This window comes from Triturus cristatus, chromosome 4_2 (assembly GCF_964204655.1).
Source record: "Triturus cristatus chromosome 4_2, aTriCri1.1, whole genome shotgun sequence".
Lineage (NCBI taxonomy): Eukaryota > Metazoa > Chordata > Amphibia > Caudata > Salamandridae > Triturus > Triturus cristatus.
The window spans coordinates 431,319,739-431,391,827 of NC_140586.1; positions in this window are offsets into that span (position 1 = coordinate 431,319,739).

Sequence of the window (72,089 nt, forward strand, 5' to 3'; positions counted from 1 at the left end):
ATCAACGCGACGCCGCAAAAATGTGAAACACTAACGCCTAAAAAGCTGCGATGAGGCCAAGCGCGATACAAAAAGCTGCGAAAACCAGCCACAGGCCTGCAAATCCCACGCGTCTGGCTGGAAAATGCACTATAAAAGAAAGAAAAAAAAACACACCAGAAACAATCCAAAGTGCACAGCACCATGGATGCACACTGACCCAGCGCAGAGGCCAACACGAACCCCACAAGTCCCACAGACCACCAAGGTACAACGGGGTCAGGGAAGGCCAGGGAGAAGAGGGAGAGGAAGACGGGGTGCAGTCCACAGCAAAACCAGATCAGCACCACGGAGGTGACAGAACAGTACCCACAAGTAGACCACCTGGAATGCAGTCAGAGTGCTGAGGAGCCCAATAAAGCAGGCCAAGAGGCGCTGGCATGATGTGACAACCCAAATCAGGCACAAACCCACCGCATACAGAAAGGCTGCAATGGCAACAGGAGGAGGCAGTCCTACGCCACAGGAGGAGTTGGAGGAAAGCTAGGCCACAGTCATCAGTGTGGAGATGGTGCAAGGAGTAGGGAGTATGGACACAGCCCGAGAGGACTGGACACAACATCAACAGGGTGAGTAACGACCAGGGACTGGGGGACGGGAGTGATGGGCACAATGGCACACATTCCCAATGAGGAGTAGCACACTGGACACCCACAATTACCCGGGATCATGTCCCGATCACCTTGGCACACTGCAGCACACCCACATTGACAACAACGTGTTACCATGCGCAAAGCCGACACTGCAGAACAGAGGACACAACTGCACCTGCACACGCACAGAAACATGCCTACTACATCTGACAGAGCAGGAAACTGTGCAATGGAAAAGTACGCGTATGACCTCACATCTGTCATGTAGTCCAAATGTACACTGTCCCGCAGCAGTACTCAGCACCTCCCAAACTGTCACAATGTACATTGTCAAACAGTCTGCATGTAAACAAGATCAATGCTCCAACATAGCAAACACTCCTTAGCACACGTGATAGTTACAAAATGCAAATATATATTGCGCGTTTCCACAGAAGCTCAACAAAAGAATCCAAAAAGGATTTATCTTCCTTCTTCTTAGTTGTTCTTTTTATTTTATGCAAGTCTTCTCTGTTATTCTTAACAGCCAACAGCCAACACGTGTTTCGTCGCTACAGGGGGATGTTGTCCCGCAACTTTCTCAAGGCTATATTTTGAGTGGATACTGTATTTAGTAAGCGGTGATAATTCCAAACCGCCAATGGTTTCAGGTGTGGCGGCATCTTAAGTGTTGGAAGTGTTTACCCGGTTCTTGTTGTTTCAGGTTTAAACCTCTCAGTGCTTAATATGGAAGTCCTCCGTGACGCCAGCCTATAGTTGTGATGCCGAGTGCGCTCCAACATACATGTCAACACAATGTCAACATGCATCTCCCCTTCACATTGCAGAGGGTCACCAAAACCTCCAGCAGAGCACAGAAGACAACACATCTGTGATAAAGACCACCACACCTTCGACACCGACGCCCTACAACAGCCCATAGACATCCCACACAACCCACCACCAGGACCCAGGCAGCCAAGCTACTCAGAGAAGAACACAAAGCCTGCAACAGACCACACAGCAGTAAGCACCCACAAGCACAGCTGGCTCACGACACTTCATCCATGGCACCCCAATGCCATGTGTCAGCACGCAAAAAGGAGGTGGCCCAACAGGTGTGGGTGGGGTCCGAACCCATGGAAGGCGAACTAGATCACATACGTTGGTGTCTATTACCCTTCGGGGACCACCTACATCCCACAAAGGAGACCCACACTGCCATAGACACATGCAGATGCTCATTCACAGTACAGAACCACGCCCAGGGTCATGCAAATAGCAGCCACACACCCACGTTGGCACTGTGCACGATGGCCCAGGCCACTCCCCTTACTAATTGAGGGGATGACAACAAAGCTACATGGCCAAGCTCTAACCCTGTGCCTGTGGGGACATGTCTGCGTCCACTGTACACAGCTCAATGCAATTTTGTAGCGCCCACGCCCTCATGCATACAACAAGACCACAGGGACACATGCACATATCATGTTGAAGTAGCTCCGGGCACGTGTGCCTGGCCCATTTATTGGCAGGGCCAAATGCACAGTGATGCCGGTGCTGGATGTGTGTAGGGTGAGTGAAAACACCAGCATAACAGAGTCAACTGCTAAGCAACATGGAGGGAGCCGGAGAAAGTCCAGAGGACACCCAACATCCAAACAGAAGTGTCCGTGAGTTGCAGTGCACTGTGGTTGGGACACTAGAGATGAGCGCGCTCACGTGAAGAAAAAGTCTTGGATTGTGTCCCTTCAAGATATTCCTGATGCAGATGCAGTGGGGTGTGTTATACCTGCATCATCTTCCTCATCAATGTTCCAGGTCTCCCACACTGCTTGAGATGACATTGCTGCGCAACCTCTCCACAGCACAAAACTCAATCAGTAACGGACAATGGCTTGCGGTGCTCTGGGTTAGTGGCACCTGGAGTGCTGAGCAGGGCATCAGGCTGATGATGGCATCCACGACAGGTGTGAGCAACTCTGTAAGTCTATCAGGACCACTATTTTGACTCTGGCAGATGGCCGTTTGAGGTGGTCCTTGCAGTGGTGCCGTGTGCCTCCTGCGGTGATGCGACGTCCGGGCCGGTCAGGACTCGATTTGATGTGTGGGCCCCGGTGGGCCGAATTTGAGCCCGGAGGCTGCAGACAGCACAGGGCCACGTACACATGTTATTGATGACCCCAAGGCCATCGCCTCAGAGGCCATCCAATATCTCAGAAGAATGTGTCCTGGACCTGACCAGCACAGAGTTAGTGGCCCCGGATGCACTGCAGCTGGCACAGGCACCCAGCCATAGGACGGTCACTTGCGGTGCAGTCAGATGGGCCATGCGACCTGAGCGGGTCCTCATCAATGTCCGAGGTGTATGTTGTGGAGGGTTGCGGGGGACAGTGGAAGCTGTCCTCCAGGGCATGATGCAGAGGGTGGAAGCTGTTCGGAAGCAGCAAGTGGAGGAGTGGAATGCCACGGCATCATTTTTGCCACAAAGTCAGTATCACCGACATGATGGCGAGGACAACCCCAAGTCCATGGACTCAGACTTTGTGGGTGGAAGGGGATGCAGTCTGCGATGAGGCCTGTACAATGACATCAAGTCAGCCATAAATAAATCAAGGCTGAATTCAAAATTGTGTGTGACCTACTCGACCGCAGTGTAGGCCGGAGGCAGTGTTTCAGCAAGCCCCTCCTGGAACTCTAATGCACGACGTTGAAATTACATTTGGGGGTGACTTGTGGTTGACGGAGGCAAAAGCACCAGAGCCGTGCGGGTGTTCAATCAGCGAAGATGACGTGTCCTGCCTGGTACGTACTGTAGTGGATTGGCGTGAGGCCTGCTGGACTGCAGTGTAGGCTGACAGCGTAGTCAACAAGGGCCCACAGACACATGTGGTTGGGAGGCCAGGCACATACTTGGTGTCACCACATCGAAGGGAGTACAGTGAAGTCTTCTTTAATGTGCATACTCGGATAATGTATGATCAAGACTCAGTCCCAAATGTGTGACCTACCCACCCGCAGCATGTGCCGGAGGCAGCGGTCATCAAGGGCCCACAGCCACTTGTTGTCGGGATGCTATGTACATGGTTGCTGCCACCTGATCGTAGGGGGTACAGTGAAGTAGAATCTTCATTGTTGTGCATACACGGACAATGTATGATCGAGACTCAGTTCCAAATGTGTGACCTACTTGTCCGTAGTGTAGGCCGGAAGCAGTAGTCAACAGGAGACAACAGACATGTCGTAAGATTGCCATGCACAGAGTTGGTGGCACCACGTTGAAGGGAGTACACTGATGTGAAATTTGAAATGAACATATGTACTCTGCCATCGTGTAATCAAGACTCAGTTCCAAATGTGTGACCTACTTGACCATAGTGTAGGCCGGAGGCAGCAGTAGAGTTCGTCAGCGAGAAAGGACTAAAGCAGGCCTGTGTTGGGGAGGCTGTGATGGTCTGAGGAGGCTGAGAAGGTCGCGGGCCTCGGGCTTGGAGCTTGTGCCGGCACTTGGTGGGCCCTCCTTGACACAAGCCGGTGACGGCAGGTGATCAGTGTGGCTTGGCTGCACAGGGGAGGGCCTGAAGAGTTTGGGGTCCAGCGGGCCGTTGTACAGCAGGCACACTAGATCGCAGGCAAATCCGCTCACGAGGACAGCGTCGGCCTCGTGGCGGGGTGAGAGGCGCCGCCCTGGCAGAGACATTGGGCATTCTGGAAGAGGACCACGCCAAGGGCTACGTGCTTTTTATTCACACTCCTACGCTGGCCTGGCATACGCCGGGCCATCCCACTCTGCTCACGCTAATGGGGGGGCGTAACAGGCAACATTTCCGCGAACTCCCCCACTGGCTGGGGTGACATGGTTGCATCCACTGTCTACTACACTCCATACAGCGGTGATGTTGCCACAGATATATGCGTGTTCTGCATACTACGGTCTGTCCAGCACATGACCGCCACTCTTGGGATTGTGTGCTTTCCCAATCATGGTTCTCCTGTTTCCTTCACACATGCCTGGTTCCCACCTCTCCCCTCATTCCGCTATTGTGTGGCTGAGGTGCCATGCCATTGATGACTCATGTTCACAGCTTGTTCTGTCATGTCTGGTGGGTGGGCATGTTATTTTGCATGTTGTATGTGATTTTGTGACGTGTGCATTGCCAGAGTTGTGAGTTGCATGGTTGTGGAGTTGAGGTGTGTGGGGTGTTCATTTGGGTCTTTCCAAGGGGCTGTGCATTTACCTTTGTGCCATCCTGGGAGCGCGGGTTGAAGTTGGACTGTCGGAGGATAATGGAATCATGCACACTGGCTGGGTATTTGGCGATGACATTGGTGGAGATTCCACGGTGTTCGTATGTTGCCAGCACATTGATGTGAGACGTGTGTTTTCTGTTGCGGTGATTGTGTGCTGTGTCACCAAGGGGCACAGGTATGACATGTGTGCTGTGGATTGCCCCCAACACGTGTGTGCATCCAGCTATGGCGTATGGTCCTTGCTTGAGCGGATCCTGCGCATTGTGTTGGACGTTTAGGGACTGGGGTACCAGGCTGATGGTGATGTCCATGACAGATGTGAGGGACTTGGATGTGGCTGGCTGTAAGACTCCTCCGACTCTGGCTGGTGTTGGTTGGGGATTGCCAGAGGCCAACAGGTGCAGCACAGCCAGCAGCTTTGTGTGGGGTAGGATGTTGGTTGTCCGCTGTGCTGGTACTGTCAGCCTGTTGGGTGATGATGGTCAGGATGCATAGGATGGTTGTCCTTTTGGGCCTATAGTGGGCAATGACATGGTCAGGTGTTGGGTCTGTGAGGCTGGTGCGCTTCCTTGGGGTCCACTGTCTTTGTCTGCGCTGCCTCTGTGGTGGTCCGAGGGGGGGCTTTTGGGGGTTGGGCTCCTGGGGGTGGTGGCAGTGGGTGTTGTGGCCCTCTTGGGTGTCCGGCACGCATGTTCAGTAGCTCCGTGGCATCTGTTGCTCTTCAGGTGTGGCTCTGGGCTGGGCTGGGCTCGCTTTTGTGGTGTAGGCTGTGGTCCGACTTTGCACCAGGTCTGAGCAGGTGTTAGTTTCTTGGTGCTAACGCGCCTGATCGCATGTTTTGTGTTCCTATCGCCGATGTGGCTGGTCGTTGTGAATGTTGTGGAGTGGTGTTGTTGCGGCTTTTTGCTTGGGAACGCCTACTCTGCATCTCATTAGCGATAGTTGCCGGGGTCATCCTTGGCAATGTTTTTTGCGGCTGCTATCACCGGAAAACTGTTGATATGGACTGTTCGCACCAATTTTGGCTGCATTAAGGTGCCGATAACTCAGCAATAGCTCCTTGAGAATATGGCCCCATGTTTTTTTAACATAAACTCGCAGAGGAATTTATAAGTTACAATCGATTTTGGAGATGTTAGCCTGCCAGTGAGTGACATTTGGCATTTGGTATTAAGAGTATAGTATTTCTTTGATACCTTCATAAATGAAAGTAAGACATAAATTAAAGTGTATAGAGCCCATAAAATATGCCTGAAATGATGTTAACAAGTTATTACAATGAAGCGTTTTCTTTCTTTTTTGTAATTTGGTATTCAGGTAGAAATTCTGTTATTCTAGAATAACAGTGGATTGGCAAGCAGAGAGGGACAATGAATGTGAATATATGTCCTTACTAATATGATGGAAAAGGCAGATACTAAATAAGTTTAAAGACATAAGTTTTATGTATTAATTTGCTGCTACTGGTATAAAATACCACACATAATTGATTACTTAGCCATTTAAAATAGACAATATTAAAGATGGTAAACTTCTTGCAACTTCACCCAGATAAATCAAATCACATTCCATTAGTACCTCGTGCAACGAAAGCTATAAGTAAAACAGAACTACAATTTCTTTCTGAAAACAAAATCAAATAAAGCCACATTATGCTTCTGAAAAATGCCTTTAATGGTGAAGTTAAATTAACATGAAATAAAAGTTATCATTCAATTAAATGTTTTAGCCTCCTGGATGCTGCTTTTTTAACACTATAGTAGGAGAAATGTGTGGCGACTTCTAAATCACCGAGAGAGATTTGTGTTGAACTCTTCTGAACCACAAGCTGATCGGTGTGTCTTCTGTTATTTGAGATTTGTCTGACCTCTAAAACCCGTCTAAGCCACTAAAATTGCTCAAATCTCCCAGTGCTCTAGTAGTGTGTGCTCAGATCTTCTTTGCATTTCAAGCCAGATGAATGGTAGCTGCAATCTCTAGCAGGTACTTTGAAGCTAGCTGAAATGCAGCAATCGCCCTAGTCGGATTCTGGGTATGGATGGACCTTCTATCAATTTCACTGTGGGTTCCTGCTTCCTTATTCATATGCCTGGGTTGCAAAAAGACCCAGGCCGATTTACGCTTGGGGCTGGAGAAAAGGAAGAGACACAGGCTACTAATTATTTGTCCAAAAGACTCATAGTTCAGAGAGAGTTTTTTCCTGTTTTTGTGCATATCCTTAAATCTAGCCTTTATGCTTCCTTTACATTTGAGGGCTCTGTTTTCTTTGTAGTGTTGTGTTTTGTTTTTACACTGACACTGAGATGACACATGTTACATATTCTCCAGTGATACGCAGCTTTATATCGGAAGATTGATGCTGGTTCTACAAATACTCCTAGTGGAGTTAGTGGGGGCAGCTGGTGTATCCATTCAGAGGATTCATCTGCTAGCATCATTTGGGGAGACAACTGAATTCTTGATGTGGGATTGCATGAGAAGAACGTTTTGCATTATTGTTCCCTGGTATTTTGTTGTGATGTTGATATATTAGGTTCTTTTTTTATGCTGCTGTGTGTTGGTGTCTTGTAAATGGTAGTGTTTTTCTGTCCTGTCGTTTACTTTAGATGTCGAAAAATTCTGGTACACGTCCAGCCAACGGCCAAAGCACCACATTAATTTAATTTAAAGATCCAGAGGCAATTAACAAGTTACTGTTGTCTGAGATGGTTAAATAGTGTTCCTCCTGCTCTTCAGCTACTTAAGACACCTCGCAACCCAAAACTGTAGCAGAGACTAAGTTAAACGTAGTGCTGACAATGCCTGCTTATTGTGATATACCATTTTGACAGTAACGATTGATTAATTCATCCAAACTCGATTCTTTGTTAGTTTGTTTGTAGATTTATATAGTGTGGCATATCACCTGTGAAGGTATCCATGAGCTGTCCTTACACATGGGGAGATTAAGTGATTTGCCCAGAATCACAGGATGTCGCACTGACGCTGAGACTCGAACCTGGATCCCCAGCTCCCGAGTCGACAGCTCTGGCCGCTGCGCCACATCTTTTCCCTGTTAAAGTATTTGAATAAATACTCCATGAAGAACAGTGGTCTCTACCCTACTCACATGTCCAGTGTGCATTTGCATGCACACTAGTGGCATAACATTTACAGAAACTTGGCTGGTCCATCTTTCAGGTCCTCTCACACCACCCTCAACTCTTACCACATTGAGCATACAACAACCACACACTCTCAAACCAAACATTTAATACTACCTATAATGGGTGCAGACATTATTCTTAGTTAAATATCACTCTAGTTTCTATTCAGGTTGGAGTACTTGAACATTTGAATCGCCTCGGGCATTGTGCACTGACAATTAGTCTGTGCAAGGCCTCATGATTTTTCATCTCACACAAATCAACTGCTCAATACCCTATCTATTTTGTTGGTTTCGTGGTCCCTGTATGAGGGCAACTATTTGAACGAAGATATCCAGCAATTAAGTTCTGAGGCTTGTTAGACAGGCTGAGACTGTGATGGGCACCTCTGTAGTACTTAACAGCTCTTCACCCAGAACTGTTCTAATGGTATGTAAACAGGAAAAGAGAGGGCAAATTGTTCTACGTGAGGACAAAGTATAACAAGGCCCTTTGTTATATGCATAAATGCCTATCAAACACCTGGCCACTGTATCTTAGATCCTTAGTTGGGCTAGCTCAAGATGGCCGCCGTTGGGGAGCTCGCGAAAGAAGCTCAGGGGCTAGGGATCACTCTTTTGTGAATATCCCTGCTTATGCCCCCATCAACCCTTCTACTCGACTTCCCAGCATTAAGTAACTCTTCTGCAATGCAACGTGCCGTACATCACCCCTGCAAACAAGGGAATTTGGCAAGAAACCTGCCGGATTACCTTTCTGCAATGACAATCCTCCACGGGGACTGCCTCTGACTTGAGCGCGGAGCAGAGCCTCCCGAGTCTAGGCTGATGCTGAGGCCGAAGTTCCGCCACAGCAGCCGCCGAGGCAATCTCTTTCATACCATTCATCGCACCCGAGCTCTCATTCTTGAGTCGGTGTTCCCTAACCAAAATAAGGAGAACACCCCCCCCCCCTCCTGCTGCCAAGATCCTTGAGGTGCTGCTGCTCGAGGACCCATTCTGCCCTACAACATTGCCCACCTTCGCCATGCTCCAAGTGACTTATAGCTGTTATATTTCATGCTTTTGGTAACTGATGTAACTCTGTACAATGGTTCTTATGTAAAGCGCTCTGTAAATGTTAATGTTAATATTAATGTTACTGTGATTTGTAAAGCGCACGTATACCCGGAGGTGTCTTGGCACTGAGAACGGAAAAGAATCTGTTCTGGAAACTAGTTCTGGAACAGCCAGACGAAGAGGTTTTGCAGGAAGATAGGACCTGTATGGTTTAGTGCTTTGTAAGCCAGGGACAGCGTCTTGAATTTAATCCGTTGTGCAACCAGGAGCCAATGCAGACTATGAATTTCTTTGGAAACAGATTTATACCTAGGGATGTTGGACAGTAACCTTGCAGCTGAATTCTGTAGGCTCTGAAGCTTTTTCAGGCCCTGCTTCTGCACATTTACCAATAGTCCGTTACAATAATCCAATTTAGATTGAATTGAGGATGTAACTACGGTTTTCCTAGTTTCTGCGGGAATATAGAGAGGAATCTTCCTCACTTTCTTAATAAGGAAGTGGGCGGAAGAGATGATTGCGTTTGTGTGTTGAGTGAGTGAGAGTTCATTGTCAAGCCACACTCCCAGGTTCTAGGCCTTCACCGCATGTTTTGGTGGCTCTCCCATCTCTACTGGCCACAACAGACTACCCCAGCTTGGTTGCATATTGCCAAAGATCAGAATCTCTGTTTTATCAGAGTTAAGTTTAAGACAATGTGTGTTCATCCATTGATTAATGGCACACATACAATTTTGAAATTGCTGGGTAGGGGAAGTCTGATTTTTGTACGCCACCACCACAATCTGGGTGTCGTCAGCGTAAGATGTAAGATGTAAGATTGAAACCGAAATTCCGGATCAGCGGGGCCAGTTTGGATACATAAACATTAAATGACGACGGGCTCAGGTAAGAGCCCTGTGGCACTCCGCATGGAAGGGTATAAGGCTCAGAGTGATACTTGTCGACCGAAACTGTTAACCTCCTTTCCTTGAGAAAGGAGGACAAAAGGGCCAGTGCTGATACCTCCAGGTCTAGCATCTATATAAAACTCTTCAAAATAAATAAATACTTACCTGCAAGTTTAATGTGCTCAAGCCATATTATGTTGGCCATAATCCCCAGAATCTGAAAATCCCACCAAGGGGGCCAAGTATTCTCCTTTCTTGGGAAAAAAAGCTCTGGAATGCTCTACCACATACATTGAGAGAGCATCAATTACTCTCTTCATTTCGCAAATTGCTTTAAACCTGGCTGTTCCAAACCCCTGAACTTTCTTATTCTTCCTTCTCCTGAGACTGTGCTCTGGATGGACCTATTATTCACGATGAGCCTAGCAATGTGAAACCTTTTGTTAGATAGCAATGCACTTTGTGAAACATGCATAATAATAGCAGTTAAAATAATAGTAGTTCATTTTAAATATTGTTTGATAATTACTTCTTATTTGACTTTGATAGCAAAATGAGGAGTGAGGGAAGAGATTTGGTATTTTCAGAGTTTAAGACCATTCGGTTCACAAATCTGCATGGGGGATGGCCCGCTTTTTGCCACAGCACTGTACCAGTTCCACAGCCCTTATCTTCACTGTGGCTCCCATCAGGCAACAGGGATCGCGACAGCACACAAAATATGATTGACCCATTTGGGTCACAACACTGCATAGGTGATGGGTCACTTCTGGACACAACTCTGTACAAGGAGATGGCCCTTATTTTCATAGCGGCCACCTGCCATACAGTGTCACGAACAGCACTAATCGGGCAGCGGTCCAATCTCGGGGAGAGGAGTTGGCCTAACAGCTAGTACGGTTGACCTCGAATCAAGAGAACTGGGTTCGAGTCTCGGCAACGATGCTGAACATCCTGTGATTCTGGGAAAATCACGTATTCTCCCTGTGCCTAACAAAAAGGAATGTGTCCTCATGTAACGCAACAGGTGCTATGTAAAGCGCTCTGAAACCCGATACGGGTCAAGTTTGCGCTATATAAAACTCTATAAAAAACAAAAATCAGTTCAACGGTCTTCAAAACACACCCAGAATCTCACACTCAGCTTCAAGGATCCACTCAACAAGATCCCCTCTGGGCCTCAGTTCCTTCAGGTGCTCTCCTCCTCCTCACAAGGTCCCCTGGTCTTGAGAAGGCAGGCAGATGCTGCTGCTCGAGGCTCCAGGGCAACTGGTCTTTAGCCTCCTGTGTGATGTCCTCTCACACAGCTGGAAGACTGGCAGACCTCAGTTCTTAGTCATGGTCACGACTGCCAGAAGTGGTGCTAAGCTTCTGCACACTGATATGCAGCTCCAGTTTGACAATTATGGGAGGCTGAAGCTCCATTTTATTATTCATTTCTGGACACAGATGTGATTTAGTGTCCGTGTGTGCTGCACTATACAGCACACATGTGAAGTGGAGAAAGTTTTAAAGTATGTCTGAGCATATTTTGTTTGTACCAGTACACAACCTATGCTAGGCATCAAGCACATGCCTTTACACTATGATACAAAGGTGTGTGTGTGTATGATGCTAGGCAGTCTAATTGTGCCCCACTGCTTGGGCAGAGAACAGCAGTGCCATATCTTAGTAGATATGGTACTGTTCTGCTCTCTCCCTTTCAGGCAGTGCAACCTGTCAACTATGGTTCCTGCATTACATTAAATATTAGTAAATCTGCCCCATGGTATTTTCAGAAAGGATCAGTTATTTATAAAGTCTGCAAAACATTTCAAAAGTAGTTACCATTGTGAAAGATTTCTATTCATGTACTTGGCCTAATGGATTCAGAGTGCTTTAAAACAAGTAACAAATATAACATTATATATCATATTGACTATTATCAGATAAACAGATATTTACAAATAGGATGCAGAATTTTTGAGGAAATTGAGAAACAAAAGATATAAAATCACCCAAATTAGAAAATCATCAACATTTCTGAAATATAAGATATGCGTACCAATAATGCGTTAAGTAGTAATACAGGACCAAAAATTGCAACAATAAAACAGGTTTTTAGAAAAATATAATTACAGAACACTTGGAGGAAATCGCTAGAAAAGTGATAACATTTTAATTTACGTGCTTAACTATTGAGTTAACATCATATATAAGTCGTCCCCCCAATTTAGTGGGCGTTTATTTGAATAAAAGTGTACTTTTCTGTAATTGGTACACTTTATTGATTCCAATATTTTTATGTCATACAATTCTAATTACCTAAAAACATTTTTATATTGGATTTGTAAGACGCTTTCCTCTTCATTTCGTTTCATGCTTATAGATACCTCAAAATGAGAATGTTGTGAATGAATTACAACTAAAACCAAAGGCAAACCTAACTAACTTCTCAAATAGATCTGTGAGACCTCTTGGATTCATAAGGTATAAATGCATAACCATTAAAAAAGTTGCTTTTATAGACAGGAAAGAGCTATAAATACAAACAGGATTATAAAGTGTTCATTGAACTTTATCTGTGAAATGTAATACGTTAGCCAAAGTAAAGTGTTCCGGGTACACTGACTTTAATGATTCAAAGGCATATTTAGTGTATACATTTTTCATGAGTGTCCCTTTTCTTCTACCTTCTTTAGACATACTGTAAGTGTAAGTAACTAAGCACTCCTCTTCCTCTAAGTCAGGATTACCGAGAAACTCTTTGGGTCCAACAGAAATTAAGTTAGCAGAACAAGCACATGTCTTTCTTTCAGAGTATTTTCAAATTTGTAAGTGTGAATGTACCACCATTGAAGAGGAAACGGAGATCTTTATATTCTGTAACTTGAGACACCTTAGAATCATTCCTAGCACCACCACTGGTATGGGATGATATTTTACTCTGGTTTTGGGCATTCTCTATGTCATAAACCAGTTTAATTTACTATCGCTCTGCAATTCAATTCACCAGTAGTTCTTTATGAATTAGCGATGCATTCTTTGCACTTTTTGGGTTATAGTTGATTATGAAGATCACTTTCTATCACCTTCAGTTTTCTAAATATATGTTCATCTGAGAAGTTACTCAAATACACTGTATTGTCCTGTTTACTTGCTCTTCACAATCCCCATTTTAAAGTCTTGGCCACAGATAATTTTAGCTGTCTGTTGGCCAGACATATTGTTCCAAATACATTACGTATACTTGGAGTGGGCTTTTGGTCAGCCCCCTGCTTGTGATTAGATGGTTGTTTTGTATATTTCACTTACCTGCTCCTAAGTCGTTGGTGTTTCTCACTATTGTGTTTTCCCACCATGGAGCATATAGGTCTCAAAGTGTTCGATAGGTATCCTTCCACAGCTGACTTCAGACCTCGTTTGCAGTGTTTGATGGACTGTTTTTTGTCCCACTCTCTCCCTGCTCCCCAAATCAATTCAATTCAATTCAATGGTATTTTATGATACTGAACTCTAATGGAGGTCCATAAAAAAAATATAAAAACTAGAAGGAACAATCAAATATTCCTGCATACAGGATTTCAAAAGAACACAATCAAACACATTCCCTTAAATTCAGAAGGAAAAAGTGACGCTCTGCAAAGTGCTATAATAGATTCAACATGCATATTATTAATAGAATAATGTGCAACAAATCTTAATTACACATTTAAAAACATTAGAAAAAATAAATAAGACCTTAAACATATTTCCTCTCATTGAAAGGGAACAAGTGACATTGTTCAAAGTCTTATTGTAAATTCAACCTACATAGTGTCAATAAAGGTAGAGGAATGAATGATAAAGCCGCTCTACCCTAGGAGGAGTGATAGCATGCAAAAAGCAAACATGAATTCCACCCTATAACATCACACTGGGTCAATACCAAACAATCATCAGTACAAATTTAGAAAACCTTGAAAAATGTACATTATTTAGAATGAACCATTTCATTAGGGGGGCAAAAAAATAGTGGTGTGCTTCTTGTACTGATTGTACATTATGTTTTAAAAACACTGGTTTTACAATGTGATGACCTGCAAAGAGCAAGAAAATAAATGCAAAAATTCTTGATTTAAATCTTGTACAACTCTCTCTCCTCCAGACAGTGTCCCAAGTGCCTGTGGCTACCTGCAGATGCAACAAATTTAATCTCAACAATAAAATTGGCATATGTACCCCATGTGGGGTATTCAACATAAGATAAGGTTGAGTTTCTTTCCAAAGACAGCTTTCTTGTATAGCGACCGCCTGGATAACAATGCACACGACAGAAAAGAGCTCTTCCGCATCTTGAAAGAACTCTCCAAGCCCGACGCCAGCGCCAACGACATCCCGCCCTCACAAGAACTGTGTGACTCACTGGCCATCTTCTTTCACCGCAAGATCGCTGACATCCACGACAGCTTCAACTCCACAGCCGCACCAACGATGCACGACTTCACCCCCCCGCGATCATCAACAGCTCCAACCGCCTGACCTCCTGTGCCAACACCAACGACGACGAGACACGCAAGATCATGAACTCCATCCACTCAGGATCTCCGTCAGACCCATGCCCACACCACGTATTCACCAAAGCAGACGCGGCCATCGCACCCCAACTACGGAAGGTCATCAACATCTCCTTCGAAAAAGCGACATTTCCGGAAAGCTGGAAACACGGCGAAATCAACGCCCTCCTCAAAAAGCCCAAGGTGGACCCCAAGGACCTCAAGAACTTTCGACCCATCTCCCTGCTCCCGTTCCCGGCAAAGGTCATCGAGAAAATCGGCAACATTCAACTGTCCCGCCACCTCGAAGACAACAGCATCCTGGACCCGTCCCAATCCGGATTCAGACGAAACCACAGCAACGAGACAGCCCTCATCGCCGCCACAGACGACATCAGACGCCAACTGGACAATGACGAAACATCAGCCCTCATCCTCCTGGACCTGTCAGCCGCATTCAACACGGTCTGCCACCGCACCCTAAAGACACGCCTCCAAGAAGCCGGAATCCAAGAGAAGGCCCTTGACTGGACCACGTCCTTCCTCTCCGGCAGAACCCAGAGCGTCCGCCTCCCACCTTTCCAGTCAGAAGCCACCGACATCATCTGCGGAGTCCCCCAGGGCTCATCCCTCAGCCCGACACTGTTCAACATCTACATGGCCCCCCTCGCACAAGTGGCCCGCCATCACAACCTCAACATCATCTCCTACGCTGACGACACCCAGCTCATCCTCTCCCTCACCAAGGACCCTCACACCGCCAAAACCAACATTCACGAGGGCATGAAGGCCATCGCCGTCTGGATGAGGAGCAGCCGCCTGAAACTGAACTCGGACAAGACGGAGGTCCTCATCCTCGGGCCCACCCCCTCAGCCTGGGACGACTCCTGGTGGCCGACCGCTCTGGGGACAGCACCGACACCAACCGACCACGCACGCAACCTAGGATTCATCCTCGACTCCTCCCTCCCATGTCCAAGCAAGTCAACGCCGTCTCCTCCTCCTGCTACAACACCCTACGCATGCTCCGCCAGATCTACAAATGGGTCCCGACCGAAACAAGAAGAACAGTGACACAGGCCCTCATCAGCAGCAGACTGGACTACGGCAACGCACTATACACAGGAATCCCAGCCAAACACCAACGGCAGCTACAACGCATCCAAAACGCCTCCACCCGACTGATCATCAACGCCCCCTGCAGCAGCCACATCACCCCCCTTCTGAGAGACCTGCACTGGCTCCCCATCGACAAGAGGATCACCTTCAAGCTCCTCACCATGCACACAAAGCACTCCACAACGCCGAACCAGCCTACCTGAACAGCAGTCTCAGCTTCTACACCCGCACCCGCCAGCTCTGCTCCGCCAGCCTTGCCCTCGCAGACGTCCCCCGCATCCAACGAGCAACCGCCGGCAGCAGATCCTTCTCCTACCTCGCCGCCAAAACCTGGAACAACCTCCCAACCCACCTACGACAGACCCAAGACCTACTCGCCTTCAGAAGACTCCTCAAGACCTGGCTCTTCGAGCAGTAGCGGCACCCCCCCCCACCCCCTGCGCCTTGAGACCCTCACGGGTAAGTAGCGCACTTTACAAGTTCCCCTGATTCATTGATTGATTAACCAAAAATTTTCTCGTGGTGCTGACATAATATCCCGATTTGAACTTACTTTAAAAGATGATTTTTTAAATGGCTTTTGAAATGGATTTAGACATAGGAAAACAATTAGCATGATCCAACCCAATATTTCCCTGGCTTGTAAAAAGGGAACAAAAGACTGCACTTTTTTCTTTTCTTAAGGTAAATATTTCATGCCCCAAAATGGCACGTAATGACCCAACTTCCTCAATAAACAGGCAATTCCACCACCTCAAAACTGACGGCAGGGCTGTAATGAAAGTTGCCACAAGTCCAAACTCCAGACGTAAACCATACAGGGCTGCCATGGAGTTCAGAATACAAATCTGATGGAAAATATGTCCTTCAATTACATGGAAGAAATTCCAATATCACATGTCCACTACCTCACAAGCATAGCTCATAATGGAGGAATTTCTACCCTGAAAACTAGCAATACATGTGCAAAATTTATTTTACCGCAAACCTTATATAATCTATTAATAGCGCTAGCTTGGCACATCTCCTTACTCGAATATTGTTTTATGTGATCGTATTCTCCACAATTGCTTGAAAAGATTTAGCCTAAATAGAGTTGAACTTTCTCCATCTTTTCATGTCCTAAAAACCAATTGATCCTCCAACCCAATCTAGAGCCCTTCATATGAAAAGGCAGAATCATACTCTTTGAGATATTTTTTTTTTCCTCTGCATAAAATTCTAATGCACCAAGGCGTTTTTTGAATGCAACAGCAGTTAAATATATTAAAACAATATTGTCCGCATACAACAGACAACATATGTTCATATTAACAACTTAAGGAGCATCCCCATTTACCATTCTTACTCTATGTGGGAGAGCATTACTATATAAAGAAAACATCAAGAGTGCCAACAGGAAGTCTTGTTTCAGCCCATTTTGCATCAAACCTTTTGTGATAAACCATGAATGCCACCCTTCAACACTTGACTCCAAGTTTACTTATTAAGTGACTTAACTAAACTAAACTAATGAGAGGGCAATGCACAACAGAAACAAATTTCTCATGCTCAACCCTATCAAACGCTGTGGAGAAGTTGATAAAGGTCATGCACACAGACATTCCTCATGACTGGGGATACTTTTCTATGACTGGCTGAAGTACTGCAATGTTATCTAGAGTACTACAGTTCTTTCTAAATCCGGCCTGTTCTGGGGGAATAAAATTACTTGAAGTTACCCATTCTTGGAGATGTTCTCCTATACTTTTAGCAAAAACTTTTCCTACTGCATCTAGTAATGATATTAGCCTATAGTTTGCAGGAGACGATTTTGGACCCTTTTTTAACAGGTGGACAATAATGATACCTTTCCAGGACAATTGAATATTTTCTGAAAGATAGTAATATTCATATAATGGGTTCAAAAAGTAATATTTGAAATTGGGATTTCAATGGGCCCTTTGCACCAGATGCTTTGGCACTTCTGATAAACCCCACAATCTCCTGACCTGAAGGAGCCCATATCATTCATACAGTTCTTCGTATACTCTTAGATCAAAGGGGTCACTGACACTTTGGTTACGGCAGGAAGGTTAGAAATATGATTTGTCCAGTGAGCTCGAGAAATGGAAATTGCTTGAGTGCTCAATCTGGAATCAAAATACAGTGCTACTAGGCATCAGTGCCTTCTAAGATCGTTTGAAGCTGCAGCTTCTCTTAAATTAATCAATTTATTGTCAATTTCCCTTCTCCAATCTAGGGACTTCAATCTAGTTATCTTTTGTTTAAGTCAACAGATTTCACTTTGCCGAGAGATGGGGGGAAAGGCTAATTGTTTCCTTACCAGCTGATTTATTTCCTGATTAACTGCCCTTAAGTTCATATTTTCTTTTTAATACAATTTAAGACTTCTACTTTTACTCCCCTGTCTAAGAAAAGCTTTCATACCAAATTAATGGATCCCTACATGCTATCACCACTATGAGCTTAATACCCTCCACACATTTTCAGCCAAAAGCCCTTATACTGCGGGAGGCCGAGAAGGTGTGTCCATTCGATTAATTAAACACCACATCACATCAGTGATTTTGTGGCTCTGCATCGTTAATTCAACATTCATACTCAAAATACAATAATCACTCAGAGTAGATGGCTGGACATCTAAATTAGAACAAGCCCCTTACATCTGATGCAAAGCAATCATGTAATCGATTAAGGACTGGCCAAGAGAAGAAAGAAAAGTAAATGATGCAGGTGTGTTATTTGGAATTTGCCCATTCAAAAACACAGGTTCGCAAATTCTAAGAGAATCCAGCAACAGAAAACCATGCCTGTCAATCCTATTCTTAGAGGGAAACACTGCCTCAGGGATTGCCCAGGCTTCTTCCTTTTCCAGGTTTGCAGAGGATAAATATGCTGATTTGGAAATATTTGCATTTAGGACACTTACAATTATTACATTCGAGCAATCTTCTAAAACAATAATATCATGGATATATGTGAAGCTTAAACTTACTCGATAATCATACATTTTGCCCGCAGGGATATATATATATATATATATTCACTAAAAAAACCATAGGTTTCACACACGTTATAGTTAGAAATTAGCATTTAAAAAACCTTGCAAATTCACTTAAAAAACCATAGGTTTCACACATGTTATAGTTAGGAATTAGCATTTAAAAAACCTTGCAAATTCACTGAAAAAAACATAGGTTTCACACATGTTATAGTTAGCTGGACATTTCACTCGTAAAAAACCATTGAAATTCCCCCGTTATAGTTAGTTCAGCTAACTATAACTCACGCGACCGCAATCCACTGCTGATGATGTCACATATTACATCACTGTATTCACTAAGATACTGTTAATAAGTCAGTTATACAATTAATTTTACAAAAAAAACCATCCATTTAGACACTTATTTACCCATTTATTCTTCCATTAACCTTTAGATATACATATATAAAAAATATTTATTTTTCAGAAAGACACATATTCACTGGATGATGTCATCAGTGTTGTCATCACTGATGTCATTTGAGATGTCATCAGTGATGTCATGAGTGATGTCACTGACCATGTCATGAGTGATGTAATATGTGACGTCTTCAGCAGTGGATTGCGGTCGTGCGAGGGGAATTTCAATGTTTTTTTACGAGTGAAATGTCCAGCTAACTATAACATGTGTGAAACCTATGGTTTTTTCAGTGAATTTGCAAGGTTTTTTAAATGCTAATTACTAACTATGACGTGTGTGAAACCTATGGTTTTTTTAGTGAATTTGTAAGGTTTTTTAAATGCTAATTTATGTATGTATTATTATATTTTTTATATACTTATTTTACAATAAACTACTTATGTATATAGTTATAGATTGACTGTATCCTGTAATATGGAATGGCTCAGCTATTTTTTTTTAATTTGGATAAAGTTGATCAGCATAGTTAATATCTTCTATAAACTTATAAACAGTTTAAAATGTTTTTTTTTAAGGGTTTTTCACCGCACCCCCCGATTTTTTGAAAAAAAATAAAATGTTTTTTTCACCCTTCGGGGTCCTTCAGGGACCCCCTGACAAAGGCTAGGGGGTCAGGAACTCTCTACCCTGCCCCCTTTTCACGTTCTCCACCTTTCTTTTTCACTGTCACACACAAAATGGCGTCCGACACTTCCTGATTTTGACCGATTGGAATGTTGACTGACATCTAACCACCACGGTGCGCGCATATAGATATTTATGTACTTTTAACTGCAATTTTCTCAGGAACTGCCAAACAGATTGACACCATATATTCAAAAGGCACATGCCTGACCTGAGGACTACCTCTTTGCCAAATTTCAAGTAATTCTGTTTAGCCGTTCGGGCTGTACCTTCGACGAAAGGTCCTAAGGGAAAATGCATGGGGACCCCCTTTTTTCTCAGCCCCTGCTTGATGAATCACCCTGAGACTTTCAGGGTAGGAGCTGAGCGGAGCGCCCCATTAGTTTTGAAAATTTCACGAAGATAAGTCAACCGGCACCAAAGTTATACAAAATAGAATTTTCAGATTTCCTATGGGAACTCGGTCCTAACTATAACTATCTACTGGCGACCGCCAGTAGATAATATATATACATATATATACACTGTTTGCCAAGGCGCTGTCGAGTGCCTCTCAAATGCTCAGGGCACCTTGAAAAACAATATATATATATATATATGTATTACCTACTGGCGGTCGCCAGTAGGTAGTTATAGTTAGGACCACGTTTCCATAGGAAAACCTCAACATTCTATTTTGAATAACTTTGGCGCCGGTCGACGAATCCTCGCGAATTTCTCAAAATAGGTGGGGCGCTATGCTCCGCTCCTACCCTGAAAGTCTCGGGGGGATTCATCAAGCGGGGGCTGAGATAAAAGGGGGGTCCCAAAACGCGTTTTTCCCATGCATTTTTCCATAGGACCTTTAGAACGAGCTACAGCCCGAATGGCTGAACAGAATTACTCAAAATTTGGCAGAGAGGTAGTCCCTAGGTCAAGGAAGTGCCTTTTGTAGGTTTGGTGTAAATCTGTTCAGTAGATTCTGAGAAAATAGCCTTGAAATCAATATATATATCTGAGCCCGCTTACGGTACGCTTACCGTACGCTTACGGTAAGCGTACGGTGGCGTGCGCGAGCGCGATTCTGATTGGCTCTTAGATCTTAGTAAACATTCGAATCGGCCGAAACCAGGAAGCGGCGGCCGCCATTTTGTGTATTTCACTCTGAAAAAAAAGAGTGAAAACAAGGAAAGGGGGCAATGAGGAGAGTTACAGACCCCCTAACATTTGTAAGGGGGTCAAAGAAGGACAGAAAAGTACAATAAAAACATTTATTGATTTTAAAAAAAATCACGGGGTACGCGTACGGTAAGCTTACGGTAAGCGTACGGTAAAAAAAATAAAAATAAATAAATGAAAAGCAGATTTAAGAGTTTAGAAATTAGGGAGCTCTAAAAAGAGCTGTTGTGTTTATGAAGTCATTTTTTTAGTGGTACCTACAAGTAAGTACCGATGCAGAGTCTAAGGTTCAAGAGGAAGACTCTGTTCCCTTCATCATTGAAGTGCACACCATCTCCTCTATAAATGTCTTGCATGTCATAACGCAAGTTGTTGTGGTAAATGGCACCCATACCATAGTCACGGAGGAAAGCAGAAACAGATTTGTTGACGTGCTTTCTTGCTTTGTCAATCTGCGGACAGAAATGATTGGACCAGTTCCATTTTTGCCTTTGGCATATGTTGGAAAACACAAAGGCAGTTTTAGGGAAAAGTGTAAACAGTTGTGCAAAGGTGTCCTTCATAAGCATTTCCAGACCTACCCCAGTCAAAGTGCCTAGGTCATTGCCACCACAGTGCACTATTATGAGGTCAGGGTGTTGGATTTGAATGAAGGATTTTACCAATGGCATCAATTGGTGCCACTTTAACCCTCTCTGACCAATCCATTTAATGTCTACATTTGGCAAAGCAAGGTCTCTCACCATATCTGTTTTCTCTGCATACTTTTCACTCCAGAAGACATAGCTGTGCCCTACAATCCACACTGTGAACATCTTCAAAGGAGAACTGGATGCACTCAGGAGGTGTCTTTCAGTAGAATGGCAATAAGAAAAGAAAGACAGTTTGGAAATGGAGGCATACATATTTTTTACAAATTAAAAAGAACTGATTGGCTGTTTCAAACCATTCCAGAATAAAAACTAGGCTGTATGTGAAAATTAATAGAAGCATGTTTTGTATTGGTACAAAAAAATGTGTAACCAAAGAACAGTACTATGGATTTGCTGTTAGGTTTGAAAAGTCAAGCACTCTTGCTCTGTGGAATTGAAACATTGTGTGTCGAACTTCTGACCTAACTGCACACAGCAGTGTTCCATGAGCTGTTGCTATGGTAGCAGGCAGAAGTCAAGTTGGGGGAAGGGTACTAGGCAGAAGTCAAGTTGGGGGCAGGGTACTTTTGGAAAAGGGTTGGTTTTCAACCAATAGAAATGTGTGATTACATTTAAAAAAAAGGGGGAAGCACTGAGATTTGAAACTTACATGTATATGTGTGGAAAAATAGAGGGAAAGTTTGCCATTATCTGGTTCTGCTGAGAGGAGACAGGTGAACACAACAGAGATCCTGGCTCTGATAATCTGCTGTTTGAGTGTCACATTTCTTTCAGAACTAACTAATTTTAAAGGTGAGTTTACAGTTTGAGAGGGTATGTATGTGGTAACTTAAGAAATGAATAATAGAAATGGGAATTGTTTTTGTTGTAGTTACACATGGTGGTTTCATAATGTGTCAGTGTGTAAAAGTGATTTACATTTGCCCCTGAAAAAATAAAAGAGCAGTAAGTGTGCTTTGAAATTGGCAAAGAAATTTCGTTTTGGCACTAATGTGAAAACATGACTCTGTGTGCATAGAAGAATTATAGACAGAGATTTATTGCGTCTTGCTCTGGTGATTTCACAGTTGCATTAGATGGAAAGGGGGAGCGAATTTTTGGGGGAAGAAGCAGAGGCTTAGCACACACCCATGTCCTTGCCGTGTATAGTCATGCACAGTATGTACAAGCCAGTGGGGTTTTCAGGTTTAAGTCTGTAATGCAAATACATTCAGCATCACTAAGGCTGGTTGCCCTTGGTGGAGTGTAGGCAGTCACAGAGAATGCACATGGTGGTGGTCTGAAAAAAAAACAGCTTGGACACGTGCAATTAAATAAAGCAAAAATAGTGGTTTCATAATGTGTCAGTCTGTAAAAGTGATTTCAAATTGTAAAAAGAGATTTTCACTTGCCCCTGAAAAAATAAAAGAGCAGTAAGTGTGCTTTGAAATTGGCAAAGAAATTTCGTTTTGGCACTAATGTGAAAACATGACTCTGTGTGCATAGAAGAATTATAGACAGAGATTTATTGCGTCTTGCTCTGGTGATTTCACAGTTGCATTAGATGGAAAGGGGGAGCGAATTTTTGGGGGAAGAAGCAGAGGCTTAGCACACACCCATGTCCTTGCCGTGTATAGTCATGCACAGTATGTACAAGCCAGTGGGGTTTTCAGGTTTAAGTCTGTAATGCAAATACATTCAGCATCACTAAGGCTGGTTGCCCTTGGTGGAGTGTAGGCAGTCACAGAGAATGCACATGGTGGTGGTCTGAAAAAAAAACAGCTTGGACACGTGCAATTAAATAAAGCAAAAATAGTGGTTTCATAATGTGTCAGTCTGTAAAAGTGATTTCAAATTGTAAAAAGAGATTTTCACTTGCCCCTGAAAAAATAAAAGAGCAGTAAGTGTGCTTTGAAATTGGCAAAGAAATTTCGTTTTGGCACTAATGTGAAAACATGACTCTGTGTGCATAGAAGAATTATAGACAGAGATTTATTGCGTCTTGCTCTGGTGATTTCACAGTTGCATTAGATGGAAAGGGGGAGCGAATTTTTGGGGGAAGAAGCAGAGGCTTAGCACACACCCATGTCCTTGCCGTGTATAGTCATGCACAGTATGTACAAGCCAGTGGGGTTTTCAGGTTTAAGTCTGTAATGCAAATACATTCAGCATCACTAAGGCTGGTTGCCCTTGGTGGAGTGTAGGCAGTCACAGAGAATGCACATGGTGGTGGTCTGAAAAAAAAACAGCTTGGACACGTGCAATTAAATAAAGCAAAAATAGTGGTTTCATAATGTGTCAGTCTGTAAAAGTGATTTCAAATTGTAAAAAGAGATTTTCACTTGCCCCTGAAAAAATAAAAGAGCAGTAAGTGTGCTTTGAAATTGGCAAAGAAATTTCGTTTTGGCACTAATGTGAAAACATGACTCTGTGTGCATAGAAGAATTATAGACAGAGATTTATTGCGTCTTGCTCTGGTGATTTCACAGTTGCATTAGATGGAAAGGGGGAGCGAATTTTTGGGGGAAGAAGCAGAGGCTTAGCACACACCCATGTCCTTGCCGTGTATAGTCATGCACAGTATGTACAAGCCAGTGGGGTTTTCAGGTTTAAGTCTGTAATGCAAATACATTCAGCATCACTAAGGCTGGTTGCCCTTGGTGGAGTGTAGGCAGTCACAGAGAATGCACATGGTGGTGGTCTGAAAAAAAACAGCTTGGACACGTGCAATTAAATAAAGCAAAAATAGTGGTTTCATAATGTGTCAGTCTGTAAAAGTGATTTCAAATTGTAAAAAGAGATTTTCACTTGCCCCTGAAAAAATAAAAGAGCAGTAAGTGTGCTTTGAAATTGGCAAAGAAATTTCGTTTTGGCACTAATGTGAAAACATGACTCTGTGTGCATAGAAGAATTATAGACAGAGATTTATTGCGTCTTGCTCTGGTGATTTCACAGTTGCATTAGATGGAAAGGGGGAGCGAATTTTTGGGGGAAGAAGCAGAGGCTTAGCACACACCCATGTCCTTGCCGTGTATAGTCATGCACAGTATGTACAAGCCAGTGGGGTTTTCAGGTTTAAGTCTGTAATGCAAATACATTCAGCATCACTAAGGCTGGTTGCCCTTGGTGGAGTGTAGGCAGTCACAGAGAATGCACATGGTGGTGGTCTGAAAAAAAAACAGCTGGGACACGTGCAATTAAATAAAGCAAAAATAGTGGTTTCATAATGTGTCAGTCTGTAAAAGTGATTTCAAATTGTAAAAAGAGATTTTCACTTGCCCCTGAAAAAATAAAAGAGCAGTAAGTGTGCTTTGAAATTGGCAAAGAAATTTCGTTTTGGCACTAATGTGAAAACATGACTCTGTGTGCATAGAAGAATTATAGACAGAGATTTATTGCGTCTTGCTCTGGTGATTTCACAGTTGCATTAGATGGAAAGGGGGAGCGAATTTTTGGGGGAAGAAGCAGAGGCTTAGCACACACCCATGTCCTTGCCGTGTATAGTCATGCACAGTATGTACAAGCCAGTGGGGTTTTCAGGTTTAAGTCTGTAATGCAAATACATTCAGCATCACTAAGGCTGGTTGCCCTTGGTGGAGTGTAGGCAGTCACAGAGAATGCACATGGTGGTGGTCTGAAAAAAAAACAGCTTGGACACGTGCAATTAAATAAAGCAAAAATAGTGGTTTCATAATGTGTCAGTCTGTAAAAGTGATTTCAAATTGTAAAAAGAGATTTTCACTTGCCCCTGAAAAAATAAAAGAGCAGTAAGTGTGCTTTGAAATTGGCAAAGAAATTTCGTTTTGGCACTAATGTGAAAACATGACTCTGTGTGCATAGAAGAATTATAGACAGAGATTTATTGCGTCTTGCTCTGGTGATTTCACAGTTGCATTAGATGGAAAGGGGGAGCGAATTTTTGGGGGAAGAAGCAGAGGCTTAGCACACACCCATGTCCTTGCCGTGTATAGTCATGCACAGTATGTACAAGCCAGTGGGGTTTTCAGGTTTAAGTCTGTAATGCAAATACATTCAGCATCACTAAGGCTGGTTGCCCTTGGTGGAGTGTAGGCAGTCACAGAGAATGCACATGGTGGTGGTCTGAAAAAAAAACAGCTTGGACACGTGCAATTAAATAAAGCAAAAATAGTGGTTTCATAATGTGTCAGTCTGTAAAAGTGATTTCAAATTGTAAAAAGAGATTTTCACTTGCCCCTGAAAAAATAAAAGAGCAGTAAGTGTGCTTTGAAATTGGCAAAGAAATTTCGTTTTGGCACTAATGTGAAAACATGACTCTGTGTGCATAGAAGAATTATAGACAGAGATTTATTGCGTCTTGCTCTGGTGATTTCACAGTTGCATTAGATGGAAAGGGGGAGCGAATTTTTGGGGGAAGAAGCAGAGGCTTAGCACACACCCATGTCCTTGCCGTGTATAGTCATGCACAGTATGTACAAGCCAGTGGGGTTTTCAGGTTTAAGTCTGTAATGCAAATACATTCAGCATCACTAAGGCTGGTTGCCCTTGGTGGAGTGTAGGCAGTCACAGAGAATGCACATGGTGGTGGTCTGAAAAAAAAACAGCTTGGACACGTGCAATTAAATAAAGCAAAAATAGTGGTTTCATAATGTGTCAGTCTGTAAAAGTGATTTCAAATTGTAAAAAGAGATTTTCACTTGCCCCTGAAAAAATAAAAGAGCAGTAAGTGTGCTTTGAAATTGGCAAAGAAATTTCGTTTTGGCACTAATGTGAAAACATGACTCTGTGTGCATAGAAGAATTATAGACAGAGATTTATTGCGTCTTGCTCTGGTGATTTCACAGTTGCATTAGATGGAAAGGGGGAGCGAATTTTTGGGGGAAGAAGCAGAGGCTTAGCACACACCCATGTCCTTGCCGTGTATAGTCATGCACAGTATGTACAAGCCAGTGGGGTTTTCAGGTTTAAGTCTGTAATGCAAATACATTCAGCATCACTAAGGCTGGTTGCCCTTGGTGGAGTGTAGGCAGTCACAGAGAATGCACATGGTGGTGGTCTGAAAAAAAAACAGCTTGGACACGTGCAATTAAATAAAGCAAAAATAGTGGTTTCATAATGTGTCAGTCTGTAAAAGTGATTTCAAATTGTAAAAAGAGATTTTCACTTGCCCCTGAAAAAATAAAAGAGCAGTAAGTGTGCTTTGAAATTTGCAAAGAAATTTCGTTTTGGCACTAATGTGAAAACATGACTCTGTGTGCATAGAAGAATTATAGACAGAGATTTATTGCGTCTTGCTCTGGTGATTTCACAGTTGCATTAGATGGAAAGGGGGAGCGAATTTTTGGGGGAAGAAGCAGAGGCTTAGCACACACCCATGTCCTTGCCGTGTATAGTCATGCACAGTATGTACAAGCCAGTGGGGTTTTCAGGTTTAAGTCTGTAATGCAAATACATTCAGCATCACTAAGGCTGGTTGCCCTTGGTGGAGTGTAGGCAGTCACAGAGAATGCACATGGTGGTGGTCTGAAAAAAAAACAGCTTGGACACGTGCAATTAAATAAAGCAAAAATAGTGGATTCATAATGTGTCAGTCTGTAAAAGTGATTTCAAATTGTGAAAAGAGATTTTCACTTGCCCCTGAAAAAATAAAAGAGCAGTAAGTGTGCTTTGAAATTGGCAAAGAAATTTCGTTTTGGCACTAATGTGAAAACATGACTCTGTGTGCATAGAAGAATTATAGACAGAGATTTATTGCGTCTTGCTCTGGTGATTTCACAGTTGCATTAGATGGAAAGGGGGAGCGAATTTTTGGGGGAAGAAGCAGAGGCTTAGCACACACCCATGTCCTTGCCGTGTATAGTCATGCACAGTATGTACAAGCCAGTGGGGTTTTCAGGTTTAAGTCTGTAATGCAAATACATTCAGCATCACTAAGGCTGGTTGCCCTTGGTGGAGTGTAGGCAGTCACAGAGAATGCACATGGTGGTGGTCTGAAAAAAAAACAGCTTGGACACGTGCAATTAAATAAAGCAAAAATAGTGGATTCATAATGTGTCAGTCTGTAAAAGTGATTTCAAATTGTAAAAAGAGATTTTCACTTGCCCCTGAAAAAATAAAAGAGCAGTAAGTGTGCTTTGAAATTGGCAAAGAAATTTCGTTTTGGCACTAATGTGAAAACATGACTCTGTGTGCATAGAAGAATTATAGACAGAGATTTATTGCGTCTTGCTCTGGTGATTTCACAGTTGCATTAGATGGAAAGGGGGAGCGAATTTTTGGGGGAAGAAGCAGAGGCTTAGCACACACCCATGTCCTTGCCGTGTATAGTCATGCACAGTATGTACAAGCCAGTGGGGTTTTCAGGTTTAAGTCTGTAATGCAAATACATTCAGCATCACTAAGGCTGGTTGCCCTTGGTGGAGTGTAGGCAGTCACAGAGAATGCACATGGTGGTGGTCTGAAAAAAAAACAGCTTGGACACGTGCAATTAAATAAAGCAAAAATAGTGGATTCATAATGTGTCAGTCTGTAAAAGTGATTTCAAATTGTAAAAAGAGATTTTCACTTGCCCCTGAAAAAATAAAAGAGCAGTAAGTGTGCTTTGAAATTGGCAAAGAAATTTCGTTTTGGCACTAATGTGAAAACATGACTCTGTGTGCATAGAAGAATTATAGACAGAGATTTATTGCGTCTTGCTCTGGTGATTTCACAGTTGCATTAGATGGAAAGGGGGAGCGAATTTTTGGGGGAAGAAGCAGAGGCTTAGCACACACCCATGTCCTTGCCGTGTATAGTCATGCACAGTATGTACAAGCCAGTGGGGTTTTCAGGTTTAAGTCTGTAATGCAAATACATTCAGCATCACTAAGGCTGGTTGCCCTTGGTGGAGTGTAGCACTGTGGACATGGGCTTTTTAAAAAATCTGAAAAGTGGTTTCATAATGTGACAGTTTGTAAAAGAGATTTTCACTTGCCCAAAAAAAAGAGCAGTTTGTGTGAATTCAAATTGGCAAAGAAATTTCGTTTTGTGACTATTGTGAAAAGAAATTTAGTAATATATTTAAATACAATAACGGATTTTTTTTTTAGTTTTTTTCAGGTATTGCTGAAGAACAGTGAACAAAATTTAAGATGCCTACAAAATCTCGAGTTCAAAAAACGCTAAAAAAAAAACTATATTTGAAGACAACTGGAGGACCAAAGTTAGTAGAAGATGCTGATGTTGGGAAAAAGAAAAAATCTTCTGGTAAGCAAAAAAAACAATTTCTAAACAAAATATTCAAAACAAAGAAAAATGTACAAAATGTCTGTTCTCGGAAAAATGTAACAAAAAATAGAGAACAGCAAAAAATTTAGAATTTAGTTAATGCAAATATACCTTCTGCAATTGAAAAGTTTAACATAAACAGAAAAACAGCATTTAAAGAGATACGTAGAAAAATGTTTCAGAGAAGAGTTATGTCCAATTTGATAAAGGATATAAAGAAATATAAGCAAAAGGCAAAATATTACAAGAGAAAAAAAGAAATTGAAGCCATTGCAGCAAAGGCATTAGAATTAAAAAGGAAACTATTCATTTTAATTTTGAATAGGATGCGTACATTAGATAAAATGGTTAATGTACTGAAATCACAAAGCAAAAGCAAAAGAGTAGTGAACAGAACAAACTTTTGTAAAGTTTTTTTAGGAAAGTGGATGCATAGTTCAAGTAGTGAACCTTTTTTTAATGAAGAGAGCTATTTTCAAAGTAATAGTTTGCTGCATGCAGTTGACACCAGAGGTCGTTCATACGAAGTAAAAAATGGTTGCATAATGGAGAAGGAGATAATGGTTCCAAGAGATGAGGTACAAGTGATGGCAGATGAGGCAATGGGGAGACGTCCTAAAGCCCCAGTGTACACTTGGAATTGTAGTAGTATTTGCACTGTGCGTCAGGAATCTATTGACAGATTTCGAGAGTTTCTAAGAGAATATAGTAAAAAAAGTGTAAAACAAAAGATTAAGGTGCTTCAAAGTCTGGATCCATGCAGAGTGAGAGAGAATACTGGTTTGCAGTGTCATTCTCTTGCTTGTCTATCTAGAAAAGTGTGCAATAGTGTTTTCCATCATTTTAGGATGCTGGCTGTTCATCATACTGAAATGAGAAAGTTTGTGAGACGGTTGTATTTTGCCAAAAGTCCAGCAATAAAGTTAAATGAATTGAATAGGGCTCTGTTCCGAGGAACGGTATCAGATGTAGAGAAGGTTGTTGATGAAATTCAGTTTTGTTACTTTGGTCCTGAACAAAACAGTGCAGAGAAGGACACAGTAAATGAGGCAGAAGTGGAAGAGAATGTAGAACCTTGTGTAAGTAAGACATTTAATGATCACATAACAAAATTTGCAATAATCTCTAATGAAAGACCAAATGTTACTTGTATTTGTTGCCGCAGAACTCATTATAGAAAACAAACTAGGAATGTTGATCTCTACAGAAAGAGTGAAAATGAAAATAATTATAAGTGGATGGATTTTGCCACATATATATTTCTTGAAAATTGTTTTGAATTGGGTGAAGATCAGCGTATTTGTAAATACTGCTACAACAAGTTAGAGGAAAATAGAATGCCGACCAGAGCTGTACATAATAATTTAGAATTGGATGCTATTCCTGCTGAACTTTCTGAATTAAATACATATGAGTCTATACTCATTCAATGTGTTCATCCGTTCCAGACCATAGTACGTATGGAGCCCAAAACTGGTAAATTACCTCCTTCAGATTTACTGAGAGGTTTAAAAGGTAGAGTGGTGTATTTGCCCTTGGATTTGAAAAAAAATATGGAAACTATTGATGCGGATACTTTGGAAACTGAACCATTAATTATTCTGGTTAATGGTGTACCTACAAAGAATAAGAAGATTTGGCAGGAGCTGGTAGATGTGCGGAAAGTACAAAGAGCAAATTTGTATTTGAAAAAAAATAACAAATGGTATGAATCAATTTATATAGAAGAAGAAGAAGAAGAAGAAGAAGAAGATTTACAAGGAGACACAGAAACACCAACTGGACAAATTGAAAAAGTGGACAAGTCAAAGGAAGAAGAAATTTATGAACATTTTAGCATACATCCTCTCCATTCGAAAGAAGTTATGGGAGACAATATTGATCTCTTTCAGATGAAGAAAGCAAAAGGAAATCCCGTGAGTGTATGGGAGGAGAGCTTGGAAGCTCGATGTTTTCCCCAGCTGTTTCCTAAAGGAAAAGGAGGACGATACGATGAACGTCCAGAACAGATTCCAGCTTCAGAGTATCGAACTACAAGACTATATGCTGAAGATCCCAGATTTCGACAAAGTATTCCTTATTTGTTCCATCTTTTATTTGAAAGCGACTTGTCTGCACTGTCTTATGCAGTAAATCACATTTTAAAAAGTGGAGTACATTTACAAAATGTGTCTGCTAAGGATTTTATGGAGAAAGTGCAGCACCGAGATGATCATTTGGAAACACAACTGATCAATCTGATGGCTTGTCAGCGTGGGACAAATGAATATTGGTACCGACGCCATGGTGAACTAAAATGCATGTTACGCAATTTAGGAACACCAACATGGTTCCTTACCCTAAGCTGTGCCGAGTACGCTTGGGATGATTTACTGGATTTTCTACGAGAGGCCAATTCAAACATTAAAAACATCGAATACAAGACAGCAGGAGAACTGTGCTCATTGGATCCGGTTAATGTTTGCAGATATTTCAATCATAGATTTGAGGCTATGATGTCCTTCATCTGCAATAAAAAAAATCCACCCCTTGGAGAAGTAGTGGATTTCTTTTGGAGAAAAGAGTACCAGGCAAGAGGTGCTCCTCATATTCATATGCTGCTGTGGATCAAGGATGCCCCAAAGTTTGGAACAGATACTGATGAAGCAGTGTTATCTTACATTGAAGAATATGCAACATGTGCTATACCTAAAAGCACAGAAGAGAACAAGTTAAAGGAGCAAGTTCTACGTTTCCAAAGTCATCGGTGTGGAAAATACTGTCGACGGAAATACAAGAGCAAAGAAAAATACTACACTAAATGTCGATTTGGATTTCCTAGACCTGTTCTTACAAATGGAAGAGTCAACAGTTTTATGTCAGCTGTGAGACATACTATCACAAGAAAATCACCTAAGAATACCTACAACCTTAAAAGAAAAGAAGAATCAAAAAATATAAATGACTACAACCCAGTCATTTTATCCATGTGGAACGCTAACATGGATATACAGTATGTTGCTGACAATTCCATTGCTGTTGCTCGATATGTAACGTCTTACATTACGAAATCAGAAAAAACAGAATTGAAGGAAATGTGGGAAGAGATTTCTCACGAGAAGACTGTCAGTAAGAAGCTGTACAGTTTCAGTTTGAAGATGTTATCGCATCGAGAAATTGGATCCTACGAATGTTCAGATAGGTTATCTTCTGCAAGTCTCTACTCGAAGTCAAGAAGAATAATTTGGGCAAGTTTAGGCCTTGCAGCAATGAGAAATCGGGTACTGAAATCTGTTGGAGAAATTGAATATTTGGCTGAGAATGACCCAGAAAGTACAGACATATTGAAAACAAACATGTTGGACACATATTATCCCAAGAGAAGTCATCATCTGGAGAACATGTGTCTCTATGAAGTGTTACAGAACTACATTTATTCACGGAAAGCTGCAGAAGACATCAACAGTGGAAAATATAAAGTTGTTGGTGAAGAAGGATGTTTGGTGAAGCAAACCAAAGGAAGTTTGATAAATCACCGGAAGCTGAGTTGCGACACTACCGACAAGAAAGAATTTTACTACTTGGCTCTTTTACAGTTGTTTAAACCATGGCGTACAGAGGATGAACTACTGGGAGAATTCCAGAGCTATGAAGATTCTTTTAATGCTTGCAAAGACAGCATACAATGCAGTACATTCTCAACTTATCTGCAAATGTTAAATGAAGAAATTGAACAGGAAACTACAATTGCAGCAGAAATAGCTAGAGACAGTTCTCAGGACAGCCAAAGTTCAGGAACACACAGTCAAGATCCCCTAGGACAACCAATCGTTGAAAATGAAGCATCAATAGCCATGAATGAAGTGGAAACGGCTATGAATCAAGCTCAAGAAGAATTTATAGACTTAGAAAATTTGGAAAGACAACTGAATCAAGAGCAGCAACAAATTTATGAAGAGATCAAAAACAAAATTGATCACGGATTTCTACATATCAAAAAAGAGTGCTCATGCACATCATTTCATCCAATCAGGATGTATGTAAGCGGACAAGCTGGCACTGGAAAAAGTTTCCTAATTAAAGTCATCAGAAGCTACCTAAAGCAAAAAACGGATTCTACTTTGTCTTGTGTGGTTACTGCTCCAACTGGGTTAGCAGCATATAACATAAAAGGAATCACCTTACATCGTTTGCTAATGTTACCAGTGGAGCATGAGAACAAAATACAATTCAACAAGCTAACTGGAGAAGCATCCTTGGAAGTTTCACGAGTATTGAAGAAGATGCAAGTTCTCATTATTGATGAGGTGAGCATGGTATCAAACTTAATGCTTGCCTTTGTGCATTTAAGAATGCAGCAAATTTTGAAGACAGACTATGACGTGTTATTTGGTGGAAAACACGTCATAGTTTTTGGGGATCTTTTGCAACTTACTCCAGTTAAAGGACAACCAGTGTTTAATACTGTGACACATGAAGACACAAAGAAGTCATTGGGAAGCATTGGAAATACAAATATTTGGTCCTTCTTTGAGTACAAGGAACTTACAACTAATATGAGGCAAGCAAACGATGAAGAATATGGAAGTATTCTGAAAGATATCAGGATTGGACTACTCACAGATGTTGGGAAAAAAGCATTACAGAGTCGGCTGCTACATAATTTATTTCCAAAGGAAGAAATAGTTGCAGAGAAAATATACAAGAATATTGCAGAAAACAAAAGTGTCATCTGCTTAATGCCAACTCTACGTGAATGCTCAATATTTAATGAGGAGCTTTTGAAATTGGAAAAGGAAGACATCAGGAAATTGGAAGCAGTGGACAAAATTGAGGATGGAAGAATTACAGTCACAGTAACAGGCAAACTGAAAAATAAATTGGACTCACTAGAGAAGAACATCTCCAAAACAGCAGGATTAGAAAAAAATCTTTATGTTTGCATGAACTGTAGAGTGTTTTTAAGGAGAAATTTGGATGTTGAGAAAGGCTTAGTGAATGGAGCGATGGGAAGAGTTGTGGGTTTTATTAATTATCAGAAAAAAGAAGGAATTGAATGTTTACAGATAAAATTTGATCAGATAGAGGAAGTTAAAGACATTTGTCGTTGTTCAGTTCGTTTCATGCTTGTGAAAGACTTATATGTACGTAGGAAGCAGTTTCCGTTTTCACTAGCATATGCTGTAACTATCCACAAGTCTCAAGGATTGACTGTAGATTGTGCATTTGTGAACATTGGTTCAACTGTGTTCAAAGAAGGTATGGCATATGTAGCTTTGTCACGAGTCAAAACATTATCAGGTTTATTCATGATAGACTTTGATGACTCAAAAGTTAGTGCTGATACAAACTGTGTAAAGGAGTATAATAGATTAAGAAGAAGCTATGCTCCTCATTTAGGTCAGTATCCTGTGTTGGAGAAACGTGTAGTTTCTCGTAAAAGGAGAAATGAGAATATCTGTAATGAAGATGTAGAGAAGAGGAAAAAAAAGAGGAGTGATGTAATTGCAAGCAAAAAGAGTAAGGAAAATGAAGAACAGGTTGTAGGATGTCATTTTGAAAATAGCTCTGGTGTCAACTGCTACGCTAATGTAGTGCTGAATGTTGCATTTTATCTGGAAAGTTTGCAAGAGCAGATAATAGTAAATCAGGGAAAAAGATTCTGTTCAGAGCTCAGTCTCCTTTTTCAAAAGCTGAGTAAAGATAAAACTCAAATAGAAAGTGCTACTGAAATTAGAAAACTTTTAGATGTATGTTCAGGACGAACACAGTTTTTTCAAAATGAACAGCAAGATGCACACGAATTTTTGATGTATTTTCTTCAGGTAGTGGAAGAAGAAGGAGTTCCCATTGACATTTTTTTTGGTCTCTCTTATAAATGGGAACATAGTTGTGATAATTGTTATAATATATGTGGCTCTATTGTTGATAATGAAAGGTTTATTTATTTGACATTGCCAGAGAGTAAAACAGTCACTTTTGCAAAATTAGTTAAAGATGCTAATCATAGCATGAAATGTGGTGAGTGTAATTCTGACATGTTTTCAACATTAATTTTAAGGGAATACGGACAGTATGTAATTTTAATGATGCAACGATGTAGAGCTGATGGATCAAAATTGGATACTTTAATAAAGAAGTTTACAGGACAGCAATTATCAATTTCAGGAAAAACTTTTGTAACTGTTGCAATAATTTTCCATGATGGACCTACTGTTACTTCTGGACATTACACAGTTTATCTAAAATGTGAAAAAGGCTGGACACTGTGTAATGATTCCCAATTGATTTTCAAACAACGTTTGCCTTTTGATTTAGCAAATTCCTATCTAATCTTCCTGAAACCTAAATTTTAGAGAGATTTGGCAAGATCTGGACAAAATAATTTTACCATTTTACTGGATTACCATTGCAATTTTGTAGAAAAAAGATTTTTAAAATTATCATTTGGCCTAAAGGAAAGATAACCAATTGTAATGTGGACTTTTTTAAATTTTAATGCAATTTTCAAAAACCAATAATTTAGAGATAATCGGTAACTTCTGCACATTTTAAATTATGGAATGCTATTGGACTGCCATTGGAAATTTTTTCAAAAATGATTTAAAAAATTACTATTTGGCCATGTGGAAAAGTAAGCAATTCTATTGTGGACTAAATAAATTATTCAAAAAATTTTCGTGAACCAAAATGTTACAGAGAATTGGTGAGATCTGGACAGATTAAACTTTAGAATTTTAATGGTTTTCCCTTGGAAATTTATTCCAGGAAAAAAAAAAAATACTATTTGGCCTAAAGGAAATAAAATCAGATGTATTTTGGAGTTATTTGAGATATAATATTGTGATTATACTTCTGAAACAAACATATCAGACGGTATTTTAAAGAAAAAAGTATTGTTTTTAGATGATATTTTTTTAGAATAATATGCATTTCTGTAATGATAAGTTTAAGTGAGAAGACATTCTGGGCTTTTTTAATACAATCTTTGTGATTGTTAATTTTTTTTGCCCGCTGTAAAATGATGAATGCAATTGCTTTCACAATTAATAGTGAAATGCAATATATTCTGAAAACAGCAAAAATAAGGCAAAAATATTTTTTTGTAAAAAATGTAAATATGTGTATTGTATTATAAAATGGATAAAAAATATTAATACTTTTTTCTTTATTTTCAGATCGATATAGAAAATTTTCGGAAACTACAACCATTTTAAAAACTATTTTTTAAAAAAACAAATGAATAAATATTTTTTTGAGTGAGTATGGTAAGTTAAAAATAAAAATTGTAGTCTCTCAAGGACTTTGTAATGAGATAAATGATTTTTAGTGTTTTTTTTTAAAAAATAAAAAAAAGGTACGCTTACCGTACGCGTACGGTAAAAAAAAAAAAAAAAAGTTTTTAAAAAAAAAGAAAAAAAAAGATGAAAGATAAGGTTGGCTCTTAAAAGAACCGTTGTGTTCATGCAGGGACAGAGGAAAGAAAGATTGGGAATATTAGACGGTACGACAAGTGTGCTGATCTATTTTACTGTTCACCAGGGAAACACTGGTCTCCCTATAAGTAATTAGATCGTGACAAGTGGCGCACCGTACTTCAACCCTCGCAAACCGAGGGTTAATTTCCAGAGGGCCAGCAAAAGGAGATTCTCCCCCCACAGATGAAGGGCTCACCTGACCTGCAGAAGAAGGAGTCTGCCCTGCAGATGATGGTCCAGGCTGAGCTGCTGTGGATGTACTGGCTCGTCTTTCTGAAGAGTTACCTCCAAAAAGATGACCATGTGTCCTTCTGTGTACTTCCTGGAGGTGTCTCTTCATGGTGTGATTCCCAAAGGAATACTTCCTGTTAGGATTACCTCTAGAAAGTACACGCTTACACAGCTTGCAAGTAACTAAGGGTGCATTCACCTTTTGCTGGCCTTCTGGAAAAGTAAAATACTCCCAAACGTAAGAAGGCTTTACTTTCCTCGCTCTCTGCCTCAAGACAGTGCTGCTGGTGCTAGCCTCACTCTCAGAAGAGCTCTGCTGTTCTGCCATCGTATCCCAAAGACAAACCAGCTCCTTCTCCCAAGGGATCACAAGCAGAAATGAGGGGAATGGGTGTGGTGTAGGAGAGTTCTAGAACTGAAAGTAGTTTCAACCAATCAAAAGTTGTGTTTCAAGATCACATGACCTACCGTACGCTTACGGTACGCTTACGGTACGCTTACGGCAAAAAGTACGCGTGCGCGTAAAAAAGACACGCGCTTGCGCGCATGCGCATAACAGTCACTCCCCGGCACTTCCGCGTAACGTGCGCGTGTTGCGTAAGCGCGCACGCGTCCCACGCGCAGTACGCGCGGCTACGCAAAGTACGGAACTATACGCAAGCAGCGTAGATAGATTACGGGCGTTGCGTAAACCGTACGCTTACCGTGAGCTTACGGTACGCGTACTATAAAAAAAAATAAAAAAAAAAAAAAAAAAAACTGGAAATAAATTTTACATGTTTATTTTAAAAAATATATATAAAAAAAATATTTAAGGATTTTAAAAATTTAAGCATAGTCTTTATAAAAGATAAGAAAATTAAATTAAAAATATGTTTGAAAAAAATGAAGAATAAAAAAAAAAATAGCATTTAAAAAACCTTGCAAATTCACTGAAAAAACCATGGGTTTCACACACGTTATATTTAGGAATTAGCATTTAAAAAACCTTTCAAATTCACTGAAAAAACCATGGGTTTCACACACGTTATAGTTAGGAATTAGCATTTAAAAAACCTTAGAAATTCACTGAAAAAACCATAGGTTTCACACACGTTATAGTTAGGAATTAGCATTTAAAAAACCTTAGAAATTCAGTGAAAAAACCATAGGTTTCACACATGTTATAGTTAGCTGGACATTTTACTCGTAACAAACCAATGAAATTGCCCCGTTATAGTTAGTTCAGCTAACTATAACTCGCGCGCCCGCAATGCACTGCTGATGACGTCACATATTACATCACTCATGACATGGTCAGTGACATCACTCATGACATCACTGATGACATCTCAAATGACATCACTGATGACATCACTGATGACATCATCCTTGTGATAGAGTGGCAGACCTCCTCTCACCTTAATATAAGCTTTGATACACACATTCAAAAATAGAGACTAAAAATTTCAAAACAATGGACATACCAATACCAGTTAGAACAACCTCTTCAGTAATTCTAAGATCCACATACACATCCACTCATTCACCAACAGTCCTATACAGTCACTCATACATGTACTCACTCATCATATGTACTCATACATCTATACATCCTATACAAAAAAGACACGCGCTTGCGCGCATGCGCATAACAGTCACTCCCCGGCACTTCCGCGTAACGTGCGCGTGTTGCGTAAGCGCGCACGCGTCCCACGCGCAGTACGCGCGGCTACGCAAAGTACGGAACTATACGCAAGCAGCGTAGATAGATTACGGGCGTTGCGTAAACCGTACGCTTACCGTGAGCTTACGGTACGCGTACTATAAAAAACAAAAAAAAAAAAAAAAAAAAAAAACTGGAAATAAATGTTACATGTTTATTTTAAAAAATATATATAAATAAAAATATTTAAGGATTTTAAAAATTTAAGCATAGTCTTTATAAAAGATAAGAAAATTAAATTAAAAATATGTTTGAAAAAAATGAAGAATAAAAAAAAAAATAGCATTTAAAAAACCTTGCAAATTCACTGAAAAAACCATGGGTTTCACACACGTTATATTTAGGAATTAGCATTTAAAAAACCTTTCAAATTCACTGAAAAAACCATGGGTTTCACACACGTTATAGTTAGGAATTAGCATTTAAAAAACCTTAGAAATTCACTGAAAAAACCATAGGTTTCACACACGTTATAGTTAGGAATTAGCATTTAAAAAACCTTAGAAATTCAGTGAAAAAACCATAGGTTTCACACATGTTATAGTTAGCTGGACATTTTACTCGTAACAAACCAATGAAATTGCCCCGTTATAGTTAGTTCAGCTAACTATAACTCGCGCGCCCGCAATGCACTGCTGATGACGTCACATATTACATCACTCATGACATGGTCAGTGACATCACTCATGACATCACTGATGACATCTCAAATGACATCACTGATGACATCACTGATGACATCATCCTTGTGATAGAGTGGCAGACCTCCTCTCACCTTAATATAAGCTTTGATACACACATTCAAAAATAGAGACTAAAAATTTCAAAACAATGGACATACCAATACCAGTTACAACAACCTCTTCAGTAATTCTAAGATCCACATACACATCCACTCATTCACCAACAGTCCTATACAGTCACTCATACATGTACTCACTCATCATATGTACTCATACATCTATACATCCTGTTACACAATGCCACTCATCCATAGAGTTACTCACACACATAGTCACTCATGCTAATAAAGAATAAAACATACATTTACTTGCATATACAGTAATACACACACCACCATACTTACTTCTACGGAAACTTACACATACTTAGTCTTTTAAACAATCACTTATAGAAACACATACTTATTCATACAGGAACTCTTTCAATCTCTCCCTCTCACATATACTCACATATATACACCAATAGTCACATATACTAGTTAAAAACATATGTAGTTACTCCTGAAGACACTATTGAGACAGTCATTCACTCAATAACACACCCATACACACACTCATCCACACATACAGTCCTGCACACATGCTGTCTTCAACACATACAAACAGTGAGTCACTCATTCATGCATCTATGCACTACGTAATACCCCCCACCGTACCATACAGACACTCAGACTGATACTCAAAAAAACAACTAATAACCTATATAGACACCCATGTAGCTACTCACCAACCCATGCAGCCACTTATACACAAAGTGAGAGATACACTTAATCAGTCAGTAACACAATCAATTTTTCAAAAACAAATCATCCATTTAGACACTTATATACCCATTTATTCTTCCATCGACCTTGAGATACACATATATAAAACATATTTAATTTTCAGAAAAACACACATTCACTGGATGATGTCATCAGTGATGTCATCAGTGATGTCATTTGAGATGTCATCAGTGATGTCATGAGTGATGTCACTGACCATGTCATGAGTGATGTAATATGTGACGTCATCAGCAGTGCATTGCGGGCGCGCGAGTTATAGTTAGCTGAACTAACTATAACGGGGCAATTTCATTGGTTTGTTACGAGTAAAATGTCCAGCTAACTATAACATGTGTGAAACCTATGGTTTTTTCACTGAATTTCTAAGGTTTTTTAAATGCTAATTCCTAACTATAACGTGTGTGAAACCTATGGTTTTTTCAGTGAATATATATATATATATATATACACACACATATATATATATATATATATATATATATATATATATATATATATATATATATATATATATATATATGTATATATATATATATATATATATACATATATATATATATATATTGTTTTTCAAGGTGCCCTGAGCATTTGAGAGGCACTCGACAGCGCCTTGGCAAACAGCCTTGTAATGCAGCCTGCCTCCTGCTCCCCCTTGTATTTCGCCAACGCGTTTCGAGGTCACAAGCCTCTTCCTCCTGGGCTGCTCGGAAACATCACACTGAGGCGCACATTGCTGATTATCGGCTTTATTTATTCATGAACGCGCCCCCAGTGGGCAAGTGCATGATGGATGTTCGAGTCCTTAATGTGAGCATTAGTGTTCGCATATAGTATGTTCAGTGCGCGTTTCAATTAAAAGCTTCATTAATTTCCTTTAGTAGGTGGCGAAGCAGATCAGGTAGGCCGACGCGTTTCGACAGGTGATGGTGCTCTCTCCACGGCGGAATTGTGCGAACACTAATGCTCACATTAAGGACTCGAACATCCATCATGCACTTGCCCACTCGAAACGCGTCGGCGAAATACAAGGGGGAGCAGGAGGCAGGCTGCATTACAAGGCTGTTTGCCAAGGCGCTGTCGAGTGCCTCTCAAATGCTCAGGGCTCCTTGAAAAACAATAAATTTGCGCGGCGGCCCGCCGTGGAGAGAGCACCATCACCTGTTGGGAGAGGAAGTGATTTTCCAGCAGGGAGAGGCTGTGGTCTTCTGAACTGTTCTAGACCTTAACGGCACAGCGCCTCACATGCGGATTGAGCCTACCTGATCTGCTTCGCCACCTACTAAAGGAAATTAATGAAGCTTTTAATTGAAACACGCACTGAACATACTATATGCGAACACTAATGCTCACATTAAGGACTCGAACATCCATCATGCACTTGCCCACTGGGGGCGTGTTCATGAATAAATAAAGCCGATAATCAGCAATGTGCGCCTCAGTGTGATGTTTCCGAGCAGCCCAGGAGGAAGAGGCTTGTGACCTCGAAACGCGTCGGCGAAATACAAGGGGGAGCAGGAGGCAGGCTGCATTACAAGGCTGTTTGCCAAGGCGCTGTCGAGTGCCTCTCAAATGCTCAGGGCACCTTGAAAAACAATAAATATGCGCGGCGGCCCGCCGTGGAGAGAGCACCATCACCTGTTGGGAGAGGAAGTGATTTTCCAGCAGGGAGAGGCTGTGGTCTTCTGAACTGTTCTAGACCTTAACGGCACAGCGCCTCACATGCGGATTGAGCCTACCTGATCTGCTTCGCCACCTACTAAAGGAAATTAATGAAGCTTTTAATTGAAACGCGCACTGAACATACTATATGCGAACACTAATGCTCACATTAAGGACTCGAACATCCATCATGCACTTGCCCACTGGGGGCGTGTTCATGAATAAATAAAGCCGATAATCAGCAATGTGCGCCTCAGTGTGATGTTTCCGAGCAGCCCAGGAGGAAGAGGCTTGTGACCTCGAAACGCGTCGGCGAAATACAAGGGGGAGCAGGAGGCAGGCTGCATTACAAGGCTGTTTGCCAAGGCGCTGTCGAGTGCCTCTCAAATGCTCAGGGCACCTTGAAAAACAATATATATATATATATATGTATATATATTACCTACTGGCGGTCGCCAGTAGGTAGTTATAGTTAGGACCACGTTTCCATAGGAAATCCGCAACATTCTATTTTGAATAACTTTGGCGCCGGTCCACGAATCCTCGCAAAATTTTCAAAATAGGTGGGGCGCTACGCTCCGCTCCTACCCTGAAAGTCTCGGGGTGATTCGGCAAGCGGGGGCCGAGAAAAAAGGGGGGTCCCAAAACGCGTTTTCCCCATGCATTTTTCCATAGGACCTTTAGACACAGCTACAGCCCGAACGGCTGAACAGAATTATGTGAAATTTGGCAGAGAGGTAGCCATAAGGTCCATGAAGTGGTGTAAATCTGTTCAGTATTTCCTGAGAAAATAGTATTTAAATCAATATATATATCTGTAAGCGCGCAGCGTGCGCGCTGGGTGCGCGCACCTTGCCGTGCGCGAGCGCAATTCTGATTGGTTGTTAGATCTTAGTAAACATTCGAATCGGTGGAAATCAGGAAGCGGCGGCCGCCATTTTGTCTATCGCATAAAGAGGGGGTGATAAACAAAGGGGGAGAACTTGAAAAGGGGGCAGAGTGGGGAGAAATTGACCCAGTAGGCATTGTAAGGGGGTCACAGTAGGACCTTGTAGGGCAAAAAAAAAGATTTATATTTTGTTAAAAAATATCGCCGAGTGCGCGCACCCAGCGCGCACCCGAAAAAAAACTTTATTAAAAAAATCCAAAAAAAATCGCATTTAAGTGTTTAGATATAAGGTGGCTCTAAAAAGAGCCCTTGTGTTTATTGTTTGTTTTTTGGTACCTACAAGTAAGTACCGATGCAGAGTCTAAAGTTCAAGAGGAAGACTCTGTTGCCTTCATCAGTGAAGTGTACACCATCTCCTCTATAAATGTCTTGCATGTTGTAACGCAAGTTGTTGTGGTATATAGAACCCATACCATAGTCTCTGAGGAAAGCAGAAATAGATTTGTTGACGTGCTTCCTTGCTTTGTCAATCTGCGGACAAAATTGGTTGGACCAGTTCCACTTTTGCCTTTGGCATGTGTTAGAATATACGAAGGCAGTTTGTGGAAAAAGCGTCATCAATTGCACAAAGGTGTCCTTAATAAGCATTTCCAGACCTACCCCAGTTAAAGTGCCTAGGTCATTTCCACCACAGTGCACAATAATAAGGTTAGGCTGTGGGAGATGTAGAAAGGTTTTTACCAAAGGCATTAATTGGTGCCACTTTAACCCTCTCTGACCAATCCATTTAATGTCTACATTTGGCAAACCAAGGTCTCTCACCATACCTCTTTTTTCTGCAAATTTTTCACTCCAGAAGACATAGCTGTGTCCTACAATCCACACTGTGAACATCTTCAAAGGAGATCTGGATGCACTCAGGAGGTGTCTTTCAGTAGAAAGGCAAAAAGAAATGAAAGACAGTTGAAAAATGGGGGCACACATACTTTTTTTATAAAAATAACTCATTGGCTGTTTCAAACCATTCTACACTAAAAACTAGGCTGTATGTTTAAATTTTAAAAAGCATGTATTGCATTGGTTCAGAAAAAAGTGTGAAAAAAGAACATTAGTTTGGATTTGCTGTTAGGTTTGAAAAGTCAAGCACTCTTGCTCTTTGGAAATGAAACATTGTCTGTTGAACTTCTGACCTCTCTGCTCACACCTGTGTTCTATGACCTGCTGCTATGGTAGCAGGCAGAAGTTAAGTTGGGGGAAGGGTACATTTGGAAAGGGGTTGAAGTTTTCATCCAATAGAAATGTGTGATTTAATTTGAAAAAATGTGGGAAGTACTGAGATTGAAAATTAACATGTATATGTGTGAAAAAAGAGAGGGAAACTGTGCCATTAACTGGTTCTGCTGAGAGGAGAGAGGTGTGGAGCTCAGTGATTCTGGTCTGATAAACTGCTGTGTGACTGCTACATTTCTTTCACAACTAACTAATTTTAAAGGTGAGTTATGAGTTTGAGAGGGGGTGTTTGTGGTTAATTTTGATATATAAAAAAAATTATGATTATTTGTTTACAGTTGTGATTTACATTTTCAGTTTTGCAAGATATTTAACTGTTTTGAATATGTAAAATATTATGGAGTATGTTTTCAACATAAGATAATGTGTACTGGTAACAATGAGAAATACTGTTTTGTGACTACCATCAAACCATGAGTGTGTGTGCAGAGAAGAATTGTGGGCAGAGATTTAATTTGTGTTGCTGTTGAAAAGTAAGACTTGCAGTTGAAAGAAAAGGACAGCTTCTTTTTAATTGTGATGGTTAGCATTTAGCAGAAATCACTTTGAAAAAAAAGAGAGGAAAATGGCAGCACATTTGAAAAAAGCATGCACACATGCACTGTTACATACATCCCTGCAGTCTTCATGCAGTTCTGGAAGTCTCTTTGCTGATCTGTTAAGCACCAGACAATCCACAGTGTTCAGAAACACACTCTTGGCACACACGCAGCAGCTTCTCCAACACTCTCATGTGTAGTACACAGCTCTGTGTGCTGTTTCAGATAGCACTGTGTAATGCAAACACATTCAACGTCACCAAGGCCTCATTTAAATTGATCTTGTTTAATCACTCACTCTGTAACATATGGACATGGTCTTAAGGAGCTGTTAGGAAATGTGCTGTTTTCTGCTTCTGTAAATAATAAGGGAAATGTATCAGGCTGTAACAGTAATTTGGTACTATTCAGGGACACTGTTTTGTTCCAAAAAACATAGCATTAGTCTGTGTGCGCACAGAAAAAAATTTCATAACAAAATATCTCAAAAAAAAATTTGGGGGGTTTAGTTTATAAGTGGCTCTTAAAAGAGCCCTTGAGTTAATGGAGGGAAACAGGAAGAGAAAAACGCAAAAAAAGAAAAAACATCTATGGCCTAGTGCACGGATGCGCATCAAATTTTCTCTGAAGGAGATCAAGACTGGTCTCCCCCACAGAAATAAGAGAACCGCAATCAGTGCACCGTGTAGACAACCTCGCCAAACAAGGTGGACCAACAAGAGGTGTAGAAACAGGTGAAGGCACCATCGCAGCTGAAGTGCTCCCCTGAGCTGCCGAAGATGTGCTCGGCTGAGCTGCTGCAGATGTCGTCGGCTGAGCAGGTGGAGGGTTTTCTCCAGAAGCTCGACGAAAAGTTACTGGATGCATTTTGTTAACATGTCTCAACATAGTGTGAATGCTAAAAGAATATTTCTTGTTAGGATTCCCACGAGATAAGACTTTTTTACAAAGTACTCATGTAACTTTCGGTGCATTTACCTTTTTCAGACCTTCTGGAAAAGTGAAAAACTGCCATATCAAGCTGTCTTTCTGCTTCCTGTTCCTCTGCCTCTCAAGAGTGTCCTGGTCACTGTCTGAAGATGGTTGCTGTTCAGCCATTGTCTCTCAACAACAGAATAGCTCCTTCTCCAAAGGAATCAGAACTAATAATGAGGGGAGTAGGTGTGGTTTGGGAAGAATCTTGAACTGAAAGTACTTCAAACCAATCAAAAGTGATGATTCTTGATCACATGACTTGCCATGAGGGGATTGGGTGTGGTATTGAAACAATTAGAAACTGAAAGTAATGATAACCAATAAGAAATATTGTTTTATTATGTATAAACCCGAGGTGAGCGCACTGCGCAAGCTCCGAGCGCGCACCTCGTGATTACGTATGCGCGAACGCGTAGGAGCGCATGTGCATACGTCACATGCGCGTACGTAGTGCGCATACGTTGAACACGCGTATACGCGACCGTTATTGCGCGTAATTTTAGCGTATGCGGAAGTAAACCGCGTGGAGCGCGTAGGACGCACGCACGCATACGTACGTACGTACGCACACATACGTACTGGGTGCGCGCTCCCAGCGCGCACTATGACGTATATTTGTGTACGGAAATAACGTACGACGGAATTCATAAAAAACTTACGAAATAGTACTAGGAGCGCGCTCAGAGCGCGCACCCCAAGAATTTATATATAAAAAAAAAAAGTGGACAAAAAATAATTAAAAAAATTAATAATAAAAAAAAAATTTATCCTAATTGAAATTTAAAAAAAAAAAAAAAAAAAAATACAGATAATATATAAATGAATATATAGGAATTTTATTTTTATTAAAAAATAAATATCATTAATTAAATAATACAAAAATTAGCATATTAAAAACCGTACAAATTCACTGAAAAAACCAAAGGTTTCAAAAACGTTATAGTTAGGAATTAGCATTTAAAAAACCTTGCAAACTCACTGAAAAAACCAAAGGTTACAAAAACGTTATAGTTAGGAATTAGCATTTAAAAAACCTTGCAAATTCAATGAAAAAGCCATAGGTTTCACACATGTTATAGTTAGCTGGACATTTCCCTCGTGAAAAACCAATGAAATTCCCCCGTTATAGTTAGTTCAGCTAACTATAACTCGCGCACCCGCAATCCACTGCTGATGACGTCACATATTACATCACTCATGACATGGTCAGTGACATCACTCATGACATCACTGATGACATCTCAAATGACATCACTGATGACATCACTGATGACATCATCCTTGTGATTGAGTAGCAGACCTCCTCTCACCCTAATATAACCTTTGATACACACATTCAAATATAGAAACTACAATGTTCAAAATAATGGACATACCAATACCAGTTACAACAACCAATTCAATAATTCAAAGATCCACATACAAATCCACTCATTCACCAACAGTCCTATACAGTCACTCATACATGTACTCACTCATCATATGTACTCATACACCTATACAGCCTGTTACATAATGTCACTCATCCATAGAGTTACTCACACACATAGTCACTCATGCTAATAAAGATTAAAACATACAATTATATGCATATACAGTTATACACACACCACCACACTTACTTATACGGAAACTTACACATGCTTAGTCTTTTAAACAGTCACTTATAGAAAAACATACTTATTCATACAGGAACTCTTTCAATCTCTTACTCTCACATATACTCATTTAAAAACACCAATAATCACATATACTACTATAAAACATATGAAGTTACTCATAGAGACACTATTGACTCAGTCATTCACTCACTAACACACCCATACACACACTCATCCACCCATACAGTCCTGCACACATGCTGTCTTCAACACATACAAACAGTGAGTCACTCATTCATGCACCTATGCACTACGTAATACCCCCCACGGAACCTTGCAGACACTCAGACTGATACTCAAAAAAACAACTAATAACCTATATAGACACCCATGTAGCTACTCACCAACTCATGCAGCCACCTATACACAAAGTGAGAGACTGATACAGATATTTACAGACTTAAACATTACTCACAAAGCCATGTATTCACTATGATACACTGAATCAGTCACATAATCAATTTTTCATAAAAAAATCATCCATTTAGACATTTATATACCCATTTATTCTTCCATCGACCTTGAGATATACATATATAAAACATATTTAATTTGAAGAAAAACACACATACACTAGATGATGTCATCAGTGATGTCATCAGTGATGTCATTTGAGATGTCATCAGTGATGTCATGAGTGATGTCACTGACCATGTCATGAGTGATGTAATATGTGACGTCATCAGCAGTGGATTGCGGGTGCGCGAGTTATAGTTAGCTGAACTAACTATAACGGGGGAATTTCATTGGTTTTTCACGAGTGAAATGTCCAGCTAACTATAACATGTGTGAAACCTATGGTTTTTTCATTGAATTTGCAAGGTTTTTTAAATGCTAATTCCTAACTATAACGTTTTTGTAACCTTTGGTTTTTTCAGTGAATATGTATATATGTATATATATAATTCACTGAAAAAACCATAGGTTTCACACATGTTATAGTTAGCAGGACATTTCACTCGTGAAAAACCAATGAAATTCCCCCGTTATAGTTAGTGCACGCAACTATAACTCACGCGACCGCAATCTTCTCCTGATGATGTCAGATATTACATCACTGTATTTAGACACTTATTTACCCATGTCTTCTTCCATTAATTTTTAGCAATACATATATTACAAATATTTTTTTTTCAGAAAAACACATATGTCATCAGTGATGTAATATCTGACGTCATCAGCAGAGGATTGCGGTCGCGTGAGTTATAGTTGCCTGCACTAACTATAACGGGGGAATTTCATTGGTTTTTCACGAGTGAAATGTCCTGCTAACTATAACATGTGTGAAACCTATGGTTTTTTCAGTGAATTTGCAAGGTTTTTTAAATGCTAATTCCTAACTATAACGTGTGTGAAACCTATGGTTTTTTCAGTGAATTTCAAAGGATTTTTAAATGTCAATTTTTTTTTGAGATTTTTGTTAAAAAACAATATCCAACCTATGTATAAAATAATATATGTACTATATCCTGCATTATGGAATGGTTAATTTTTTAAAAATTAATGTTTACATACAGTTGTACATCACAGTTATTATCTTCTACAACCCTTGAATTTTTTTTTTTTTAATGGATTTTTTGCCGTGCGCGTACGGTAAGCTGACACTACGCGCTCCGTACGTCATAAGTACGGTGCGCGTACGTGATACGTACGTGACGTATGTACGCATCCGTACTTCTTCGGCAACGTGTACACGCATGCGCGTTGCGCGGAACCAACGTCGCGGTTACGCGAGTGCGTGTAATGCGCATGCGCGAGTGCGTCATACGTACGCGCTCCGTAAGACCTCCGTAAGCGCATGTTTACGTCATGTTTGCGCATGCGTACTTGTTTACGAGCGCGTAGCATAAGCTTACGGAGCGCGTAGCATAAGCTTACGGAGCGCGCACAGTAGGTCATGTGATCCACAAAGAACACTTTTCATTGGTTTAAACTACTTTCAGTTCCAGAAACTTCCAACACCACACCCATTCCCCTCATTACTGCTTGAGATCCCCTAGGAGAAGGAGCTGAATTGACATTGAGATACAATGGCAGAACAGCAGTCCTCTTCTGAGAGTGAGCCTAGCAGCACCATCATCATACAGAGAAGGAGGAAACAAAAGGATTCTTTTGTGTGGGAGTATTTTACTTTTCCAGAGGGGCAGAAAAAGGTCAATGCTCCATTGGTCACTTGCAGACTTTGTGACCGTGTTTTATCTAGAGGAAATCCAAGGAAGAAGTATTCCTTTGGAAATCACTCTATGATGAGACACCTTAGGGATAAACATCCCAGGACCTTTGCTCGACATACTGGAGAAAACTCTTCAGTAAGTCACCGGAGCCCAACCTCAGAAGCTCAGCCGAGTACATCATCGGCAGCTCAGCTGAGCCCTTCCTCTGAGGTGGGAGCATCACCTTCTTCAGCTCCTCTGGACATTAACCCTCGATTTCGGAGGGTTTCAATGAGGTGTACAACGTGTTGTGGTCTTATTGTTTTTGGGGAGACCAGTGTTTCCCTTATTAACAATAAGATAGACCAGCACGTTTGTAGACGTTCATAATATTCCCATTCTTTCTTTCCTCTATCCCTGTATTAACACAACGGCTCTTTTAAGAGCCAACCTTACATCACAATTTTTTAATTTTTTTTTTAATCTCTCCTTTTTGAATTTTTTTTTTTACTGTGTGCGCACGGTACGCGTAGTCACGGAATCGTTACGCGAAGTTAAAAAAATAATTACAATTAATTTTTGTCCTTCTGGGACCCCCTGACCAAGGCTAGGGGGTCAGGAACGGTCCACCCTGCCCCCTTTTCACGTTATCCACCTTTTTTTTTCACCCCCTCAGAGTGCGAGAGATAAAATGGCGGCCAACACTTCCTGGTTTCGACCGATTCTAATGTTTACTAAGATCTAACAACCAATCAAAAGGCACATCCCTGACCTGAGGGCTACCTCTCTGCCAAATTTCAAGTAATTCTGTTCAGCCGTTCGGGCTGTAGCTGTGTCTAAAGGTCCTATGGAAAAATGCATGGGGAAAACGTGTTTTGGGACCCCCCTTTTTTCTCGGCCCCCGCTTGACGAATCACCCCGAGACTTTCAGGGTAGGAGCTGAACGGAGCGCCCCATTAGTTTTGAAAATTTCGCGAGGATTTGTCAACCGGCGCCAAAGTTATTCAAAATAGAATTTTGAGATTTCCTATGGAAACATGGTCCTAACTATAACTATCTATTTGGCGACCGCCAGTAGATAATATATACATATATATATATATGTATATATATATATACATATACATATTACTATTGAACAAAGGAAAGCTCTCAAGTCACTGATGGACGATGATAGTATTATCATCCGACCTTCAGATAAAGGGGGCAATATTGTCATTTTAGATCGTGAACAATATATTGTGGAGGCAGATAGACAACTCACTGACACCACTTTTTACCAGATAGTTGATTTTCAACAATATAATGCAAGCATTATCAACATCTGGGAATTATTGACAGATTGGAAAGATAAGGGGATCCTTACATGGGAGGAATTTGGTTATCTCAAGTGTGATTTTCCTGTTCTCCCTGTCATGTATTTACTACCTAAGATACATAAAGACCACATTACACCACCTGGGAGGCCCATAGTTTCATCCAAGGGCAGTGTTGCAGAACACGTTTCTAAATACATAGACCATTTTCTCAGGGACTATGTGATGTCACTGGATAGTTACATCAAAGATACCAAAGACTTTCTAAAAAAAATTGAAAGTGTAGTATGGGATACGGACAGCATTTTCATTACCTTGGATGTACATAGTTTGTACACTATTATCAACCACAAACAAGGGCTAGAAGCTTGCAAACATTACCTCATGAACAGAGCAATTAGATTCCGAGAACATACACACATGCTCCTCACCATGTTGGAATACTGCTTAACAAACAATATTTTTTTGTTTAATGGTGTTCTCTATAAACAGGTCAACGGGACTGCGATGGGATCATGCTTCGCTCCCAGCTTTGCCAATCTCTTCATGGGGAGCTGGGAGGAAGGCATTCGATCCCATCCTTCCCTCCAACAAGATTGGAAACGGGTGTCGATGTGGCTACGCTACATCGACGACCTATTCATTGTGTGGAAACGGTCATCAGAAGAGGCACATGATTTTATTAATAAATTGAACGATAGTGACCTTAACATCATCCTTAGTGGCACCATCAGCAAGACTCAAGTAGTATACCTAGATGTTAAACTAGAAATAAGGGAGAACAAGGTACATACATCGTTATACCGGAAGAGCACAGCAGGAAACAGTGTTCTGCATGCCCTCAGCAGCCATCCAGATACCCTTAAATGGAGTATCCCTTATGGGGAGCTGCTGAGGGCAAAAAGGAACTGCAACACGGAAGAGGCATATAAGTTGGAAAGTAATTGTATCATTGACAGGTTCAGGGAGAGGGGGTACCCGGACTGGGTACTTAAAAAAGCACGGCTCAGAGCAGCAGGTGTAGAAAGGGCTACTACCATCTCTGATTCCTTATTAGATTGCACTAAGGAAGACAACACCACTAGAGTTATAATGACATACGGATCAGATTCGAAAGCCATCAAGAGAATCATTACCAAGAATTGGGACATTCTTAAAAACGATAGTTTAATAGGTGAAAGTATTCCTGATAGACCTAGCATCACATATCGAAGAAATAGGACCATCAGGGATATGCTAGTGCATAGTGATGTAACCATGTACCCCCCTAATACCATCCAGGGACTTGAAGGTTTCTACCCATGTGGCCACTGCAAGGCCTGTAAAAATAGCATATCTCAAAAGAAAGTGTCATACAATGGTATCAGCAAAAGCATCACCCAGTTTTTGACGTGCAGCTCTGTATTTGTAATTTATATTATAGAGTGTACTTGCAAATTATGGTACATTGGCAGTACCACCTGTATGGCGAAAAAACGCATTCTAGAACATTGCAGGGCTATTACTAATTTTGACCATAAATACCCTGTGGCACGTCATTTCAGGGATAAACACTTTTCCAATACCAAAGATTTGTGCTACATTCTATTAGAACAAATAGAGAGAAACCCCAGGGGTGGGAACAGAACTCTCAAACTAAGACAACGTGAATCTAAATACATCATAGATTTCCAGACTAAGACCCCTGGTGGGTTAAATCAAGAGGAAGAATTATCTGTACACTTAAGAGAATGAGATATAGCTAATTGTTGCTGACGTACCATATAGTTTTCCTCATATGTTCACGGCTGTGCTTGATATTGTGTTGAAAAAATACCACCTATTGATGGTTAATTTATGTATCTAACTTTTCTATGTGTTTTAATTCAAATCATTGTTCTATTTTATCTCACAGGAAGGAAGTAACTGGGCCGATTCACCTGAATATTATCTACACGGGCAGCATATGAGTGCTACTCTTCTTCCTTTCTTTACTTCTTTATTTGTGCTCACGTTAAATTTTGTATCACTTTAATTCTCTTTTTTTCATACTTTTTTCATTCACACTTAATGAGATAATATGCCTCTTACATGCAAAACGCTGTGGTGGAGACGTTAATTAATTTTTTTCAATTTTTGCTATTTGATTCTGTGTTCACAGTATGGCACTTGCAAGCAGCTGTGAGACTGTTGACACATTGTGTAACTTTATTAACACATCCTAAGAACAGATTTAACTGACGGCAACGTGTCGGACATATCATAAATACTTTTGGTGCTCCACTAGGGGATTACGCAAGGGTAAAATAGTGCTTTATATCGAACAACCTTGGAACCAATGTTGGACTTCGCACTTTGCGTTTATTTTCTCTTTCGAATATGTACTTTTTTCGAAAGGTGCAACTTTATTTGTCATTTCTGCAAGTTGTATGAAACACACTGAATGTGGCTGAGTTATTCTAACCAATACATATGTTCTGTCACGTTCTTTATGATATGTTCATTTTGATCTACTAGTTGCTCTTCATGGAGATGTGTCATTTATATTATATGCGATTCATTCAGAACTATAGCAAATCTTAGACTGTGATCAGTTGACATCTGATACGTGTGAAAGATCTTCGTGATTTAGCAATGAGGAGAACTGCTACTTAGCTCAAAGTTTATAATGAGTTGGGACATTGCTGTAGTGCTGTATTGTGTGGCACAAGTTTGGGGTACATCTAATATTTTGTTTGACCCTAGGATCCGTTTCAGCATGTCCGTTGTTTGTGTTTATTATACGACATTCGTTGGTAAACGCTATGCATCTACGTTTATATTTTGCATGTGCACAAACTGTAATGTAATTCCTTCTGCATTTAACAGATAATACATTCTATTTACGTTGATGTATTCGATTCACGTCACATACTCACAATTTTGTGATTTTGTTCTGTTACGATCCTCTTTCTATGCTCATGACTGTTTCCACTTAAAACGCTGTGCAATAGTGTGACGGCATATACACGTGATCAAGCCTTTCGGCGAAACGCGTTGTGTGTGAATAAACAGCAGTTTAACTAATCAGCTTTGGGTCCCTGATTTCTGAGAGCACGCGGAATGAGAACGTGATTTGTGGATATATATATATATATATATATATATATATATATATATATATATATATATATATATATATATATTCACTAAAAAAAACATAGGTTTCATGGGCGTTATAGTTAGCTGGACATTTCCCTCTTACAAAACCCTAGAAGTTCCCCTGTTATAGTTAGTTCAGCTAACTATAACTCGCACCCCCGCAATGCACTGCTGATGACGTCACATATTACATCACTCATGACATGGTCAGTGACATCACTCATGACATCACTGATGACATCTCAAATGGCATCACTGATGACATAAAATTATTCAGAAAACCCCCAAAAAATTATAAAAGAAGAAAGAAGAAAAAAAAAAGTTCTTGTAAGAACGAACTTTCCTGGTTTAAAAAAAGATCAAAATTTCTTTGTTAGTGTTAGTTTAGATGAATGTATGTGTAGTACGTAATTGACTGAATGAATGCATTAGTAGTGTATGGTGAATGTATAAGTGCAGAAGTATGAGGAAGTGCTGCAGCATCACACAGTAACCTCTTTAACTGCAGTGTGCTGTAGTACTTCCGAAGCACAGGGATGCAACATATGTACATAAATATGTTGCAAATCTATGCTTCTGTCTGCACGGCTGCTTAAACTGCAGCCATGTGGAGACACAAGCACCCTTGCACCGTAGTGCAAGGATATCTGGGGCATGTGCTGTTTGTTTTTCTGCAGGAAGACACACCTTCCTGCACAAAAACAATGAGAAAATGCATTTTTCTCCTTCAATGTATGCTGAACATTTCAGCATGCATTGAAGATATAAAAATGTGGAGAAATGAAAACAATTCTCCTTGTTGTGCTTTCCTACACTGATTTTAGAATGGTGCACCATTCACACAGATATCGAGATTTATGATTTCTGATAAATCTAGACATGTGTCTTGTTGTATGAGTATTCAGTGCAATCATGCACAACAACACTTATAGAACACCCTATCAACGCAAAGTGGTCTGCATGATGAGGTTGTATTTACATGGAGTATAAAAAGTGCACCGAGTGCTTTTCCTCTCTTTGTAAATATGAAAGAGTATCTTACACAATAACTAAGTTACAAAAAGTGACATATTTCCGTTTTTAAAATTCCTTGCGAATGATAAAAGGTAAGCACAGAGTTTTGTCTGCAAAGATGTTCAAAGAAGAATGATTGAAATAATTGCGGTCCTTCAATAGCTAAAATAGGAAATATTATGAACCCCTCAAATCTCTTTTTTTGCAGGTCACATGATATCTGATTATGGTCAGATTTCAAAACTACATAGGTATAAACAGAGTGTTTTTAGAAACATGTTTCCACTTTGTAGCTTCTTGCAGACCTCCTCGTTCTGCATATTGAGACTTAGTTAAACTTACCTTCTCAGTAATAGGAATAAATAATGGTACACATTTTTTTCACATTTTCATTCAAATCTAAATTCTTAAAAATTGCTTATTTTAAAATGTGTATCTTTGAAAGAAAAGAAAAAAAAATTATAACATGTAATAATACATTCTTTACAACACAACATAATTTCCACAAAGTAATTTGTTTGCCTTTTTCGCTGTTCTCAGAATATATTGAATTTCACTAGAAATAGTGATTTCAATGTTACTCATCACTTAACAGCGGGCAAAAAAAAAAACAATCAGAAAGATTGTTAAAAAAAAACCATTCTCAGTACAATACCAGAAAATACAAATAATACATATATGAAACTTAGAAAAACTGTAAATGTTGCCGCATTAAAATAATCACCGAATAAATGACCACCAAAAAGTCCATAATTCAAAAATATACCTTTCCTTGAGGCCAAATTGTATTTTTGCACTTCTTCTTTATGTAAATTGTCCAATGGTAGTCCTATTAAATTATAATAATAAATTCCTCAGAGAGTGAATTATCTTCCTAAAACTTTGGCTTTAAAAATATTAGGTAGAAATTTGGTAATTCACTAGGCAAACATTGTTTGAAAACCAACTGGGCATCATTACAAAGTGTCCAGCCTTTGCCACATTTTAGATAGGCAGTGTAATGTCCAGATGTGGTGGAAGGTCCATCATGGAAAATTATTGCAATTGCTACAAAAGTCCTTCCCGATATTGACAGTTGTGCTGCTACAAATTGTTTTATTAAAGTATCCAATTTTCTTCCGACAGCTGTACAACGTTGCATCATTAAAATTATGTATTTTCCATATTTTGTTAAGAATAATGTGGATAACATTTCTGATTTACATTGGCTACACTCCATGTTTTGAATTGCACCTTTCACTAATTTATTGAAAGACACTGATTTACAGTCTGGTAATGTTAAATACAGAAAGCTCTCAGTGTCTACATTGGTGCTACATGTATACATGCAATTTTCACAATAATGTTCCCATTTGTAAGAAAGGCCAAAAATATTTTCTATTTCTACACCTTCATTTTCAAAAATGGTAAGCATATACATTAAAAATTCCTGAGCATCTTGTTGGATATTTTGTGTAAATTGTGTAGAACCAGAACAAACATCCAAAACACTACAAACATCTGAAACAGATTATATTTTACTTCTATCTGTTGTCAATTTTTCATAAACAGAATGCAACAGAGAACAAAATCTTTTTTGCCGATTCTCCATAATTTGTTCTTGCAAACCTTCAAGATAAAAAACAACATTGACCACTACATTAGCATAGCAGTTGACACCAGAACTATTTTCAAACTGATAACCAACAATCTCTCCAACAGTGTCCAATTTCTTTTTACCTGCAATCACAACATTATCTTGTTCTTTTCTTGACACCTTCAGAACAGATATTCTCTAACCTTCTTTTTTGACCAACCACACACTTTTCAAATTCAGGATATTGACCTAAATTTGGAGCATACACCCTTCTTAACCTATTATACTCTTTTACACAGTTTGCATCTGCAGTACCCTTTGTCTCATCAAAATCAATCAAAAACAAACCAGATAATGTTCTGACTCGCGACAAAGCAACATATGCCATACCCTCTTTAAATCTGTCTACACTTAATCCTTGCGATTTATGAATAGTCACTGCATATGCCAGAGAAAATGGAAATTGTTTCCTACGGGCATATAAGTCTTTAACAAGCAAAAAACGAACTGAACAACGACCAATTTCTTTAACTTCATCAATCTGATCAAATTTAATTTTTTGATAATTCACAAAATCCACCACTTTGCCCATTGCACCATTAACTAAACCTTTCTCTACATCCAAATTACGCCTTAAAATTACCCGACAGTTTACACATGCATAAAGTGTCTTTTCCAAACCAGCAGTTTTAGATATTTTTTTTTCTAAACAATCCAGTTTTGATCTCAACTTACCCGTCAAAATAATAGTGATTCCTTCATGCAGTATTTTATCGATGGCTTCCATTTTTACAATTTCTTCATTTTCCAATTTTAATAATTCTTCGTTGAATATTGAACACTCAAGCAGTGTTGGCATTAAGCAAATCACTGACTTATTTTTAGCAATTTCCACGTAGACTTTTGCAGGAACTGCATTTTCATTTGGAAAGACATTGCAAAGTAATCGACTCTCCAAAGCTTATTTCCCTTGTTTTGAAAGAATTCCAATTCTTATATCTTGAAGAATACTTCCATATTCAGCATCATTTGACTGTTGCATATTTGTTGTCAGTTCTTTGTATTCAAAATTACTCCAAATGTTCACATTACCAACACTGCCAAGAGACTTTCTGGTATCTTCATGGGCAAGTGTTTTAAATACCGGTTGTCCTTTTACCGGTGTCAGTTGCAATAGATCTCCAAAAACTATGACGTGTTTTCCTCCAAATAACACGTCATACTCTGTTTTAAGAATTTGCTGCATTCTTAAATGCACAAAGGCAAGCATCAAGTTTGAAACAATGCTCACCTCATCAATAATGAGAAGTTTCATCTTCTTCAGGACTCTTGAAACTTCACAACAAGCTTCTCCAGATAGCTTGTGGTATTCGAATTTGTTCTCATGCTCTACTGGCAGCATTAGTAAACGATGTAAAGTAATTCCTTTAATGTCATGTGCTGCCAACCCAGTTGGAGCAGTAACAACACAAGACAAATGCGACTCAGTTGTTTTTTGCAGATAACTTGTAATTACTTTAGTTAAGAAACTTTTTCCTGTTCCAGCTTGACCACTCACATACATTCGGATAGGTTGAAATGATGTCCATGAGCACACTCTCTTTTCATGAAGTAATCCATGGTCAATCTGCTCTTTCACTTGCTGATATATTTGTTTCTGTTCAACATTTAGTTGCTCTTCCAAGTTTCCTAACTGTATTGCATCTTCTTGAGCTTGAAACATTGCTGTTTCCACCTCATTCATTGCAATCGCTGCTTCATTTTCAGCAATTGATGTCCTAGTGGATCTTGACTCAGTGCAACAGAACTTTGACTGTCTTGAGAACTGTCTCTAGCAATCTCAGCTGCAATTATAGCTTCTTGATCAATTTCATCATTCAACAGTTTGACATAATTTGCGAAAGCACTGCATTGTATGCTATCTTTACAAGCATTAAATGAAACTTCATAACTGGGAAAATCTCCAAGTAATTCCAATTCTGAACGCCATGGTTTGAACATTTGCAAAGGGCTAAATAGTAAAATTCCCTTTTGTCAGCTGTGTCGCAACTCAGTTTTCTGTGATTAATTAAATTTCCTTTCCTTTGTTTCACCAGACATCCTTTAGAACCAATCACTCCATATTTTCCATCGTTGATGTTCTCTGTAATATTCCGTTTAAAAGTGTAGTTTTGCAGAACTTCACAGAGACACATGTTCTCAAGATGATGACTTCTATTTGGATAGTATGTGTCCAACATATTGGTTTTCAAAATATCTGTACTTTCAGGGTCATTTTCTGCTAAATATTCATTTTCTTGAACAGATTTCAGTACCCGATTTCGCATTCCTGCAAGACGTAGACTCACCCAAATGATTCTTCTACTTTTGGAATATAGACTTGCAGATGATAACCGATCTGAACATTCATATGCTCCAATTTCATGATGCAATAACATCTTCAAACTGAAACTGTATAATTTCTTACTTAGAGTCTTCCCGTGAGAAATCTCTTTCCACATTTCTTTCAATTCAGTTTTTTCTGATTTAGTAATGTAAGACGTTACATATCGAGCAACAGCAATGGAATTGTCTGCAACATACTGAATATCCATGTTAGCGTTCCACATGGATAAAATAACTGGATTGTAGTCATTTATGTATTTTGATTCTTCGCTTCTTCTTAAGTTGTAGGTGTTTTTCGGAGACTTTCTTGTGATGGTATGTCGTACAGCTGACATAAAACTGTTCACTCTTCCTCTAGATAATACAGGACGTGGAAATCCAAAACGACATTTGATATAGAACTTATCCTTTGACTTGTACTTTCGTCGACAGTATTTTCCACACCTGTGGCTTTGAAATCGTAAGACTTGTTGTTTTAAGTTTTTCTCTTCTCTGCTATTTGGAAGAGCACATGTAGCATAATCTTCAATGAAATACAAAACAGTTTCATCTGAATCTGTTCCAAATTTGGGGGCGTCCTTGACCCATAACAACATATGTGTGTGAGGAGCACCTCTTGCTTGATACTCCTTTCTCCAAAATAAATCCACAACTTCTCCAAGAGGAGGATTCTTTTTATTGCAGATGAAAGACATCATAGCTTCAAATCTATGATTGAAATATCTGCATACATTGACAGGATCCAAAGAGCAAAATTCTCCAGGTGTCTTGTATTCAATATTTTTTATATTGGAATTTGCCTCTCGAAGAAATTCAAGTAAATCATCCCAAGCATACTCAGCACAGCTTAGTGTAATGAACCATGTAGGAGTTCCCATGTTCCGTAGCATACATTTCAATTCTCCATGTCGACGATACCAATATTCATTAGTCCCACGCTGACATGCCATCAGATTAATCAACTGAGATTCTAAATGATCATCTCTCTGATGCCCTTTATCCATAAAATCCTTTGCAGTTACATTTTGAAGATGCATTCCAGTTTTTAAAATGTGATTTACTGCATATGAAAGTCCAGACAAGTCACTTTCAAACAGAAGATGAAACATATAAGGGATACATTGTCGAAATCTTGGATCTTCTGCATATAATCTTGCTGTCCGATATTCAGATGCAGGAATCTGCACAGGACATTCATCATAACGTCCACCTTTTCCTGTTGGAAACAACTGCGGAAAACAACGAGCTTCCAAGCTCTCTTCCCATACACTCATGCGACTTCCTGTTGCTTTTTTCATTTGAAACAACTCAATCGTTTTCCCCATCACCTCTTTGGAATGAAGTGGATGTACACTGTAATGTTCATAGATCTCCTCACATCTGGACATGTCCACTTTTTCAATTTGTCCACTTAATGTTTCACTATCTTCTGCTAAATCTATTTCTTCTTCTCCAACAAACACATTTCTATAGTACTCATTATTTTTTAGTAAAGATACAATGATGCCTTTTGCACTTTTCTAACATCCACTAACTCTTGCCAGATTTTCTTATTCTTAGTAGGAACACCATTAACTAGAATGATTAGTGGCTCATTTTCTGCATGATCTACACCAATAGTTTCAATATTTTTCCTTAAATCTAATGGTAAATACACAACTCTTCCTTTCAATCCTCTTTACAACTCTGATGGAGGTAATTTACTTGTTTTGGGCTCCACACGAACAATAGCCTGAAACGGGTGAACACATTGTATGAGAATAGACTCATACGTATTTAAATCTATCAGCTCTGCAGGAATAGCAACCAACTCTAGATTATTATGAACAGCTCTAGCAGGCATTTTATTCTCATCTAATTTGTTATAACAATATTTGCAAATGCGCTGCTCACATCCCAAATCAAAACAATCCTCTACCAACAAATAAGTTGCAAATTCCATCCACTTATCATTATCTTCTATTTCACTTTTTAAATACAGATTGACACCCCTAGTCTGATTTTTATAGTGACTTCGCCGACAACAAATACAATAAACATTTGGTCTTTCACCTGAAATTACCTTAAACTTTGTGATTTCATCCTCAAATTTTTCTGTAATTACGGGTTCTACATTGTCTTCAACATTTTGTTCTACTAATGTGTCAGTTTCTTGACTCTCTTGCTGAGGCCCAAAGTAACAAAACTCAATATCCTCACAGACCTGCTTCACATCTGAAACTGACCCACGTAAAAGAGCACTGTTCAACTCACTTAACTTTAGTGCTGGACTTTTTGCATAATACAACCTTCTCACTAACTTCCGCATTTGAGTATGATGTACTGCCAGCATTCTGAAATGGTGAAAAACACTTTCACAAACTTTCCTAGAAAGACAAGCCAGAGAATAACCTTGCAAACCAGTATGTTTTCTCACTTCTCAAGGGTCTAGTCCTTGCAACAGCTTAATCTTTTGTTTTACACTTTTTTTAGTTTAGGCTCGTAAAAAACTACATAATTTTTCAATAGATTCCTGTCGTACACTGTAAACACTACTGCAATCCCAAGTATACACAGGGTTTTTAACACGTCTCCCTAAAACTTCATCAGCTATCACTTCTTCTGCATTTCTTTCAACCATTTTCTCTTTCTCCATTGGACAACCATCACTAACCTCATAACCTCTACCACTGGTGTCAACTGCATACAATAATTTTTCACTCAGTGAATAACTCTCTTCATTAAAATAAGGTTCTGAACTAGAACTGTGTTTCCATTCTCCCAAAAAAACATCACAAATTTCTTTTTTTATTAATAACTCTTTTCCTCCTACTTTTGGCCTTCATTACATATATTGGTTTATCTAGTGATCGAATTCTGTTTAACACTAAAATAAACAGTTTCCTTTTTACTTCAAAAGCCTTTTCCACAATGCTTTCAATATGCCTCTTCTTTTTATAAAATAAAGCTCTCTTTTTATATTTCTTCACATCTTTCAGCAAATTATGCACTACTCTCTTGTAAAATATTTTTTTGCGTAATTCCTTATACTGATTTTGTCTTCTTTTACCATACTTTATCTCCTTTGACTGAACATTTGCTTTTTTACTTTTCCTCTTATTTTGAATTTTTTTCTTACTTGAAAAATTCTCAGAAGTTGCAGCATTATCTACATTCTGTTTGCTCCTACAAACATTTTTAATAAATTGTGTTGTGATCTTACCAGAAGATTTTTTCCTTTTAGCCACATTATCTTGTTCATTCAATACTTGTGGTTGATGTTTCTTCAAATAATCCTCCTGTCTCTGTTCTTTTCTTTTTCTTTTTTTTTCTGGCATAATTTCTCTATTTTAACGTTGAAAAACAGTATCTGTAAAAAAGAATCACAAATAAATGTATATTAATAACTTTAAAATTTACAGAATTCCATTACTGTACAAACACATTGTACATAAAAACTGACTAAGAAACTATAGCCCTGAACCACAAGTGTGACGATGGCTAAAACGCTACATACATAGTGCATACTACTTTGAAGCAGTTCATGCCCTAAAGCCTACCTCACTAAAAGACTACATGCTAACTGACTGAATGATTACAGTACTAAAAGGAGACACACTGGGTGAGTAACAGGGTGTTTGCTAGAAGTGTAGGAATACTAACTGGGGAATTGAAGGTGTGAAAGACAACTGTGTAGCTGATTAGATGATTGAATGCATACTGGATAGGCATTAAAAGCAGTCCATGTGCTAAGGCCTGGCTCACTGCATGAGTACTTGAGTACTGACTGAATGATTAGAGTACAGCAAAAAGACTGCCTGGGTGAATTTATAAGTGGTAGGCTTTTGGCGTAGGGAATGGATTAGTACTTGGTACTGAATGGGTCACTAGAAGAGTGCAACGGGAGTGACAGGATGTTTGCTGGACTGTACGGATACTGACTAGGGAATTGAAAGTGTGAAAGACAAGTGTCTAGGTGGTTAGAAGACTGCATGCATAGTGCATAGGGGTTTGAAGCAGTCCCTGTGCTAAGGCCTGGCTCAGTGCATGAATACTTAGGCAGTGACTGAATCATTAGAGTACTGGAAAGAGAGTGTCTTGGTGAATTTATAAGTGTTTGGGTTTTGGCACAGTGAATGGATTAGTACATGGTGCTGAATGGGTTACTAGAGGACTGCAGAGTGACAGGGTGTGGATACTGACTAGGGAATTGAAGGTGTAAAAGACAAGTGTATAGTATGTTAGAACACTACATGCATACTGCATAGACATTTGAAGCAGTCTATTTGGTAATGAATGGTTCACAACATAAGTACTTAGAAACTGGCTAAATCATCAGACTACTTCTAGGACAGTGCCTGGTGCAGTGAAGACAATACTACATGGTACTGCACTTTAGTGTCAAAGCATGACTCATTTTATCAATGCATAAGCAAACACTGGCTTCTAATGCTACTAAAACTTGACAACATGACAGGTTTTAAAACACTTATCTGCCACCAAATACACAATGTTACCAAATTCTTCTCTCACAGTGGTTCCCAAATGCACACAGACTCACAGTGTGATTCTAGACAACAACCACTATCCCTAGGAGTTTACCAAAACTGATTCACTACTATGGAAGTGTTAACGAAACTGCACACAATGTACATATTTCAAGACTGCACTTTTGTGTCAAAGCCTGGCTCATTTAATCAACGCATAAGCGAAGACTGGCTTCTAATGCTACTAAAACTTGACAACATGACCGGTTTTAAAAGACTTATCTGTCAGAAAATACACAATGTTACCAAATCCTTCTCTCACAGTGATTCCCAAATGCACACACACTCACAGTGTGATTCTACACAAGCACCACTATCCCTAGGAGTTTACCAAAGCTCATTCACTACAGTGGAAGTGGTAAGGGAACTGCACACAATCTACATATTTCACAACTACACTTTAGTGTCAATGCCTGACTCATTTAATGATAGCATAAGCCATAACTGTCTTCTAATGCTACTAAAACTTGACAACATGACATGTTTTAAAACAGCTAACTGTCAGCAAACACACGATGTTACCAAACACTTCTCTCACAGTGGTTCCCACATGCACACAGACTCACAGTGTGATTCTAGACAAGCACCACTATCCCTAGGAGTTTACCAAAACTCATTCACTACAGTGGAAGTGGTAAGGCAACTGCACACAATCTACATATTTCACGACTGCACTTTAGTGTCAATGCCTGACTCATTTAATCAACGCATAAGCAATGACTGGCTTCTAATGCTACTAAAACTTGACAACATGACAGGTTTTGAAATAGTAATCTGTCAGCAAATACACAATGTTACCAAACACTTCTCTCACAGTGGTTCCCAAATGCACACAGACTCACAGTGTGATTCTAGACAAACAACACTACCCCTAGGAGTTTACCAACACTCATTCACTACAGTGGAAGTGGTAAGGGAACTGCACACAATCTACATATTTCAGGACTGCACGTTTGTGTCCAAGCCTCACTCATTTAATCTACGCATAAGTAAAGACTGGATTCTAATGCTACTAAAACTTCACAACCTGACAGGTTTTAAAACAGTTATCTGTCACCAAATACACAATGTTACCAAATGCTTCTCTCACAGTGGTTCCCAAATGCACACAGACTCACAGTGTGATTCTAGACAACAACCACTATCCCTAGGAGTTTACCAAAACGTATTTACTACTATGGAAGTGGTAAGGGAACTGCACACAATGTGCATATTTCAAGAGTGCACTTTAGTGTCAATGCCTGACTCATTTAATCAACGCATAAGCAAAGACTGGCTTCTAATGCTACTAAAACTTGACAACATGACAGGTTTTAAAACAGTTATCTGTCACCAAAAACACAATGTTACAAAATGCTTCTCTCACAGTGGATCCCAAATGCACACAGACTCACAGTGTGATTCTAGACAACAACCACTATACCTAGAAGTTTACCAAAAATCATTCACTACTGTGGAAGTGGTAAGGGAACTGCACACAATCTACATATTTCAGGACTGCACTTTTGTGTCAAAGCCTAACTCATTTAATCAACGCATAAGCAAAGACTGGCTTCTAATGCTACTAAAACTTGACAACATGACAGGTTTTAAAAAAGTTATCTGTCAGAAAATACACGATGTTACCAAACACTTCTCTCACATGGTTCCCAAATGCACACAGACTTACAGTGTGATTCTAGACAAACAACACTATCCCAAGGAGTTTACCAAAACTCATTAACTACTATGGAAGTGGTAAGGGAACTGCACACAATGTACATATTTCAAGACTGCACTTTTGTGTCAAAGCCTGACTCATTTAATCAAAGCATAAGCCATAACTGTCTTCTAATGCTATTAAAACTTGACAACATGACAGGTTTTAAAATAGTTATCTGTCAGCAAATACACGATGTTCCCAAACACTTCTCTCACAGTGGTTCCCAAATGCACACAGACTCACAGTGTGATTCTCGACAAGCACCACTATCCCTAGAAGTTTACCAAAACTCATGCACTACAGTGGAAGTGGTAAGAGAACTGCACACAATCTACATATTTCAGGACTGCACTTTTGTGACAAAGCCTGACTCATTTTATCAAAGCATAAGCAAAGACTGGCTTCTAATGCTACTAAAACTAGGCCTGGGCGAAGCACTACGCTACGCTCGCGCTCGCGTAGTTTGCGAAGTTCGCGCTACTTCGCACTACGCGAACTGCACGTAGCACAGTGCGAACACGCGTAGCGTAGTGTTGCGTAGTGCTGCGGTCATTTTTTGCTTGCTCGCGGTCCTCAACGTCAAGTTGGCGACCGCGAGCAAGCAAAATGACATCCTGGCGAGACTTTTTCCTTGTTCGCGATCGCGAGCATGGAAAATAAACCTCCCGGCGAGATTCCCAACGCGAGAAGGTCAGGTTTCTCATTGCGAGGGGTCGCGTATGCTCGCGACCGCTCGCGATGAGAAACTACCAGTTCGCGTTGAGAAAGCTGCAGCTCGAGGAAAAATCTACTCGAGCAGCAGAAAACTACAGCTCGCACTGTGCAAGATGCCATTTTCAATGATTGCACAGTGCCGGTTGCTTGTCCGCACTGTGCAATCATTGAAAACAACATCTTGCACAGTGCGAACATGTTACTTCGCAGTTCGCGAAGTGCTACGCGTAGCTCGCGTAGTGCGAACTTCACTTTGCGTACCTTCGCGAAGTGCTACTTCGCGAACTACGCCCACCCTTAACTAAAACTTGACAACATGACAGGTTTTAAAATAGTTATCTGTCAGCAAATACACGATGTTACCAAACACTTCTCTCACAGTGGTTCCCAAATGCACACAGACTCACAGTGTGATTCTAGACAAACAACACTATCCCTAGGAGTTAACCAAAACTCATTCACTACTACGGAAGTGGTAAGGGAACTGCACACAATGTACATATTTCAAGACTGCACTTTTGTGTCAAAGCCTGACTCATTTAATCAACACATAAGCAAAGACTGGTTTCTAATACTACTGAAACTTGACAACATGACACGTTTTAAAAGAGTTATCTGTCAGAAGATACACAATGTTACCAAATGCTTCTCTCACAGTGGTTTCAAAATGCACACAGACTCACAGTGTGATTCTAGACAAGCACCACTATCCTTAGGAGTTTACCAAAACTCATTCACTACAGTAGAATTGGTAAGGGAACTGCACACAATCTACATATTTCAGGACTGCACTTTTGTGTCAAAGCCTCACTCATTTAATCAACGCATAAGTAAAGACTGGATTCTAATGCTACTAAAACTTCACAACATGACAGGTTTTAAAACAGTTATCTATCACCAAATACACAATGTTACCAAATGCTTCTCTCACAGTGGTTCCCAAATGCACACAGACTCACAGTGTGATTCTAGACAACAACCACTATCCCTAGGAGTTTACCAAAACCTATTTACTACTATGGAAGTGGTAAGGGAACTGCAAACAATGTGCATATTTCAAGAGTGCACTTTTGTGTGAAAGCCTGACTCATTTAATCAACGCATAAGCAAAGACTGGCTTCTAATGTTACTAAAACTTGACAACATGACAGGTTTTAAAAGAGTTATCCGTCAGCAAATACACGATGTTACCAAATGCTTCTCTCACAGTGGTTCCCAAATGCACACAGGCTCTCTGTGTGATTCTAGACAAACAACACTATCCCTTGCACTATACCAAAACACATTTCTTCATCTACAAGGAGTACTACATTTTAGTGCAGAAACATAACTCATTTCACAAATTCATAAACAATGACTGGTTTCTAATTCTACCAAAATATAAAAACTGCATAGTTATCTGTCTATAAACACATGAAAAAAACAAATCCTTATCACAAAAAGGTTTCTACATGCACACACACTGTCAATAAGATTGTAGAGAAAAAAAAGTACTCCCTACACTTTAGCAGAAGAAATACATTAGTCTGATTAAAATAAAAATAGTCTACATACATCCCCTCAAAATTAAATAACTCATCTTTCAAGATGTTTTGTAGATTAAGAAGTATATCAGTCACACACCAGATATCAGTCACACACAAGATTTTCTTATACAGAATCTCTGCACTGTGCGCCTGTCAGCAGAACCAAAGAATGGCAAAGTTTCCCTCTCATTTTCCACACATATACATGTAAACATCAAATCCCATTCCTTCCCACATAAATTCAAAAGCAAACACACATTTCTATTGGTTAAACATTTCAACCCTTTCCAAATGACATAAACTTCAACCCTTCCCCCAATCTGCCTTCTGCCTGTCACCATAGAATGTTCCTTACAATCAGTTTTTGTTAACCAATAAGAATCATGTGTTTAAAAAACAGAAATATGCACCCTACCTTTCAGTGTAGAAGGTTGTCAAACAACCAATGATTTCTTGTCTTTTTTCAAAATTGCACCTTAGCCACCATTTTAGAAACATCTTACTTTCCAAACTGCCATTTCATTTAGAGAGACCATCTGAGTGCATCCAGACCTCCTTACAAGATGCTTACAGTGTGGATTGTGGGACACAGCTACATTTTCTGGAGCCAAAGGTATGCAGAAAACAAAGGCATTCACAAAGACCTAGGTTTGCCAAATGTAGACATTAAATGGATTGGACAGAGAGGGTTAAAGTGGCACCAATTAATGCCATTGGTGAAATCCTTCATGCAAATCCAACACCCTGACCTCATAATAGTGCACTGTGGTGGCAATGACCTAGGCACTTTGACTGGGGTAGCTCTGGAAATGATTATGAAGGACACCTTTGCACAACTGATTTCACTTTTCCCTAAAACTGCCTTTGTGTATTCTAACATATGCCAAAGGCAGAAATGGAACTGGTCCGATCATTTTTGTCCACAGATTGAGAAAGCTAGGAAACATGTGAATAAATCTGTTTCTGCTTTTCTCCGAGACTACAGAATGGGGTCCATTTACAATAACAATCTGCGCTTTCATATGCAAGAGATGTATAGGAGAGATAGAGTACACTTTACTGATGAAGGAAACAGAGTCTTCCTCAACAACTTTAGACTCTGTATAGGTACTTACTTATAAGTACCAAAAACTCTCAATGAACACAACGGCTCTTTTTAGAGCCGCTCAAGAACAAAACACTTAAGCTTAATCTTTATCTCCCAACAATTTCATTTTTTTTTCCTTGGATCCCCGAACCCACCGCGAGAGAATCCGTGCATCCAAAACAATAGAATGCTCGCACCGTGCGCGCATTTCGCCGTTTTTTTTTTTAAAAGGGGGGCCACAGGGGGTCCTTCTGGGACCCCCTAAGCAGATCTAGAGGGTCAGAGTATTTCCACTCTGCCCCCTTTATATCTTTTACACACTTATTCCCCTTCCATCTTCAGCCTCGCTTCTACCGAGGCAGAAAATGGCCGCCAACAGTTTCTGGTTTCGAATGTAGACAGACACTCGACAGCCAATTAGCATTCAGCGCGTGATCGGGAGGGTGTGCGCTCACTTCGGGGAGGGTGCGCGCTTGCTTCGGGAAGGGTGCGCTTACGGTGCGGGTAGGGTCCGCGGATCCTCCCCAGCCATAGATATTTATGTACTTTTAACTCTAATTTTCTCAGGAACTACTGAACGGATTCACACCATTTATGCAAAACACATGAGTCTGAACTGAGGACTACCTCTTTGCCAAATTTGGTGTCATTTCATTCAGCGGTTCGGGCTGTAGCTGCGACAACAGATCCTATGGGAAATTGCATGGGGAAAACGCGTTTTGGGACCCCCTTTTTTTCTTGGCCCCCGCTTGACGAATCACCACAAAACTTTCATGGTAGGAGCGGAGCTGGCCAAAAGTTTGGAAAATTTTGCGAGGATTCGTCAACCGGCGCCAGACTTATTGGGAACGACCGCCAGTAGATAATATATATATATATATATATTCACTGAAAAAACCATGGGTTTCACACACGTTATAGTTAGGAATTTTCATTTTAAAAACCTTGCAAATTCACTGAAAAAACCATAGGTTTCACAGACGTTATAGTTAGCTGGACATTTCACTCGTAAAAAAACAATGAAATTCCCCCGTTATAGTTAGTTAAGCTAACTATAACTCGCGCACCCGCAATCCACTGCTGATGACGTCACATATAACATCACTCATGACATGGTCACTGACATCACTCATGACATTACTGATGACATCTCAAATGACATCACTGATGACATCACTGATGACATCATCCTTGTGATAGAGTGGCAGACCTCCTCTCACCCTAATATAACCTTTGATACACACATTCAAAAATACAGACTAAAATTTTCAAAACAATGGACCTACCAATATCAGTTACAACAACCTATTCAGTAATTTTAAGATCCACATACACATCCACTCATTCACCAACAGTCCTATACAGTCACTCATACATGTACTTACTCATATGTGCTCATACACCTGTACATCCTGTTACACAATGCCACTCATCCATAGAGTTACTCACACACATAGTCACTCATGCTAATAAAGAATCAAACATCCATTTACTTGCATATACAGCTATACACACACCACCACACTTACTTCTACGGAAACTTACACATACTTAGTCTTTTAAACAATCACTTATAGAAACACATACTTATTCATACAGGAACTCTTTCAATCTCTCACTCTCACATATACTCACTTATATACACCAATAGTCACATATACTGTTTAAAACATATGTAGTTACTCATAAAGACACTATTGAGACAGTCTATCACTCACTAACACACCCATACACACACTCATCCACCAAAACAGTCCTGCACACATGCTGTCTTCAACACATAGAAACAGTCAGTCACTCATTCATGCACCTATGCACTACGTAATACCCCCCACCGAACCATGCAGACACTCAGACTGATACTCAAAAAACCAACTAATAACCTATATGGACACTCATGTAGCTACTCACCAACCCATGCAGCCACTTATACACAAAGTGAGAGACTGATACAGATATTTACATATTTAAACATTACTCACTAAGCCATGTATTCACTATAATACACTTAATCAGTCAGTTACACAATCAATTTTTAAAAAACAAATCATCCATTTAGACACTTATATACCCATTTATTCTTCCATCGACCTTGACATATACATATATAAAACATATTTAATTTTCAGAAAAACACACATTCACTGGATGATGTCATCAGTGATGTCATCAGTGATGTCATTTGAGATGTCATCAGTGATGTCATGAGTGATGTCAGTGACCATGTCATGAGTGATGTTATATGTGACGTCATCAGCAGTGGATTGCGGGTGCGCGAGTTATAGTTAGCTTAACTAACTATAACGGGGGAATTTCATTGGTTTTTTACGAGTGAAATGTCCAGCTAACTATAACGTCTGTGAAACTTATGGTTTTTTCAGTGAATTTGCAAGGTTTTTAAAATGAAAATTCCTAACTATAACGTGTGTGAAACCCATGGTTTTTTCAGTGAATTTGTATGGTTTTTTAAATGCTAATTCTTATATTTAACGTGTGTGAAATTATTATTTTTTTTTTCTTTTTGCAAGGTTTTTTACTTCTTTTTTTTTTACTTTATATTCTCTTTAAACACTATGGAAAAATTTTTAAAATTCTGCAATATAAAATTGTTCACCTTTTTTTTAACCAAACAGGTAAGATATAGTAGTATAACATAGCGAATCTTTTTTTTTTTTTTTTTTTACGTGCGCGTACGGTAAGCGCACGTGTTGCTTTACGAACGTAATATTTCTACTCTGTTTGCGTATAGTTACGCAATTTACGTAGACGTCCGTACTGCGTACGCGACGCGTAAGCGCATACGTTACACGCGCACGTTACGCGGAAGTGTTGGAGCGTGCCTGTTATGCGCCTGCGCGCATGCGCGTGTCTTTTATGCGCGCATGCGCACTTTTACCGTAAGCGCTCCGTAAGCGCTCCGTAAGCGTAACGTACGCGCACGGTTGGTCATGTGATCAAGAAACAGCACTTTTGATTGGTTTAAAGTACATTCAGTTCTAGAACTCTCCTACACCACACCCATTCCCCTCATTTCTGCTTGTGATCCCTTAGGAGAAGGAGCTGAGTTGTCTTTGTGATACGATGGCAGAACAGCAGTCCTCTTCTGAGAGTGAGCCAGGTAGCAGCATCATCAGAGAGAGAAGGAGGAAACAAAAGACTTCTTTTGTATGGGAATATTTCACCTATCCAGAGGGGCAGAAAAAGGTAAATGCTCCTTTAGTCACCTGCTCACTTTGTGAGCGTGTCTTATCTAGAGGGAATCCTAGGAAGAAGTATTCCTTTGGAAATATTTACCACATGATGGCGCCCGAACAGGGACACTTTCTCATCTCACGCGCCGGCGGTGCGTTGCAGGCCCGGTCTCCTGCCACAGCTGGACGGACAATAACGCGTACCAGCAGGATTTCCTGTATCTCCCTCCGGTCAAGCGGGGGCGACTGAGACTGCGATCAACACCCAGACGAGGCGGTGAGAAGTGCGAAGTATCCCGACCAGAGCCTAGCTGAGAGAGCAAGATCCGAGGTATACAGAGACCCACCAGTCCGAAGTCAAGCCCAGTGTCCGACGAGTCGAGTCGAGTCGAGTCCAGTCCGGTTCAAGTTCAAGTTACTGAGGCCTTCCGTTTCCGAAGCTACCCGGTGAGTACCATTGCTGGGGAGGCATTTCTGACGTGCACATAGGTTGTGCCGGTCAAGACGGGTTTGGGTACACAAATCCGGTCTGCACTGTTTTAGCAGTGTATCTGTACTGTTTAGCAGTATATCAAGTATTCCGAAGTATTCCGAAGAGTCTAGTTATTGTCTAGTTATTGTCGAGAATTAAGCTTGGTGATTAGTTATGCAGACGATCATCATTGTTGTTTCAGTTAAAGGTTTAATGTTAAATGTTTAAAGTGTTTAAGTATGTTCTGTATATCGTGGTATGAATGACTGTTCATTATCGTGTTTATTGTATTAAGTCTGTTCAAATTCAAGTATCAGGTCAAAATCAAGTATAAGGTCAGTTCTCAATATGCCGCTCTTTTCGAAATTAAGACAGATCACTACCAGAAAAGGGGTTCTCGAAGAAGCCGTCCCTATTCCTCCTAGGGACACTCCAGGGCACTTTATGTATCACAAACATGGCTTAGACGCTATATTATTTCTTGATTTATGGGTAGACTATACCAAGGGATTACCAGAAAGTCAGAGGTGGCCCACAGCGGGGACCTGGGATGCAGAGTGCATCATGAAAGTCGAGGAAGAGTTATGGAAAAGAAAAGTCAGACAGTCACAGAAAGACGCCGTTGAATTATGGCGTAAAGAATCACATAGACGAACAG